At 39.8% G+C, this 72,089-nt stretch overlaps 1 long non-coding RNA gene across 1 annotated transcript; it reads right to left on the reverse strand.

Annotated features, from left to right (window-relative positions):
• Positions 1-37,639: 37,639 nt before the first annotated feature.
• Positions 37,640-45,531, reverse strand: LOC127388762 (uncharacterized). The gene is made up of 3 exons (XR_007890447.1): positions 45,349-45,531; positions 39,082-39,327; positions 37,640-37,718 (listed from the first exon to the last, which is right to left on the reverse strand). It is a non-coding gene; the product is annotated as an uncharacterized LOC127388762 (long non-coding RNA).
• Positions 45,532-72,089: the final 26,558 nt, after the last annotated feature.

A 72,089-nucleotide genomic window follows, 5' to 3' on the forward strand; every position in this document is an offset into this window, starting at 1 on the left:
TAGGGCATTGATTAAACATTTTTCCTGATTTCCTTCACTTCATTCCCAGCTTCTGGCTGTGACCAGAGGCATAATTATTGTAATTAAGGCTGGTTATTGGATCCAACCCAAGATGTAAGAGGTTATACCATGTATAAATATATAGTTCTTCTTAATTGTCTTCTATTTAAGAATTTCAAGGTGCTTTAAATTTAATCTCATAGCACTTTTGTGACATGACTATTATAATCTTAGTTGGACAAATAAAGAAACTGAGGTGGAGACAAGATTTATGTATGGTCACAATGGAGATATGAAATAAATCAGGCACTGGAAATGAGCTTCCTATCACATAGACTTGTCCTTGTTCTTTTTCCATTAGCATGGCTATTTTCTCAAACTTTTCAGCTCATCACCAACAGATTAAAGTGATTTGGGGAATCATCCAAGTTTCTGGACGTGATTTCCAACTAAAGCAGAGACAATAAGTACGATGAGGCCAAACTTCTACCGACACCCAAAACTCAGCATTGGATTTCAGTTCATTCAGGAAGGAGATGACATTGGGAGAAATGTGGTCAAAAGATGAGAAAAATAAATAAAGTACCAGAATGGAGAGGAGAACCTGACCAGAGATAAATGATTCCTCTCCTGAGATGTGTTTTTGTTTTATCGCAATGACCTTTCAGAGAAAAGATGAAGCCAGCCTCAGGTAAAAAGAAATAGCCACATTTCATCTACGGTTAGCCTTTGTGACCTCTGAACTCTGCTTTTCTATCTGAACCTATTTCCATGCACCATTTCTCCTCACCATAGATAAGAGACTTCCCAGTGCCAGGAAGAAACTCAGAGCTTCCACACAAAGGTCAGCAAGCAAAGCATGACAACTCTTTAATTTGGGAAATTACCCCTGCCTTGACTTTTGTAATATTTCCCCTTCTGCATGCCACAGGAATCTGATAAACTGCACAGGAGCAATCAGGACATGCCACACATTTAAATGTGAGATCATGTGTGTAGGGGTGCGTGTGTGCCTGCTCACCCACGTGTGTGTGTTTGTACAGTAGATCTCATTATCGTATCATCACTTTTCAGCTATCTCTAACACAAGAGTCAAGGGGTTTGGGAGCACACACAAAAAAAGAGGGATTTCTAAGAGAGCAGGAGATTGGGCCGGGGTCATCCGAAAGGGTAATTATTGTTAAATGTCAGGTTAACTCTGAAGGCCTCAGCTCATCCAACTGAGAGCAGATTAGCCCAGATGGAGACATTTTCAACACGGTTCTGTCTGACCAATCAGCGACAGCTGGGATTAGCCAAATACCTTCTCTCATCTGCTTGCTCACAGAAAGGTCAGTTTCTGCTCATTGCTTCCCTTTTAAGATGTGCCTTTCTTTTCCTTTTTTTTTTTTATTTTTTTTATTTTTTGTTGTGCCTGTATGCAGGAAATCAGGGTCCTTTTATCAGCAAATTAAATATTCAACATCTAAACCCCACTTTTTTTTTGAGAATCAACTTCACTTTCAAGTGCGCTTTTATCTTTTCTTTCTTTTTTTTTTTTTCTAAAGCTGCATGCAGATAAATAAAATATATGTGTAGCTATCAGACCCTCAGCTTGTGCAAAGTGATGTTGCTTCATGAACTTCACTGAAGGTGTATTGATTTCCACCCACTGAGAATTTGGCCCAGTATTTCAGTATTATTGCGTGACTTCTATAGGACATGGATTATTTTTCCCTTTTCTTGTTGTGCCTTCTGTTCTAAAAAAGAAGTTGTGGGTAATTTTATTCTCAGCATTCATCTATTTAAGAGCTACAGTTTATGTCTTCTATCTAAAGGGAAAAAAAAAAACAACAACCAAAACCAACAACCCCACCACCAAGTTAAAACAAAACAAAACAAAGAACTCTCCCTGAAACCAGCCCTGGAGTGCTTTAAAAACTAATCGTCTTTTATGTTCAGCCTCTTTTCCCAGACAGCTTAAATAAGTGCAAACATAAAACTCAGTGATAAAATGAACAGAAACTGAAGCAAAAAACACTCTCAGCACGTATTTCCCAATAATTTGTCTTCAGATCCCTAGAAAGTTCTTTCACACCTTAATTATTTTGATTAAAAGGGTGATCCTTTATGTCTCTAGTTAATTTTGTTTCTGGATTTCCATTGCGGTTTTCAGGCAGAAGTGGCAACAGCAAAACTATGAAAATTTTACTGGCTTAAGTGTTACTTATACTAAGATATCTGTATAACAGTTTGGTAGTACAAAGAGGCCTTTAAAAAGCATATAGCTACATTTATATCCCCTTTAAATTAGTTGGGTTTTTTTCCTTTTTATTTCTAAGGCTCTGTAAAAAGGTCTCAGTGTGAAAGAATATTGGGCTTTATATGAATAATCACAGTAACAGCCTGATCCACTGATGATGCTTTGCTATTGATTTTTCAGGCAAAGTGATCAGACCCTGGAAGAAAGGGAGTGTTTCCCTCCAAGGGCAGAAATGTTTTCCACTGTTGAGGGAAATCAGTGTAGAAATTGTAATTGCTGGGCACCAGGCAGGAACAGAGCTTGATAACTGTTGCTCAGGGTGTTTGCATTGCCAGAATATTTTGGTCAGCAAGACGAACAAAAGTATGGTTTAGCACACAAACAGAAGTGGGAGAAATCCTCATGTTTAGGATATTTGTAGTGGAAGGACCTACAAGTCATACTGAGACAGCTGGACAAATGGACTCACCAAGGGAATGGTTTATCAGGTCTTTTGCTTCTGCAGTTCCAAGAGGCACCCAAGTTCCTCTGACCTGCGTTGAAGCTTGAATCTGAAATATGAAAATAATGAAGCCTCATAGTCTGGAACAGCAGGAATAACGCAGTTGAAGTTTCAGCTGAACTGCAGTCTAATTCTCTGTTCCTCAGAGATTTGAAATACATGGATAAACTCTCAGTAATTGTTAGGGGCTACATCACGCCCTCAGGCATAGGCCCATCTAGGGGGAAACAGAAATGGAAGATCCAAAACTTTTCTTCCTCATAAGTTGCCCAGACTTTGAGTCCAGATAGAGACAGAAATACGTGCTGCTGGAGCAGGAGCTTCCTTCATCCTCAGTGTGCATCCAGTTGAGCAGAAAGGAGCTGCTTGGGAGGAATACGACATTATTGGCTCAGATTTTTTCCTGTAATGTGTATGAGGTTGCACTCACCCATTCTATCTTCTTCTAGTTTAAAAGGGTAATTATTACAATATTAACGGGAAAGGATGAATCAAATAAATATACAAAGGGAGTTAACAGCAGAACCAAGTCCTGATTTCCCTTATCAATTCCTTTTTGGCCTAGGAATATCACTCGTTCTCTGTCTGCTACAGCACAGTGGTTCCCTTTGCAGCATATATCCTTCACTCAAGCAGGTAATATCATCAGAATCAATTATTATTTCAATTAAATAGCCCTGACCATCATTGCTATAAATTAAATGGAACTACTATGCAAGTCAAAACCATTTATTCATTTAAAACACGTGTCCACCCTTGCTCCATCTGCCAAGCCTTTGAGATCTACCATGAGCTTGTATCTAGATGCAGTCAGGCTTTCTACTTCTCCCTTAAATATAAGAGCTCTAACAGGCATTGACAATCTGTAAATAATGCTAAGTTTTTATTACTCAGGAAATTCTATGTATCACTCTCTATTGTACTATAATGATACAAAACTGTTTCTAACGTAAATATAATTTTAGTCCTCATCTTTTTATGGACAGGAACAGAAAAGCAAAGGGTGAGATTATTTGCCCAGTGGAAAATAGTAGGTTAGTGGCAGATTACAGAGCAGAACCCAGGTGTCTATAATCGTAGGCTACTTGCCTACCCATTGGACCACACTAATTCCCAAGAAGAGTTCAGCTCTGTTATTTTTAAGCTCACTGTCCTACACAGCTGGTCTTTCACTTCTTACACTGTGCTTCTAGGAAATTAACATACTTAACAACATGTCACATGCAAAAAATAAATGCCTTTGATAATCAGTTGAATCAGGCATAGAGGGAGGCCAAATTCTTTGTAGTATTCAGAGCAAAGAGTCTTATCAACGATCTACTTAAAATATAACACAGCTTCTTTATGCAATTGTATTAATTTAATAAGCCACTGTTTCAATAGCATGGAATTTCTTTCCCAGAATCCTGCCAAGGAAAAAAAAAATTAAAATGAGAGAAAGCTTTTATTAAACTCGTGAAGAGAAGAACCTAAGTTAATCTGAATGTCAGACTCAAAAATGCAAAAAGCAAATCAGTTAAGACTCATACTTGGAACTAAATTCTAATTTACACATGCCTTTTGCCCTGTGTACACTAACATTTATATCTATCTATATATAGACATATAGATATCTCAAGTCAAGCAGAGAAGATTCAGTGAGGTTATGAAAACAAGATTCCACAGGAAACAGTTGAGCTCAATTCTCTTTCCCAAACCTCCCAAGTTGTAAAGTTGTTTAAGAAAATCATACTAATTTATTGCAGAGCTAATTTAATAAATGAAAGTATTTGAGCAACTGATCTTCTAAGTACAAATATAAATTGTGGTGGTTGAATTCACATGGAGCAGAAACAGACTCCACCAGAGAATATTTATAGATGTGTAGGATAAACTTGGGGGTGCAACATGCAACTGGACTGTAGCGTCTCACACCCTGGGCTGCACATCTTTTCTTTCCCAGGAAAAGCTTCTGGTCCAACCCAGTGCATGGAAGTCTTGCCCAACATTAATTGGCCTGTTGTATCTGAGGGGAAAGAAAGGGTCTCTTGCATAAACAACCTGGTTTTAATGCTGTTAGTACTTTGAGATCTCAAAGTGAAATCAATAGTGGAGCCAAGGTAAAACATGTCAACAAAATGTGGGCAATACAGAGTATTAACATGTCTGTGATCAGACCAGGCCTAAACCCAGGTGACTTTGTCCACATTTTAATTTACTTCTACCAGACAGATGCTACTGTGCAAATCATTACTTACTAGTGATGTTTTAATTTGTTTAATAACTCTTCTGCATAATTGCAGGGCAGACTCGATATGGGAAACCAAAGAAATGCCATGAAAAAATCTTTGGAAAGCAAAGGAAACTGAAGAGAAACACCTCCACGAATTAACAAGCTTCATTCTTCCAATCCATAACTAAAAATATCTTTTATCTGGATTCTAAATATATTATAACTACCACATTGCATGAGGAAGCTGAAGAAAAAGCATGAAGTAGTTATAAAATTGATATTACAATTTTTATCATTTTAACAATCAACTTAAATAATAATTCAGAATCTTTCTGTTCATGGAATGATATTAGGAAAACAGACTGATGAGTCAGATGTAACAAAAAGTGATTTTAAAAGTGTTTTCTGTGCAAGAACTTTATGCCTTGAATTGTCTAGAAGAGGTATATCTTAGCCACCTGAACCAAAAGCCTCCCAGTACTAAATAGTTAATATTTATAGGTAACTTTGCAATCATTACTATCAACAGACAAAAAGCTACAATAATCCGATTGCCATCACTTTAACCAAAGCCCATGTCGTAAACCTTGTAATTTTCTGCTGTCATGCTCAGGCACTTTCAACACATTTAAATTAGAAAGGACTATGCTAATTTTGCTTCATAGCCAGGGTAATTGTTGTAAGACATAATTATCTTTTTTTTTTTTTTTTAAAAAGGATCGTTTTATTCTCCAGAGTTGTTTAAATTCAGTCTCAGTTACTGCTCGTCCTTTCATCCCTACACTGCATTCTGGCTCCCACCTCCATTAAATTATTCTTTTCATCTTTGTTAGCTGGAGACAACTTAACCCTCCTTTCTGATGGACATTTCAGGCCCTGGCATTACTCTATTAAAATCAGGAAAGTATGCTAAGGACAAATCTAGTTCTTTGTTTTCTTCTGACCTTCCTGAGGAGTTGTCAGAAGGTTTGACACGTTAAGTTATCTTTGATTCCAATTTAAACTTATATTCCAGCACACAGCCTTCTTGAGTATTGATGCATCAGAGCTTTGCCCTTATACAAGAAACAAAGAGTCTAAGTTTGATAATGCTGACATACAAGTAAGCACGAAGAGAGAATGTGCAATTTCCACCAGAATAAAATCCACTGACCAGGACAGTCCCTTTAGCTTATATCCAGGACCTTCAGGCTCCAGGAGCTTCGGCTGCAGTAGCAAGCAAAATGCACAGGCTGTAAGTCCAGCCAGCAGGTGGGTGACTCTGCTAATTGGTCAAGTCTGCTCTATCATCCTGCTCATTCCATTGGCAGGTACAACGAATCGGAGCTGCCTCACAACCTGCCTGCCTTGTGCTGCTGCTGAGGGTATCGGATGGTGTGTCCTTACAGCCAGGAAATTGACTGCTCCCTTGTTATCGGCAGTTGTTCCAGGGCACCTGGAGCTCAGGCTAAGGGAAACTGGCCTGAATGAAAGTACCAGCGATACTAGTTACTGATTAAATGCTGGGAAGTGAACGGAAGCATTGTTTGCAGTCCAGGTGGACTGACATTGGCACCATGACATCTTCTGATGCCAAATGGAAGACCTGAGCACAAAAAGGAGAAACATTTAGGCTTGATGCCAGCAGACCTTGGCAAGTCATATACTCTTCAGAGCATGTCAGCAAGTCAGTTCCTGGGCATGTTAAAAGGCGTGCCTCAGTAATTGAGAATCTGATGCCTCATCGGAGCTTCAAATGTCTCCTGTGGGGTTGCTCTAAAGAGTTTCCAGTAGATAGGTTTTTCTTTCCCTTACATGCCTTTGCTAGAAGTTCAATAGTATAGCAGGGAAAAAAAGAAAGAAATTCCTAGCCATTCAGGTCTATTATAGCAGAGACTGTCACCATATCTCAGTTGACACAGGCAGGACTCCTTACGGAGCATGTTCTCTTTACTATTGGTCTGAATGAGGTGGTGAAGAGGTGGTGCAGTTACCTAACCACAAGTTTAACCTCTTCTCCATGTCCACAGAACAGGAGATAGGTCTGGAGGGTTTATGGCAGAATAACTGGCCCAAATCATTAGCATACACCTACAGGACCTGGTTTGCAGATGTAGGACTTGTCCGACAGTGTTCCTGTCCCCATGATAACCCCACTGCTTCATTTTCTAGCCTTGCTGTCACTTTCTTTTATCTTTTTATGCTATCGTGTTTTTCTAAGTTAAAAAAAAAAAAAGTCTCCACAGTCTTTATTCTCATACCTGTTTGCTCTTCTGTCCTCTCCCCAGGGGAGAACATTTGGGTAGTGCTACAGCACTATTGGACTCAAACCTCATTGTATTGTCATAGTAATCAATTCTGCTTGCCTATAATGAAATGATAACTAAATAATCACTAAAGTAATAGTCAAATCCACTTGGACTATTCAAATCTACTTGTACTAATAAGTAGCTAGTGAATATCTATGACAGAAATCTTCTCTTAATCACATTAAGGAAAACACTGTTGATTTTTCCTAGAATGACTGGATCTTTACAAAAGAACCAAATTAAGCTCTTTAACTGCTTCTCCTCTACCATATAGTGACATCCTTAGGGTTATCCTTATTGCTGCAGTCAAGAGAACCAAACAGCCCTTGAAGATCTCTCAGTTTTACTGGTCAGCTGATGAAGAAACCAGGATCTTCAAAACCTGCAATTTGATTTGTCAGCCTATCCCATCCCATCCCATCCCATCCCATCCCATCCCATCCCATCCCATCCCATCCTATCCTATCCTATCCTATCCTATCCTGTCCCATGCCTTCGCAGCATTTGCACAGAGCTCAGATTCTTGAATGGGGAGAAGTACAAAAATTGGCTGCCTAAATGACAAACTAAAATATCTCAGGATATTCGTTTGTGCCAGCATTGGCTAAGGAAGAGAATACTAATGAGGGAGAATGTTTCTAATTAGGAAGCTCTAACAGTGTCCTGGGATGAACGAGGAGTGAAAATCATCCCACTGGAAGCTCTGAAGCTCAGCTGTTTTGTTTACGCACACACACATGCGTACACTCGCACTCACACACTTCATTTTCAAATGCCACAAGTCATTTATATCACTGTTAATGACTCTGATGAGTTACATGTGCAGTCGCTGCTCCAGGCTCTGTGTCCCCGTGTTCATATGGCATTAGGGGTTAACTTAATTCCTGCTGCAGTTGTCATGCTGGAAATGCCCAGGGTTAAGCAGAGATGGCTGGGACCAGCAGTGCTGGATCTTATAATGCTGCACTGAGCAGCAGACCTTGTCATCTGCTCAGTCACAACCACTGCTTGGAAGTGCGTGCAGAAAGCCAGGCCCCATATTAATGTTCAGCACTTACTCCTCCACTCAGCAGGAAAAGCTGAGGTTGTGGTTACTGGTAAACTTGGACTTCTCAGGAGAAAAAGAGGAAGATTTTACAACTGCCATAAAAAGTTCAGTTAGATCATTTCTGCAGTTGCCTGAAAATATATTCTCATGACAACATTCCTCTCCCAAAAAAGCTTCTTCTGTGTTCTGGGGAAAGTAACAGGTTCTGTTCCCCTTCACTCAACACTGGGATGCCCATCGTAAGATAAAAGTCATCAGAGAGACAGACAGACAGAGCAAGCTGCAAGTCACTGCAGAGGTGTGTAACTGGAGACAGACACATTTTCTTCCATCTCAACTCCCACCTTCCCCTCTTCCACCCCACCTTGATCCCCAGTGCTCTGTTACACCAGGGCACCCGGGGAGTATCTGTTTATGGACATTTATCAAGCAGCAAATAAAGCCTCATGTTATTTGTAAGCATGGCATTTTCAAGAGGTATCCTTGGTTGTTTAAAAACATGCAGTGTTTTTGTAACTGCAGAAAAGGTCCTATGGGCCATTAAGCAATCATTTATTGGTTAAATGTCTCCATTCCCAGTAATGAATAGCCATTTTGTAAGAACAAACATTTCCTTTCAGTTTAATTTTCAGATTTTGAGGTCGCAATGGTGTGTGCTTTGGAGAGGGAATAAAGTCTGGGACCATGACATTAATACACTCCCAACTTTTATTTCCTTCACCAACTGTGACTAGACCTCCAGTACATTAATTTCCCTGCTTTTCTTGAGGCGTCCAGCCTCCCTAGGAGAGATGTGTGTGTCTTCACTATCCCTCTTGTCTGTTTAACTCACTTATCACTGATTTTTACCTACAGTGAGATAAACATTGAATTCCTTTAATTGGGTGTTACAAGTTCTGCCCTTACAAATTGTTGAATATAGAACAACCACAAGGTTGGTCTGCTATATTGTCTTATTTTTCTGTTGTTTTCTTTGATTCTTTTTAATTGAAGAATTGCAGTCCTGGATTAACAGTCTTGAAAAATTTATCCCCTTGTTTGTTCTGCCACAGGGACTAGTACAGATTTTGCAAAAGCATCTTAAGAGTAAATCATGCTCTTCAATACAGGGTTTTTTCCCATTTTTCTGAAGAATGTGCCTTTGAGGATGAGGAAATAGTTTCTGTAACCTCTATAGTCCTTCTTTTCTCTTCTAAGACTCTGGATCTAGCCAGTGTCAGTGACTGTGATTTTTTTGACCCCAGTGAACTTCATGCCCTGCAGTTTTCCAGGATCACCTCAGACCATTTCTTTGAGTTGAACAAAGTATTTTTAGCCTCATGCTGCAAGTGGGAAATCTGAGATATGAAGATCTGAAGTGCTGGGGGCTGTGCAGCTGAGGAGAGAACATGACAGAGCAGAAGCCAGATCCATGGCCCAGGGTCTGACCCAGGATGGCACGAATGAGTCAGAAGACTCAATCTGAAACCTGGTTAAGGACAATGTCAATGTCCCCAGCCTCCCCTCAGCCCCTTTGAAGTTATGATCTAGGTTTTTATATTTTGCAATGAATGGTTAACAGTTGGACTTGATGATCTAAAAAGTATTTTCCAGCCAAAACAATTATATGACTCTATGATTAAGCAAACTGTGGTGAAATGGGCAAAGCAGGTAGCTTTGATTCTATCCTTGGCTCTGCCACTTAGTTTCTGGGATGGCCTCTGGCAAGTCTTTTTGTCTTTTTTCTCCCTCACATTGTTAATTTACAGTCTCTTTTTCTGCCTGAAGGCACAGTGGGGCAGTGACAGTCTCTGCAAAATGATAGTCCAGTTCCTAGTATGATGGCTTACTGCACAGAGCAAAAACTATGAGGCACAACCATAACATTATTTTTATTCTACTATTCATTACGTTCACTGTAAGCACCCTTGCAGTTCTTCATTTTTACAGAAGAATGAGAAAAGAAGTCCTGAACTATACACAGTGTTTGTAGCCATGTATTTGTAATTTGCTGGGCTGGTAGGAACAGTTAAGACAGATGTGTGTTACATGAATGTGAATATGATCCCACTAGTCCCTGCTGGTAAAGCCCACCCAGTATCTAGGAGGGGAAAGTGAGTCTAATTTAATACAATTCTGGCTAGAGTCAGTGGAGACGGGGCAGGTCTTTGGAGAATCTACCCACTCATGGATGCCCACACATTACTGGCATGCACAAGGACAGAGCCAGCAAGCACAGCAGAGGACTGAAGCAGCTCCATCACTTCAGAGAAATCATGGCCACAAGGGCCATATATTGAGGACCAAATGGAGTAACTCAAGGCTGATGACTGCATAAGAGTGAGGCATCTGTAATCCAAGAGAGGAGCACCAGTGTGCATAAGGTAGGTCTCAACCTGCTGGCTTCCACGCAAAGTACCTCCAGTATCCAATTAAAGCAGCTGTAGTAACAGTGTTAAATTTAGTAACTGCCACATTCTTATTTGAAAAAACAAACAAACAAACAAACAAACAACAACAAACAAACTGATTAAAAACCCTTTTGAAATGGTACCAACACCATTCCCGCTTATTCCCATTATAATCAGCACATGCTTCTGGAGCCTAGGCACAAAGGGTCTGAGAGGAGGACAGAGTCCTGCCAGGTCTTGGGTGCAGACAGTGTGTGCTGTGCAAGCATGGCTGGCTCAGAAAGCATTGAGGCAGTCAGCATGAAGGAAACCTCTCCTAGTTATTAGCCATCAGCAGGACCCCAGCACATCAGAGTAGGATGTAACAAAAAAACCTGGACCTGAACCAGATGAGCTCTTAACAAGGAAGTGCAAATCCAGAGTAAACAGACTGATGGAGCTGTGTAGAGGTGGCACTACCTTAACTCATTGGCTGTTTACTCAAAAGTTATTTCACTGTGCAAACAAGCATCAGGAAGACCACCTATTGATTCTGTTTCTTCCCTCTAGACACTTACAATCTATCAAGCATGGAGAGTAAGAGAGCAAAAGAGAGAGAATGAATCTGCACTCTGGCACAGCAGAAGTTGCTTGGTCTGTATGCCAGAGAGAAATTCTTCTTTCTGCCTTCCTCAGCAAGGGATGTTTCCTGGCATTTGGGCATCGTATCTGATTAAATCCTCTTCTCCCTATTGAGTCATCAGAAGGGGCAAGAGCTGCTCCAGCCTCCCCACTTGGATTTAACCTCAACGGGTTAACTTCATAAAACTGCAGCTCTTTATTCCAGCCTGCGATTTCCCATCATACTTTAGGACCAGCGAACCGTCCCTTCATTGATGGCACCTTTTGGCTTCACAATAGAAGCCAATTTGTTAGAATTCTTCACAGGTCAGGGGCTGCCTGAAGATGTGGAGGGCGCAGCAGTGGTCGCTGGAAAATGAAGTTGTATTCGCTTGGCAAATTATACATCTGCTGCACTTTATGGGCCTTGATTTCCTTTCCCTTCTCTCTCTCCCTCTCCCTTTCCATCCCCCTCTCTTCAGCCCCTCCCTTATCCTCTCTTTCTTTTTTTTAAATCGGAGAAGCGTGTATGTGAGCTATCGTCACATATCCAGTTAATGTAGGTTAATAGATTGATTCCAGTGACACGGATCATAATGAACAGTAAATTGTTTTATCTCTTAAGTCTTATTTGGTCAGCCAGGAAAACATATGAGGTAATATGGCTTGGACTAAATGGACCGTATAATAGATCTCCCTCTAAAGAATAAGGACAGGGGTGACAGCGCCTCTTATGATTAATGAAAATAATAATGGTCCTGAAATTGAAATTTTTCTAATTTTTTTTCCTTCTTCTCTCTTGGCTGCCACCAAAAACTTCAGCCAGCAGATGATTTGTGCACAATAGCCACCTCTGACTCCTTCCTCAACTCCTAATACAAGTTTAGGGAGTGCTGAGGAGGGAGAGTTGAAGAGGGATGGATGGTTGCTTATGTTTCCAGGAGCTCAGCTCAGCAGCAGAGCAGCATATAAACACAAACTGTTTGGTTTTAACCCTGAGTTTGAAGCAGATGCTTTCAGGTGCTTGTGACTTGCCCAAATACAGGATTTCCAAATGGGCCCAAAGCAGTTGAGACTGGAACATCCACATCATTCAGGTTCTTTAGAAATACCAGACTAATGTCATAAACCTGCTTGTTTATTTATGGAGGAGCCCCTTCCTTTATTGCTTGTGTGCAGCACTCAGAATGATTTGTCATTATTAATGAATATTTACACTTGTTCAGTGTCAGTGCTGCTTGCTGTAATAAATGTATAGGAAGGTTAGTTCCCCAGCTGAAGAAACGGGTTTGAGCAGCATCAGGCCTTTTATAGACCAGTTAAGATAGTTTTTTTTCTTGGAGGTTTCAACAAAATGCTTCCATTGGAATCAAAAAGCTTTCAAATAAGACTTCTGAGCATTTATCTTGAAGAGCATCAGATGACCTGCCAGACAACATGAGATCTTTGTCACTTCCAGATAGGTAATCTTTATGTAATGACTATTAATAAGAACAGAGAGAACAGATCCAAATGGGATCAGTAAGGTATGGGCACAAGTATCAAACATTGCAACACAGTATGACCAGAAGAGTGATTCAATGGCACTGGAGAACATTTGTCCGTGTGCCTGTGTATGTGTGTGTAATTCCCTTGTCTCTTCCAGTAAAGCCATAGGTGAACAGTAATACAGCTCTGAGTAAAAACTGATCTTCAGTCCTTTCTCCAGCAAATTCATAATAAGTAAAACAAGAGCAAGGATCTAGAGAATCATGAGCATGGTGACATAAACCAGTGTACACGGGGCCAGTTACAGCCAGAACTGGATTTTGCACCCCCCACTACTTTTTATGGTTTTTATCGTTTTTCCTTCCGTTTTTTGTTTTGTTTTGTTTTGTTTTAAACTTAATTCCTTTTAAGACTATAACAAGCAACAGTAAGTGCCTTGTCCCTTTTATTTCTCTTTTATCTTTGTGCTTTATGGCTTCTTTGTTGTATGTGCTTTCAGTCTTATAGGATCAATAAACAGTTTGTAACATTGCAAAGTTTTGGGAACCAGAAATTGCACTTAAGGAGTGGGATAATGGGGATTGTTTCCTAGTGCTTCTGCAAAGAAGAAACAGTTGCTTTTTTTTTTTTTTTTTTTTCATCTTCCAATATCTAATCTCAATATCTGCAGTCATGCTTTTGGGTTTTACACTGGCTGTCAGCAGGCAATCAGTTCAGACATTCAACTCCTTTGGATTAACATCAGGCTCTGCAGTTTGGGTATATTAGCAGCAGGGTCAATCATGGCAGGAGGAAACAGACTGTGCAGTAAAAAATAATCTTTTTTTTTTTTTTAAAGAAGAATAAAAGGAACCCTATGAACTTCAAGAGTCTGGAAAACCCAAACTGAGACTAAACTTCATAAATATCCCTAATCTCTGGTTTAGAAGCCAGGATTGTTTATGATTCATGGCATTTGATGACATTTAACAGCATGCAACCCATTACAGCCCTTAAGTCATTACACAACACGGCAGAAAATGTCATCAGGTGCCACAACAACAAGGCAGGTTATTGGAGGGGCAGGGTTCAGTTCAGATTAGTTCAAACTTCTGACGGATGCTAGCCTAGTTCCAGACTGAACCCAAATCCTGCTTGTCAGGCTTATCTCTCTAACAGATCATCCTTGCTTTGCTTTATGTTTTACAACTTACTCCCCCACAGCTCAAAATTCAAATTCCCAGCTTCTGGTGGAGCAATGGCAAAAGCAGTGATTTTTCTTAGCCATGGATCACATTATTTATTTTTCTAAGAGGAGCTGGAGTAATTCTGGACCATCTCTGAATATGCAGAGGGTTACTTATATCTGACATTCTCTCTTAGCGATTTGACACCTCAAGATGCTTCTGCTGGTCTCCACTGGCAAAGGAGGTCTGAGAAGATTACAACTTTCAGTGATGAAATTGAAGTGTTAGGCACTGGTAAGGGAACCCACAGGGTTAGTGAGCTGCAGCAGGGTGTGTGAATAACGTGTTTCATAGCCATGTTTCAGGGCAGTACAATTAACCTTAATAAAGTTACCAGCATCTGGAAACAAATGGGGCATTAAAAATCTGTATGAAATATTTAGCTGGAGATCTTCTCATAGTGAATGAAGCATGACATGCCAAGTCCTAATCCTCTGCACCAGGAGAGAATTACTAGGAATTTCTAGGAACAAACTAAGATCACCTGTACTTCTTAAATTTGAACTTGAATGGCAAAGTGTAATGACTACCAAGAACAAAGTCCATACCTTCCAGCAAGCTGAGAAATTTCTGCAGCTTTTTGGGTGTAGTTTTAGTGCCTAAAACCTACCAAGCTTTCATATCTGCACAGGAATTTTGGAAAAGTGCTGTGGAGCAGTCTGAGGAGCCTGCTTTCCAAATGTTACTGATGCCTTAATTTCCAAAGGTAAAAATGTGTGAAGCATCCACAGAAGGGCAGGAGAGGGAGTATCATAGATGGTGACCAAAGGAGACAATGAATCTTTGCAGCCTGAGAAAACTTTGGCTGTTGGATGTTGTTTTGTGTTTCCATTTGATTTATCTAAACCAATTTAGGTTCCTTGTAACTAATTACAGCCTAGTTATCTTTTAGCTGTTAAGTAGCCTAAAGTTACATATAGTAAGACACAAAGGCAACATTTTAATCTGTTGACATTGTGTCTTGTCTCGTCAAAAATACAGGAGTCATACACAATGAACTTACTTATCTTGGGGAAGTCTTGGAGCTTAGATATTTGATTCAACGTATATATAATGCATCATCATCATCATAGACATATATCATATGCATGTGAATGTCCCTTCCATTTAATAATGAGAAGGGACAGGTATATATACACATTTACACATTAACACAGCACTGCATTGTTTTGTCTCTTATGGAAGAAAAAAAGATACTAAAAAATCCACTGACTGATTTTGCTTCTTGAACCAAGTCAAATATTTTCTTGTCAGTATGCTCATAACTTCAGACTGCAGAGGTCATGGCCTTGACTTTCTCCTTCAGATGGTTTGTGAGTGGAATGTCCTTGAGATTAAGGTTCTCTTTGTTTTCCTTGGGAGGGGCTTTGCTTACACTGGCAAGCAGCTGAGACTTGCCAAGGTCCTCCAGACTCTGTTTATTAGATTTTTATCTTCTTATCAGAGTCTTCCTCCTTAAATCATGTCAGCATTTTACCACTCTTCAGGGAGTCCTGGTGTTTTATTGTCTCTGAACTGCTTGGGGGGTGGGAGTGAAGGAAGATATCCTAGCAAAAATTAACATTTATATAATGGCAGAGATGAGAAAGATTCATCTGTCTCCTTAAGATTCCCTTCCTGACCAAAGTTACCAGTAAGTGGCCAGATTCTGTGGATTTAATTAAATCTATATTTAAACAATCTCTCATTAATTTTGTTGAGAGTTTTGTGACCAGTGAAGGACTTTATAATTTGGTCGGGCATTCCTGCCCAATTCTGACATGAGAAAAAGTCAACACAGTTGGTTACTGTCATTATATTGTTCTTCTTGGCAAAATGAAATTTCTTTTTGCTATTATTTTCACATGGAAAGGTACATTGTGATTTAATGTAATGATACTAATAAATATTCAACCCATTTGATCCAATTTCTACTAAAATCAAACAACTCTATAATTTAAAGATGATACACCTAAGTCTATGTGTAGTTAGACTTCAATGTATGTATACAAGTATATACTCCAAAGATATGTATCTCTATTTTATCTTAATTTAAAAATATTGAAGATCCCTATAAATCTCAATGTGTAGCTCCTCCCAGATCTTCTTTGGAGTAAACCAATTATGAAAAAATTCCTTTTCCCAAGGTCTCAGTCAGGAAATGAATAAATCCTTATCATACACATACACATGACCCCCAATGTGGGTCACCTCTAGCTTGAGTGCTTCACATGGTGCAGAGGAATGTAAACTATTCAGGATAAAGGCTTAAGCAAATCACAGTTTGTGCCACATGTGCTTACATATTAACAGTTGTTCAGCCTATGGTGTGAAGTTGAAGGCTCACTTTGACTTCTAAGATGTTGATGAAGAAGTTAACTCCCTTGAGAAGATGACCTGGAGTAGAACACCAAAAAAGAAAATTCAGCCACTGGTTCAAATACAGGAACAGTCCCCACACAGTGTAAAACAAGATGTCATCATTAAAGGTATCAGCCTGTTGGCATCAGTTAAAGATGTGGCCAATCTGGTAATACAGCAATAGCCATATTATATGCATAGACAGACAGACCAAATTTGTACTAGTCTTTGAAATATATTCATCTTGGGATTGCTGTCACATTTTGTCAGGAGAATGAATCAGTGGCACTGTTCATACTTTTCTGCTTTAGGTAACTATCCTTTTGATAATGAATCTTTAATGATAATTGCTCTTCTAAGGAGAGCATTTTCCACCCTTGTTAAAGCAATACTTTCTTGTGGAAATGTGCTTAACGTTAAAGCTTCAAGACTGGTGTACTTTTCCAATTGATAAAGATCTCAGTGAAGGACAGAGACCTGAAAATTTGGGATAAGTGTCTAAGACAAAAGATTAAAATTAATTGTGAAGAAAGATGTATGAAGTGGTGTTTCTGGTGCTCTTTATGAGAGTAACTTAACCTATTATACTTGAAAAAATAAGTGGGAAAATATCCTTTTAACCATATTTTATAGGGACAGTGTAAAGTTTCAAAATAGTTCAGGTTCAGGCAAAAACATATGTCAGAACTTTCTATAATTTCTTAACAAATCTCATTGACCATTTAAAAACAAGGTCTTTACAAACTCAACCCAGTTATGGCAAAGTTACAGGCAATTGCTTTAACTTCACAAACAAAATTTAGGTGGGTTTTTTTTCAGCATTATGTCTAGGAGAAGCCTTTGTGCCAGCAAAATCTGGTGGAGCTATGGTTAAAAGAAACTCCAAACTTTTGCAAAGCCATTCAGTCACTATGAGAACCCCTAGACATGCAAGCCTATGTATTCAGCCAGCCTTGCAGGAACACACTCATGTTTATTGTGCTGTCTGAAGGAGTAAGAAATGCCTGCCAGAGCTGCACGGAGGAGGAACCCACATTTTTAAGGAAATAAATATCAACTGAAAACCAACGAACACCAGTGGGATGAGGTTTAATCATTCCTGGAACAGAAAGTTCTGAGCCATGCAAGGCCATGGGCCTGGTGCTGCTTTTAACTACCTGACTGTGGTGGCTCCAGCTCATTGCTTCAATTAAAAATAGCTGTGCTGCAAAAGCAAACTGGGTGTGTATGCCAGGCCCAGTCCCCAGCTACAGATTTGGTCCAGAACCAGTAGGATTGGGAAAGGAAAAAGCGGAGTACAACCATGCATGTGGGCAGATCTCTGTGCAAGTGCGAGCATGAAAGACCGCATCACCAATTCAGAAATGTGATGCTACTAAATTAATCTGTCAACTGCAAAAACGTTGAGGATTGTTTTGACTTTCATTTATTATAAAGAACTTCAATAGATAGAGAGGAATTAGTGCCCACTGAGTTCCCTCCCCTACCATTGCTTCACAGGAAGATGCCCTCTGTAAATACCTTGTGGAATTGTAAATATTTTATAGGAAAGTAGTTTCATGACAGTTAGAGCCATGTGCAGGAGCTGCTGCAGCATGTGCCTGAGATGTGACTCTTTCCGTGAAAGTCTATTTACAGGATATGTAGCATGTGATTTTAATTGCGAGTATGTTCCTTCTTCCTTTTAAATTCCTCATACTTCACATATACCATTAAAAGATTGTCATATGAGCTTTCTGTGCACTCTTTGGCATGTCTTCCAGAATGAGAGGAGAAAAAAAAAACCCTCTTGGTGCCAACAAAATCACATACCAAAAATGAGAAACAGATAAGACAGCAGATTCAGCATGAAGCAGAGTGGGAGAAGGAGTCAGATCAGCTCTCAGCCTTTCCACACTTCACTCATTCTTTTACAGGTTTGGTTTTGTTCCCCCTCTTTTCTCTGGGATCGTCTTCCTGATCTGACCTCACCTCCAAATACTGGTGTTTGGCTCCGTTACCCAGGAAAGGGCTGATGAGGGATTCAGGAAGGGTCTCGGTGGTTTTAGCACACACATTTGAGAGGGAAAGTATCTTTGTGGGCAGTTGAGCATTGCCTTTGAGGCGGCAGAGGGAACAACAGTGCGGGTTTCAAGGCATCAGTCTTAGTAACACCCAGTAATTCGGGCTTTCATATGTATGTTCACCATATAAGCAAACTTAAAACGATTTTACTATTTAAAAAAATAAATAAATGTGACTGCATTTTTAATGAGCTCCCTAGATATTCAAGTGGGAAACACTCGCAGCCTCTCCTTTCCCGCCTCCGCCTCCCCCTGAGGTAACTGCTGCGCACGGCCGGGCGGTGGGAGGGCTCGAGGGGGGGGGCAGAGGCGAAATGGCGGCCGGGCGGGCGCGTCGGGGTGTCGCTAAAATGGCGGCTCAGAAGCGAGGGCTGGAGGCTGCGAGCGGGGCCGAAATGGCGGCGGGCAGGGCCCAGGTGTGGCCAGTTAGGGCTGTTAAGGGCCGTTAAGAGCCGCTAATGGCCTGGCAAGAGTTGCAGCCTAAACCGCCCTTAAGTGGGCAGTTTGTAGTGGGAAATGTGGGCGGGTTGACCTTAGGAAGAAACTCTTCACTGGGAGGGTGGTGAGACACTGGACTGTCCTCCTATAGAATCAGATCCAAACTCCCCTCAAAGTAGAGGGGTCTTTGGTGTTGGCAAACGCGAAGCTGAGGTGTTTGGGTCAGCAACAAGGTTACCATTTGTATTCAGATTTATACAAATTTTCTCTTCAGGAGTGTGGAAAGATAATCTCACAGGTGGTTCTACTGAAAAAAAAAAAATCCCATTAAAAAAGTCATCATGATACAACCCAGTGTGATGTGCAGAAGTAATATTTGGGGGTCAGAGTCCATTCTATAGTGAGGATGACCCTGCATTCGTGTCCAATTTGGATAGATCAACCAGCACAGTCTGGCCTTAAGAAAACGATGAACAAACTTCTCTAAATGGCAGGCTAGGTTTGGAGAATTGTCACATTTAGTTTTTCTCAGTTTTCTGTGCTCCAAGGTGATGTAGGAAGTCTAGAGGTTTCCATCAAAGGCAACCCCTCCATAAGCAGTTGTATAAAAAGAAAATCTTCATAAATTTCAATAATCCACACACACATATTTTATGTAATTGCTTTTATTTGTGCTGTTGAGAATACTATGCACCATGGCAAATTGCTTGCCAGGAGACCTGATGTCTTTCAGGTACATGACAAGAGTGGGAAAACCTGCTGCAGAATCACTGCATTGTGTTCTGGAAGTCATACATCATGTGTGTTCTACTGTGCATACCACTAAAGACACAGATGTCTTGTTCAGTGCTGGTTGAGAGTGAGAAGCTTTCACTGGATTTGAAGTGGACCTTCATATTCTCCCTGTAATGGATCTCTGCTTTAAATGGCCCTTGTTTCCAAAATTGTGTGTGAGCAGAAAGTTCAGAAAGAGACTTTCTCTGAGTGGTAGTAAATTGTTAGACTGTTTGCTTAAACCTACTTGCTGGGATTAGCTCTGTCCTACTTTGTACGTTCTGGATTGAAGGTTAGACAAGGGTCAAGTAGGAGATTTCAACACTATCTGATAGAGGCTTACCCCCTCCAGTTTAAGGAAAGCTTTTCAGCCAATCCAGTCTAATGCTTCCATCTCAAACTCCGCTTTGTTTTGTTTGTATGTGTAAGGAGGTTTGAGGGCAGGAGGGCACAATTTGAAACCCCAACTCACAATTCCATAACATCCATCATTATCTGTCTATGTGAGGCCATTATTGCCTTGCTTACAAAGCCCACTGTTCAAATACACCCAATTGCCCAGAAAAGGCCCTGTTCGACTGGGCTGTTCCATTGTTGAAACCTTTCAGGCTTTTTTACCCATGTGCATGCTTATGGTTACAGGAAAGACCAAATACTCTTTACCTTAGGTTGGGATTATCCGAATTGCCTCTGAAATTGAAACATAAAACCCACTGAAATGTGATAGGGAAGAGAGATGCAACATTTTAAAAGACCAAACCTCACCCTCATATTTGAATCAAACTGATTTGGTGCCAAAGAAGGAAAATTGACTATGAGCACCATGATCTAGCTGGAAGCCTTAGGGGATGGACAGACAGACAGGTAGACACAGACAAACACTGACCTTTCCCCCTCGCTCATTTAAGACTCAAATATAAGTTCCACTATAAAGAAACTATGCAAAGTGGGGAGGTCATAAAGAATTAATTATTATGCCCTTAAATTTTATTAGATCATTTCTTTGGCCTGAAAATAGCAATGAGTCAAAGTGTGCCATTTAAAATATAAAAATGAGCTTTTATCGAAGAGACAGAGAAAAAACTTGGCAGTGCTGGTGTATATTTTCTTACCAAGGTTCTTCTTTAGATACGCTCAGGAACACAGTGAATGCAAAACACAATATCCATATAGTCTACCAAATAAAATCCCCTGTGAATTTGTTAAGGTTCACAATAGGCAACATGGAGACTAAGGGTGTGCTTTGAACCCCCAATGCCAGCTCCCCACACAAGCTCAGCCTCATTTGTCTCATGGCTTCATTTATATGTTGTTCCTGTTTAAACAGGTTAAAATTTCCTTAAATTTGTTGTCCTTAGATTTAAAGTTTCCTTCCTAGTCTAAAAAAAAATAATAAAAAATTTTTAAAAAAGGGGGGGTAGGAGAAAAAGGAGAAGAAGGGAAAAGGAAAAGGAAGGCGAAAGGGTGAGGGAGGAAGGGAAAGGGGAAGGGAAAGTGAAAAGGGGAAGGGAAAGGGAAAAGAAAGGGGAAAGGGGGAGAGAGGAAGGGAAAGGCAAAAGGGAACGGGGAAGGGAAAGGGAAAGGGAAAAGAAAAGGGAAAGGGGGAGGGAGGAAGGGAAAAGGAAAAGGAAAGGAGAAAGGGAAAGAAACATGACCTTCCTAGGCCAGAGAGATCAAAAACACAGAAGCTGTCTCTTTGGAGGTCAACCTGAAAAGATTGACTCTGGTCCTTGGAGTAATGTGGTGGCCCCTCGACATTTATAGTATGCAATTGCTGAGGGAGAGAATTGAATTGTGACCTTCCTAATTCAGCAACAGAGGTAAGAAGAACTCTCACTGTGAAATTGCAGAGCATATAAAGGAACTCCCCCTTCAACATTATTTATTTGGGTGAACTCTCTCTGTATCGCAGACAAAGCTACAGCATGCTTATTTTGCAAAAAGATCATTTTGTCCAGTTCCAAAGCAAGCACATTAGAAGAATTCCACATAGCCTTCATAATAAATCCACCCAAGGCCCAGCATCCACTTGCTGTTGTGTGTGAGATTTTTTTTTATTTATTTAACCATCAAAAAAAAAAATTGCACACATTATGAGACAATGTCCTTCTCCTGCGAGAGGAGAGTTCAATAGTTTAATTTTTGTTAACCAAAATCCCTTGTACTAAGGTAAATTACATTGCCTTTTCTATTACTAGCTCTGTTAATTGTCAAGCAATAAGAGTTTATGCACTCATCCAAAGCAGCAGAGAATTTCCCATAATGTTACAAAATAAAACCTGACAAAGCACAATAATCTTTAGTTTATTGATGTGCTACTAGACTGTGGAAGGCATTGGATCTGTAATGTGCTTTTGGTTGGGAAATTGGGGCCTAGAAAGATATATTGGGAATGGCAGAGGGATGTCAGGTTTCAACAATATATATACATGTCCATGTGTGTGCATAAACTAGGGTGTTTTTTACTGGAAAATGATGATGAAAGACTTTTAACATGTACAGTAAAGGTTCTCATACTGAAGGAATAACAACCATAGAAAGTAAAAAGTGTATGAATGTAAATAGAAGTTGTTAGCTAATAGTGTTCTGGGTAATAGCATTTTAAGGCAATGTGAAAACCAAGCAAGGGCAAGACTTAGTACCTTGGATTGGATACTGGGTGTTTCACAATGCTCAGGTTGCCCCTAGCATCTGCAGTTAGGAGATAAATGTCTAAGTCCTGAGAGATGTCCATGTTTGTATGGAAAACCTGCTTGGCTTTAACTAGACAGTCCTCTTTAATGAAGATAAGAAAAACTCTTGGGAATGCTGCAAAGGTGATTTGAAAGCTCCAGTTAAGAAGGTGGCAATTTGAGAAATGCAGGTTTGAGAGAAATGCCCCCAAAAAACTCCAACAAACCCATGGATGTTTAATTCTTTTTGTGCTGTGCTGTGAACAGGCTGCTTCTGACATTCAAAGGCTGGGTCCAGCAAACCGACCCTTGTGTTTTCTAGTCTTTGTAGAGCATATTTATGCCTAGGACAACAAAACAGGTTTTTTTTCCATTTTCGTAGGAGAGAATTAGAGGGTACTTGTGTTCTGTATCTGCCATGGTTTGGTGAATGGCTGATTATGTATTAAGAAGAGGTTCTTAGTAATGCAGAAGTGGCTAAAATTTGAACTTTTCCAGTATATTTTCCAACAGCATGGCTCTTGCTCTTATCAGGCAGTGATGGAGAATGATCATGTACATTTCTGCTTCTCAGAGCATTTATTTTAATTACAAGGGCTTATAAACAAATAGGGAGAGCGGTGAGATGTAGGAAGGGGGGGGGTTGGTAGAGTATCTCTTTTGTTGTCCTGATTTTGCATTTAGAAAGTAGAAGAGAAACAGAGAGAGAGAGAGAGAGAGAGAGAGAGATTCTCTACCTTGCAATAAAAGATGGCAAGGTGATAAATTAGTGCTCTCAGCTGAAATTGATTACTTTGTGTTCCCATCCAGTTCATATGGCAGGAACACAGATGCTCTGAAACACAGTAATGACACATTGGAGAAAACCTCTCAGGTTGGCCTGGTGGAACATTTTCCCCTTTCTCTCCTCCCACCAGCACAAAGGATAAACCACCGTGTGCTCTGCCCACCCTGGGGAAAGTTACACACACTCAACACTCCCAAGACTCCCACTTGGAAACCTTTCAGGCAACCTAAGAAGCCTGAATGCTAAAATGACAGATGTGAGTGATGTTTTTCTCTGCTTTGCCTGGATATAGTTCTAATAGTCTGAGGGAGCAGCTTATGTAGTAGAAGAGTGAAGTAACATCTAGTCACCTTAGGGCAATTATACCTGAGATGATGCAAAGGAAACAAGCAACAGGGTATATTTAATCAGCATCTTCATTTGAATTTGGCCTTTCAGGATCCCAGCCGATAAATTCAAGGGGAGGGATGCAGTGGGAATTTGGTTTGAAAATAATCATTTGGATTTCTGCAATGGCTAAGCTGCTACTCCATCTTTGCTAAACTGGGGAATTGGCTGCTTATATGGCATGAGGTATGAAACCATCCCTCAGCAGAAGAAGGAATCTTGCTCACATGCAACAGGATTGTACTTTCGGTAGAAAGAATATCCTGAGAAAAAATTGCTGAGCAGTTTACTTTTTTCATCTGTCAGGTCCCCATGTACTGAATGCATAACTAAGGAGAGATGCCAGGATGATTTACCAATCAAGAGCTGGAGGACATTAAAATAGCATCCTAAATTTCTGCCATTGATAGCCAGGCTCTAGAACTGGTGAGAGCAGCTGGAATGAAGACTCATGCAAGAAGATTATTCAAACTCATAATGAATTTCCAGAGTGATCCCTTTGGTAGAAATGTTCTGTTTGGTGTGATCCTACTCTCTCTTTTCTGCCCTTGGCTTAAATAGAGATGGTCATATAAAGTCAAAAGCCTTTCTTAGAGAGAGAAAGCCATCCAAAGAACTGAGTCCTCTTTACCCATTTATATTGCTGTATATGCCTTGATGTCCCACACTTCTACTCTTTTAAATCAGCTCAGGCCTTGTCTCCAAACTCTGTATCCTGGCAAAGGAATGACAGAAAACCTAAGACACCTTTCATTGGATATGAAAAATGCCCAGTAGTCTCTGCAACTTGTCCCATCAGGTGGCCTCAAACCAAAGCTGCTCATAAACTTCAAGCAAAGGAGAATCAGTGTTGTCCTTTAAAAGAAAGTCTTTCATTTGGCAGTGACTGTATAATTTAGATGAATGGGGGGAGCTACATAAAATTATACTTAAAAAAATTTAAGCAGACTCTTGTTGAGGTAGTTTTCTTACATTTCCCTATATTGTATAAAATAATAAATTATTTGAATAGTTCTATTATCTGTGCTTAACTGAAACATACAGTGCCTGTCCTAGTTCCTCAAAAAGCTTGTTAATATGCAATCACCTAGTACAACTGCTAAGTTTTTAAAGGTCACCTATGTTTTATTCATAAAGGGTGGTTTTCTGGAGGGGAAAAAGGTTACAGTGTCATGTAATATCATATTCTGAGAGAGGCTCAGCTTCAAAAATGTATTTCCTAACAGTTTGTAGTGAAGAAAGGTAGATTTGTTTGGGGGCTCTTAGTTTGAGTGGGACCCGCCATGTTTCACAACATGTTTGCTGGGTGGGATCCTCATATCATTTTTCAGACATGTTTCAACAATGTAGGCATTACTGGTGTCTCTCGCATTCCCTCACCAGCCCAGTTGCAGGACAAGAGCTATAATGGCCCAATTGCATTTGTTTATTTCCTTTTGCAACACTATTTGAAATTATAGTAGCGGCAGACTTGAATAAATTTTGGGGGTGGAATTCAGCCTAACAAGTGTAGTCAAGTGGAAAAAGCCCAGGCCACGATGGGTGGCTGTCCAAGCTTTGACAGCAAAGTTTGACCTCTCTGGCATCTGTCTCTGTAATAGGATTTCTTATACCTGCTCTATGCCAAGGGACTGTAGGGTGTGCATAGGTACCTTTATGTTTCACAGGGCCCTGCACATTTCAAAATATATTTATTCAACTTTTGTCTGAGAATAAATTCCCACATCAATGCTACTTCCAACTTATGCCTTAGATTGCAGCTCTTGTCTTTAGTCTAGAAATCTGTCTCTAAGGGAAAGAGAAAAAAAACTGCTCTGTAATTCAGCCCAAGGCCAGGCTATGCATTAGTGTCCGCACCTCCCATGCTGTAGAGAAACTTCTGTCTGGACAGATTCAAGTCTCTGCACCAAGGCTACCTGGCTTGGAAGACGAAAACCAGATTTTGCAGAGAAACACTGATCCATCAGATGCAGGGAGAAGTGTTATGGTTTCCACAAAGCAGACACAATAACTTTTGGGAAGATGTGTGATAGGGGAACATTGTATTTATTTGTCCAAGTGACCCATATTTGGTTAAGCGACTGATATGTGCTTTTCCCTGGGAAGCACTCACTGAAAGGAATTAATTTGTTTTTCTTTATGGATTTTTGTTTGCCACAAAATGGGTGGTACGACTCACTATTAAAAGCAGTTCATATAGGGAATGTGACCCGAGTGAGTTAATTGGCCTGTTTCAATGAAAAGCTCCTGATTTGAAAGTTCCAGCACTACTGGCAAGGGTGCCAAATTCAGTGAGGTTACGAAAATAAATGTGAACCCTTCAAAACACTTGAAACACAGGCAATTGATGGAATAAAACCATTTTGCTTAGGACAGAGTAAGCTGACTGTTGTTATTCACTCTGTCTCCAGCTGAACTCGGAGCTAAAAGCCACTTTACTTGCTGATCTCTGGATCTGCTGTATTATTAGCATTTTATTCAATTTTGGGAAACGTGACTTTGCATTCATAAGTAGATGGTAAGGCTCTGCCTTTTCCAAATGGACGAGGTCTTTGGAGTTATTAAATTATTGAGGAAACAGTTTGTCCCAATTTTCAGACCTAACTTGGCTTACTAAACAAATTTCAATGTAAATAAGGTTCTAAATCTATGCATTCATTAGTACTGTTTAACAGCAATGACATTTCTTTGGCAAGAAAGCTTTCTTTGAGAGCCTATTTAGCCTCAGGTCACTTTAGCTGAGGCCCCACTGGTGAAGAGAGAGAGGAAAAAGAAAGTGTTCATGTCAATAAAAGTTTTGTTTTCACTTTTTCTTTAATGGTCCGGTACAAAACTTTAGTTTGGCAACTGATGGAAAGAAGAGGGCCAGAGTAAAGAATGTGTAAGGCAAAATTGTATGGAATCTGGAGAGCAAATAAAGCCTTTTTATTCTATGCTTTTATTTTCCATACCAGAACATCATCTTAGCCGTGACAGAATTGCATCAGCGTGAAGATTCGGGCCAAGAAGTTGTAGCTTTGATCAGAATCACCTTCTGAGTGTACACACAGGCAGACACACACACACACACACACAGCCATGCCAACCTGGGAGGAGGGGATTGTTCTCTAAACTAATAACCTGGCCATGATTCACTGCTCCTTCCCAGTCTGTGCCATCTGAGGCTCATGTCGTTACAAATCAAGGGCTGCAGGGCTGCAAGTGAAACCATCTCTGTCACAGAGCTCTGGTCAATGGGGACTACAGTGGCTTCATGTAGACCAGTGAATGAAGCTTTTCAAGGGGTGGAAAGGACCTGGCTGATAAGCAACCTACATAGACAGTCTCCTCAAGCTCCACTTGAAGTCTCAAGGAATGATGTTTGGAGGATTGCTGAGAGCTCTAAGAAGCATTTCCTATCTCAGAAAGATCCCTCACAGAAAGCTCAACTATCCTCGGTTTCCAGTGAATGGGAAAACTTTATTACATTTCTTCCTTCCCAAGTTTTTGCAGTGTGTGTGGTATCCCTAAGTCATTGCCATTCCATCACGTAGCATGCATTATGTGCTTTGCAAAGCTTCTCTGCCTCTCCAGGTGACTGTAAAAGTTGAAATACTATACAAATGGCCCCATTTCAACTCCTTGACTGTGGACTAGGGTAGCCTAGAAAAATAATCTGCTACATATTTCATAAATACACATAGGTTTTGGGCGAAGGGAGAATAAGTCAGTCTTTCTAACATGTGACTCAGCACTCAGAAATGCTAAACCTCTGTCTCTTTTACTGCAATACTTGTGTAATCTTTAATTTATTTTTCTTCAATGTGCTGCTTTGGTATTTAAAAGGGCTGTCTGCACTCAGACAATTAATAGGACACTAGAGGCCAGGCCCACACTGAAAATCAGGCACCTATGTTCCATCCCTGAAAAATTTCATATCTGTAATTTCAATCTAAATCTGGGTCCATAAGTATCTTTGCGTCAAACAACTAACTTGATGCTGCAACATACAAACAAGACGAGTATTTGAATTAATATTTATCAGGTTCAGACTAGCATGTTAATTGCTGGACTAGTCTTCATTTTTGTTACTACCTAACTCATTTGAGGGGTAATGTTGCTGAATATTAGGGCATTGAGACCCACAGTGTGCATGTAGTGTTTGCATTCAGTCCTGGCCTAGGTTGATGCCTTCTACCTCTCACCAATGAAAGCAAAAATATTTCAAGCATGAGGTGCAGAAAGTTTTTTTTGTCCCTTCATCTTTCCTTTTCTCTTCCTGGTTGAGAAGCCAAGTGCAGAGTCTGCGGTTGGCAAGTGATGAAGGAAAAAGAGAGAATGGAAAGATCTCTCCAGGAATGTTTGCTTCCACTATATTTTCTTTCCTATACCTAATTATTCTGGCTGGCCAAAAAAATAAAACACAATAAAGCACAATAAAAACCTGAATGTGTATTGGATTCCCAAGTTTGCTAGGAGCCAACATTTTAGGTACATAAAGGGGAAGAAGAAACGGTCTTCTTCATCCCTCAGCCAGAATATCAACATCACACTTGCCAGTTATTCTTCACCGTGTTTATCTGATTGGCATGCAAACTGATCGTTCCCATCCTGCTCAGAATGGAGCACAAACACACTTCAAACAAACTATTCCCTGGTGCTTGGCTTTATCACTGACTCAAAACAACCACCATAATACAGCTAAGTTTCCCCCCTAGGCATAGCCCTGCCTCAGATTTTATGTGCCAGCCTCCAGCAGGTCTGAAAGGGAGGAAGAAGGGAGCACTATTTCCAAGGGTAGCTACAAGGCTCCTACAGCTCCTCTAGCTTCTCATCACCACTTCTCCCTCTCATCTTCCAGGGCTTCTCCTTAGCTGTGGCAATGGATGAAAACCTGGAGATGATTAAGAGCTTCATGGCTTTCCACAAATCCAACGTTTTAACCTCTGTCACCATCTTCTCTCTGTCTTTTCCTATTAAAGAACACCAGATTTCGCCAGGTGAGGCAACCAGTGCAACTGGAATTTTTTGAGGGTGCATACAGACTTTTGTTTTAAGATAACATCTAAGAATTACAAAAGTGGTTAAAATATTATTTTTTTTGTAAGTATAGCTGTCTAGGGCTTTTACAAAATCTTCAAGAGAGAAGAGGAGAGGAAATCCAATAAAAACCCTCTGTTATTCAGATTATGTAATTCAGATATTCCTCTTCTCTGTGAAACAAGTGTCCAAATATCACATGAAACATACTTGGATTATATTCTTGATTTAGCTGAAGACGTGTCTACAGGAGACTCAATGCTGATATATTGCAGGAGATATCCCACACTGACTTTGTCTTATCTCGTGACTCTGAGAATGTAACCTCCACCTGGGCCCAACCTTCAGATTTACCCCAACTTTTATTGGAAAAAAAACCAACAACACCCTCCAAGATTCAAGTGTGGACGTGTATTAGAAAATTTGAGGTAGAAATCCAAATGTAAATGTGGATCAGGGCTTATCCGAATGCTCCCACATTTCTGACTGTACTGGAAAGCCTGTACTAGCATTTCTTCAGCTTTTCTTCATTTATCTGACTGTAGAAGACTGAAATCTTTGAGAAATGCTTTCTTTCAGATGTGCTCCAGGTTTATGTAGCTGCTGAGATCAATAAAACCTGCTGTACCTTAAATGAGCTGTCTGTAACCTGTAACCTAGGGGCCACATGTGAGGCACAGCCACACAAAACACACCAAGTGCATCTTTCCTAAGTATCACATGCTGCTCTGTAGCTCTGGACTGTTTTCCAGGATAAAAACATTCAGATAAAAATGGATAAATAAGGAGATGCTTATCTCATGCTTACAAATAAAATCTCAACCCATTTATGACTGCTTTCTGCTCATTTCCACTTAGCTTTGGGTATTTCAATGCTAGAGCACACATGATTTTCTGTTCTCTGTGTATTATTAAAAAAAAAAAAAAACCAAAATCTAAAACAGCCCATACTTCTAAAAAATGAGTTTCTATAATATGGCAGAAAACCATTCCAATGAAGATGCTGTTTTAAAATCTTTATTAATTATTATCGTGATAGACATTTCCAAGGAATTTCAATTTCAGAAGCCTCTACGGTCAACTAATAACTTATTAAATATTACTCAGTCATTAAATATCTTCAGTTTAAAAATGAATATTTAGGGGATAGACATCTGGTAATATGTCTTAATCCTATTTTTAGATTAGATCCTCTTAAGAAATTCCCATATGCTTTTTGATAAAGCTTGAACCTTGCTAATCTTTCTGAATATTCTCTGCTTCCTGCTACATACACAACAGCCCCTAAAAGCTGTATTTTGGGGTCACATTTCGGTTCACATTTCACAAGGTAATTGCACTCCCTCATTTTCATGTATTTTAGCACTAGAACCACAATAAGGGAGGAGGTGGAAGGAAAAAGCACGGGGAGTCTAACAATAATGCTTGCCTAGTAATGAAATTACTAGAAGCAGACTGAGTCAGAATCAAAAATAACCCTGACTTTATGGCATGCTTATTTGAACCAGTTGGTTAGAAAACTGCTCCATGTGTTGGGACTAACTAACAAATATAGGATTAAATTAGTTCTCAGCATTCAAAAAATTCTTGTATAAACCAATGGTGGGTGGTGAGTGTCTTTAGCAATGTTCCTGGGTTTTAACAGCATTGCCCTATCTAAATATATTTCTTAGAGTCACAAACCCTAAAAGGTATAAAATAAAGTAGATTGAGATGGATTAGGTTAATTAATGGGTATGAACTGGCCTTTCACCTCAACAATTGTAGACAAGTTCAACCTAAGAGCTTAAATCAGAGTTTGCTGTTCTAAGCTCTAGTAGACATTAATTCACATCATATAATTTGGCAGAGTTGGCCCAGAAATGAACTTGCCATGGATTTGACCCTCCAAGTCAGGGATGGGGCAGCAAACAAAGAAAAAAAAAAAAAAAAAAAGAAAAAAGGGGAAAAAAAAAAAGAAAGAAAGAAACTCACAATGTCTCCCAGCTGCTCCCTTGACGTGTGGATAAAATGAGAGTGTGTTTTGAGCATCTACCCACACAGATAGAACGTGCTTTTGTGAGGAGAAGAACCCCACAGACCCAAAAGGCAAAGCAAAGCATTGCAGGGAGCTGTGGGGGTGCATGGAGGAGTTTCAACTGGAGACTCCTGACTCTTTCTTGGGAGACTGCACCCTGGGAAATGTGGGCTGTGAGCTCCTACTGATGGACTTTGCATGTTTGCTCAGTTCCCCTTCTCCTGCGGTGATACAACCACCTCCATTCACTACCATCAGCCACGCAGGAGTTACAGTATCAGACCAATTTCTCTGCTCATATTTGCATGCCTGCAGCTCCGCAAGGGGTCTCACACCTAGAAATGGGAGAGAAATAGATAAAACGCATTAATCCTTTTGTTTTGTTTTTATTATCTACCTGGAATTCAGGCATGAAGCCACCAGATCATTATTCACTGATAACTGCACGGGCAATAGCAAACTGTTCCATGAATAAATCTTTTGCCTGAATAAAGCAACAGCAGCCGTAATAGGCATTTAATGGATTTATCAGTTTTACATTAAATGCCTTTTATTTGAAAGCGCCAATTAATTTCATAGATGTTCCCTTTAGGTCTAAGCAGCCCAGTTTATTATGGTCCCTGCTGCAGCTGAAATCACCTGGGGAACACCGGGTGTTGGTGTGTATGTGTGAGCATCCCACACCTTTATTTGAGTGTCATAAGCAAGTATAGGGAGCAGCACCCCAGGAAAAGCAAACATCAGAGCCTTTCTGTCTCTCGCTTTCCTTCCTGGTGCCCCACTTTGACCTTCTGTGATGCAGACCAGCAGCAGCACCAAATCCAGAGCATCCTGTGGTGCAGCATCACCTTGGCCACACGACCTTGGGCAGAGTGGGCTGGTGTGGATCAGAGAGCTGTGAACAGCTGAGTGAGGGATGGATTTAAGGGAAGCCCTCTGTCAAAAACCAGGCCAGAGGAACAAGACAAAGTGCTCCTCAAGGCCTGCAGGACCGTGGCAGTTGTTAGCAAGTATTTGTACATTTGGCAGCAGGATTATTGTTTCCCTGTGATATTTTTATGGATTTTTTTCAGCCCTGTGTGGCTGTAATATACATAATAGCCTTTTCATGAAGGTTATGGTTTAAAAAGAAAAAGAAAAAAAAAAAAAAAGAATGTGATGTTCTAAAAATAGGTTTGTGCATTTGGAATTGTGTTCAGAGAGACCAGCAGCCACTGATACTGTCACAGTCTGACTGCTCTTAACTTTTTACATGCTGGAGGCTCTGTGTGAAAGCCAGCTGAAGCAAATATCCTGGATTTATTTAGATTTGGGATACACAATAACAGCAAAAGGAAAATATGCAGAAGACTGACAGTGCCTGGATCATTGCTGCAGTTAAATCTGTCAGAAATACATTACTTAAATAAATTTTGTCAGAAAATGGGACTGGGCAAGGAACCCAAACATGGACAAATTAGTTATTTCTTAGTCTTATTTTTTCCACAGAGCGCTAATAAATAGCTTATGAATTAATAAGGCACTTGGATTTCTTCTGTGCTTTCAGTGGGACCTGTACCTTACAGGGAATTTCTGTTCACTTCCTGTTCTTTAACCAACTTGAACTGAATTCAGGCAATGACAGTTTCACAGATCAGTTAATACTTCTTTAGCTTGCTTATATTTATTTATCATAATTCTGTACAAAACTAAGTCTAGAGTTTTTTTCTCTCACTGCTTTTTCTCTACATCTTTTCCACTCATTATGGGGTTCAGAGATGGCTGTGAACCTCATGCTGTTCTAAAAGGAAGGTTTCCCCAAAGTCAGTCTATGCACAGGGGAAGACGAAGCAAAAGCAGAAGAGGTTGTGGGATTGGGAGACCAAATATTCAGAGTTTTCATGCTGTCACCAACTTTGAATAAATGCATTCCCAGACAGAAGACATCCCTCTGCCTCATTACCCAGTGCTCCTGCTGATCAAAAGAGAAACAGAAAGATATTATCAATGTATGAACCTGTTCTGCCCTTTTCTCTCCCCCCCCCTTTTATTTTTTCAATTTACCATGGCTCTTTTCCAGTTTGTAGAAATTCTCTAATTGACCTGGGTTACTATTTACTAGTTTGCAAAACACAAACTAAATTTGTATTAGTAGAATTTTGCATTCCTTGCCTCAGGACCAAAACAAAACAACAAAAAAAAGTAAAAAGAAATCAATGAAGACCCACACTGATGAACCATCAGAACCCAAGTTCAGCTCAGGTGCATGCAGAAATCTAGGTCAATATCTTGTCCCACCAAGCTCTATATCATAATCAGAATAGAAAGGTCCTAAAATACTCAGATTACTCCATTTTGTATTGCAAGTTAAGGGGCAATTAGAGAAAGCTCCATAATTGCATTAAACAAGCAGAAATTTCTCACTGAAACTTTTTGTCAGGGACACTCGATTGCAGTTCCACTAAGGCTTACTGGAAATATTTCCCTTTGCAAAGTTAGATTTCTGTCTGGATGAGGTTTTGTACTTACCTGACATACACTCTATTTGCCACACTGTGCTATAGGCAAAGCTTCTTAAAGTTGGGACTGGGCTGTATTTTATATAAATGGGATCTATAACATATTTCACAAGGAATGAATAATCTACGTACGTAGGAGTGAGGAACGGGAAAAGCTCTGGCTACTGATAGGAGGCTGCATGGCATGGAAAATTGGGTCATTGACTTCTGGCCTTTGACAGTCTTGAGGTTAGATCTGGCTTACATCAAAAGTGAAATGATCACAGGGGTTTTGCTTCAAAAATTAACACTCAGTTTGATTGAGTTTGACAGAAATAGCACACAGATGCCAAGAACCAAATCAGACAGAACTGGGTTGTTTGGTGGTGCATCTGTTGATGGCAATGCTGCATTCTTTCACTTGCCCTGAGCCAACAACAACAGAAAAAAATACCTGGTTGTGGTCTGTGACATAAGAAACTACTGAAAAAGAAGAAAAAAGCAAGCATTTCTGACAGCATCTGCAGCATATAGACTACAAATTGTAAACAGATTGGTGGGACGTAGAAGTGTATATACCATTTTCACAAATTAAAGCAAGATTTACTTTCAGAGTAGACCAGCCTAAAATGTGCCTGGTGCAGAAGTCACTTAATCTCATGCTGACACTCTAGTTGTTAGATGTTATCTAGCAAAACTCCAAACCTCAAAGTCCAGTTAAAAACCAAACTTTAAATATTCGTGTGGTCTAAAAAATCAGAAAATATCTGGTCTAGCAGTCAAAATACATCCTTTGTCAGCAAATCAGGGAAGAACTTTGATAAAAAAAACAAGTTTTTGATGAAAAAAACAGGAGTAAGGATTTTAAATGCATCCTCCTTTTAGCCAGATCTAAATTGCCATCAGGATAAGAAGTTTTTCTCATGGTATTTCAGCCTCCGCTTCTGCTCCCAAACAGGAAGCGCCGAAATGTGTACAAATAACTTAATAAAAAAATAATTTGAGACTCCACAAATAAAGAGAAAAACATTACACTGGCTTTCTCATCCCTTAAAACATCTTGAGCTTCATGAGAATGAAATACAAGGAGCTCCCACAGAACAGCTCCCTGTTCCTTCTCATTGATGTCCTCAAATGTGACCTTACGGAGGGTCGAGGACATCGTTAATGCTGAAAGGAGGGGTTCAAATCTACTCTCCAGATTTAGTCACAAAGGGTGGATTTTTTTAAGGTAAAATGTCTTTTTTCTTGACTCTCTGGACCTGGTCCTTGGCTCCTGAGTCAAAGGAATACCCATTAGATGGGCAAAGCTAGCAATGTAACCACAGAGAAAAAACTGGTCTGGCCTCAGCTGTACTTTGAGAAGATCTGAAAGAGTTTACAAGATTGGCACTGGCTTCTTGAGAAGCTGGGAAAAGAGATCTGCTTTTTCCCAGCAAGACTGAAATGTTTCATCCAAACAGTAAAAATACAGCCTGTTGCTGTAACTACCATACTTTTATTTTAAATGCAGACTACTTTTCATTATGCCAGAGCTAATAAAACTGTAGAAAATGTATCACTGGGAGCCTTCAGAGATGGAACCAATTCTGGTTGGTTCTGGTTTGTTTTATTGTTAATAAATTAAATAGTCTGAAATAGAACGTATCTATTTTTAGATATTTTCAACTTTTTTGAGTACCTGGGCAGAACCCATTGCTGTGGTGGGATGCAGTATGGGCAGGACTTCAAACGTTAGCACAGTTTGGCCTCTATACTCCCTAGTAGATTTAGATTACATGCTAACATCAAGAAATCCCAAAAAATAGTGATCACTTAGGGATGTTTTGAAATCCTTCCACATTTAAGACGTCTACACAGTGTGTGTCTGCCTGAAATTCTGCTTGCCCAACAGCACAAGTTTCCAAAAGCTCAGAAATTCGGGAAGTAGCTGCTCAACACAGTTGTCCACTACTCAAAGTAGCAGGAACAGCAGGTGTGATGGAGTTATATTTCATCAATGTGACATAAAACATGGCTCAGTGACTTTGTTTTAAATACTGTTCTTTCTGAAGCTTTCCCTTGTAAAACTACAGGCATGGAGCTGTCAACTGGGGGAAAAAGGATACCTTTAAATCTAGCCTGGCATGCATGTGTATATTTATTTTTATAAGTGAAATATAAACGGACATGCTGAGTTCCAAGTGCTTGATGGATAAAGGAATTAAATGATTTCATATATCTCTCTATATAAATATACAAAAAACTTTCCCCGATGGGTCACAGAGGATTTCATGTGGATGTGAACTCTGTTTACTGTTAGTATTAGGGAAATAGTGGCTTTTTAACAAGTTACTCATGCCTGGAAAAAATCCCAGTATTGCAAGTTGTCCTAGATTCTCTGCCAATTGTCCGTGGGAATCGTCAGGATGGGAAAAGTTCAGATGTGTTTTAAAGAACCAGCTTAATGGAAAATGGGAAGGAGAAAAAAAAGCTACTGTGTCAATCTTCTGGGCAAGAAGAAGTAAAATGTGATTTGACTGGTTTATTTCTTTTTTTTTTTTCTTCCCTTTCCTCAATGCTTTTGGATTTTATTCTCACCCATGCAAAGAGTTTTGTTCAGGCCATTTGTCCTAATGAAGAAAGGCTTTGCTTCAGTTCTTTGAGCAAGATCAACACCAGAGTCTCTCTCTTTATCTTTGGTGTTTAAATATAAACTCCCAGGATTCCTTCTTTCAAGCCCATCAGAATGTTTAGTGCTGTGCAGATGCCCAAGGAGCCCTGGGTTCTGCCTTCAGGGATTTTACAGTTCTGAAGTCCATCTCACATGCTTTTCCTTACCCCACCAGCTTGCCAGGAGAGTGGCCTCACCAAGCTGTCTGCTGGGGTAAAGGTTAGTGCAAGGGCTGAAGAGCAGCATCCCCCCTGGGGTCTTTAGGGAGAAAGAGTCAGTCCCTACAGGATCCCAGCCCTCCACCCCCTCCTAAATTTTGCAAATAATGACTTTTTTTTTTTTCTTTTTCCTGTTGCAACCAAGACTTTTAAAACTCTGGGCATTGATCCTGTCACTCCAGAGACCGCCAAGTGACTAACAGTACTGGAGCGAGAATCCCTCATGGATGTCACATTTCGAGAAGCATTAACCCACTGATTTAGCTTTAAATAGCAATGGTGTTACAGAACATGTCACTAATTATTTGCTTTCCAGCAACAGTGTGGTGCCTTCTGGTACGTGCACACACAAAAAGATGAAGGTTAAGTAGGGGGCTTTCTTTGGCTTCGAATAGACACATTGTGTCATCATGACACCCAATAAATCCACCCGCCATGGGGGGGAAGGACCATGCTCTTCCACTTAAAATCCCAGGTCCAGATCTTGCAAACCCTCTTTTTCTCCCCCCCACCTTTTTTTTTCCTCAGCAGCTTGTGCAGATACCCCAACCTGAACCTTGCAAAGTGGAGGGGGTAAAAATCTAGAGCTGTTACCCGATCTCCATGTCACAAAACCAGATTCAAAAAACCTATTTTGGAAACTAAAAGGAGCATCAAATATCATCTGGAAACAAGCTGTTAGCCTGGATGCATTTTTAAGATACAGTATGGGGGGAAAATATGGATTTTGTTGCAGATCCAATCTTTTTTTCTTCTCAAGACCTAGCCAAAAATTAGCTTCATTTAAAATAAGATTAGTCATTTACGGGAACTGGTCGTACAGTTTGGAATTTTTAAGGGAGTAGAGAAAGCAGCTTTTCAGTATCTTAAATATTTATGTTTGAATAAAAAAATATTGAATGCATCTACCAGCTACGGAACTTGACATCATTATTTTTCTTACATAAAATTTTGGTAAACAATAGGACTGCATGTTCAGATCTCCCCCTCTCTTACTCCCTCATACCTCAATACTGGGGTTCCCTGATTTTGGGGAGTCGATTGTATTTTTTTTTTTTTGGTCTGGAAATCACATTTTGGGCTTGCAATGGGAGATGCTGTCTGTCCCACTCAGCATATTTTCACATATATAAACCTGAGCTGAATTTCTTGGAGCTACTTCTGATTTATAAAGAGATTTGGGGGGAGAATCTTGGATGATGCTGGAACCTAAAAAATATTAATTTGATTTGGGGGGATTTTTACTACAATTATTATTACTGTGACTATTATTAGAACAGGAAACTAATTCTTCATGTGAGATAAAGCCTGTTACCATTTTCACACACACAGAGAAAAAGCCTGATGTCAAGCAGCCCCAGAGTCGATGTCATTTGCGTTGCTCAGTTTTTATTCCTTTTTCTGGGTCGTGACTATGTGAGGGTTCTCCTCTCCTGCTGAAATGAGTAAGATGCTGTTTATGACACCACTTGCAAAGGGACATGACAGAGTAAGCACATGATGCAGCTGGTTTGGGCAACATCCTCTGGAAAAGGGCTGAGCAGGGGGCTGGGGTTGCTGCCTTTTCTCCGGGGAGGGATGGACTCACCCAAAACTGGTGCTGATGCTCAGAGCATCCTCCACATTCCCAGCAAGGCTGAGGGGGTCTGAACTTTCAGAGGAAGGTGAAATCTCCACAGTTGCTTCAACTTAGTATGAAAGGCTGAGATCAGGACATTTTATTCTGTGACTACACACCTTGCTTGGGAAAGGGGCTGTTGGTGCTGTGATAGTACCTTGCCTGTTTATGCCATATCAGGGACAGTGTAGTTCCTTACCTGTGTGCAATTTGTGGGGGACTTCTGCCAAAGGTCATTTCTGCTACTTAAAAGCCAACACTAAAAAACAGAGCCAGAGATACAGGATGGTAGTAAATCTCACAGGAGTTAAAATCCCAAGAAGCAGGTTTCCAGTTAGCTGAGTTCCTATTTTTCCACTAAACTTTTTATTATTATTTCAGTGCTGCCAGATAACCCTATTATTCATTATCTTAAATGTATTAAGGACGATGAACAGAGCCACAGACAAATAGTTTTCAAATTCCAGGGATTTTCTGTGTCTTCCTTCTTATTTGTTTTTTTCATGGAATGAAAAAGTTGTTACTCTGCAAATAACACACTTTCAACCAGAAAACGTGCAGCCGGACAAAAAAATGTTGTACTGGGAAACATCTAAATATTTTCTTTTGGTTTTGCTTTGTCATGTTTAAAATTACACCTAGCTTACATTTTGAAACTTTCAAACCCTCTTGTCTGTAAAATCTGGAACTTTTATACCAGAAAACATCAACATAGAGTATTATTTTCTTCACCTGAATAAAATGTTTGGACAAAACCACTTCCCTTTCCCACTAATCCTTTCCCACTAATACTTTGACAGCTTGGAACAATGAAAAAATTGTTCAGTGAAAATTATTGCTGGACATTTTGAAGCCTTTTATCTGGATCAGGGACCTGCTGTGTGGGGTGCAACTCTGAGAGTCTTGTCTTGGAAACAAAGTGACCTGTTCATCAGCTGGTGTTTATACAGAAAATTTTCAACCCAGGGGTCAAAATCAGAAGTTCGTGAGAGTCAGCATTTGTTTACTGGCAGAAGATTAGTCTGTGAAACAGCGGCTGTGTAGATTTTTAGCAGGTTCAACTGTTCTTTTGACTTCTATCGAGACTAATAATGGGTGTTCAGGTTTCCAGCTGTGTGTTCAGTGCTGGAAATACTTTTGCTCTCCAGCATTGCTGCCTTGCCTGCCCTGGCCGAGGCACAGATGCTCTAAGACATCTCTTCCAGAAGTTCCCAGCTCAGCACAACCTCGGTCAACAAACAGTGATTCCCAATGGCATAAAATGCACAATCTTCCATTAAAACACCTTGCAATGTGAGCATTCATACATTTTAAACAGGAGACCCAAACCTCCTTTTCACTTTCAGGGTGGCAGGGGTCTTCCCATCACAACCCACCTAATAAAACCCCCTACCAAGGCTTTTGCAAGGCTCTAAGATTAATATTGATATAATGTCTCTGTATTTCTACTTGGCACCTGTTGAATTGTTGTACTTGCCCATTAGCACTCCATTTAACATCAGAAGTCAGTTAATAAATTCTTCCTTCCTGCATAGGAAATTGACTAAAAGACACAAAATTAGCTTTTAAATTTTAAAGAATTAAGATCTCTACAACTCACTTTTTTCCCTTTATTACATTACCTTGAAAATGAGTGTCAAGCTGCATTCTCAGCACTGCTATAACCTGGTGAGATCCTTTTGCCTTTCAGCCTTTGCAGTTAATGGATGGCAGGGGGAACAATGTGCATCTTTTCTCAGCCTTTGCCCTCGGGCAGTTCTCAGGAAAAAGCCCAGCTTGGCCAATTGTCCAGGCCTGAGGTCTGAGAGGTCAAAGAGTTCAAGCTTTTGTGCTGGGATGCTCTTCTTGGATTTCTTTACAGTCTTTGTCTGGTAACAGATAAATAACTGTTGGTTTGGATTTTTTTCCCCCCTTCTGCAAACAAAAAGGAGCATCAGCCCCTGAAGGAGTAACAGAGTAGAACAGGAGATATTTTCCTTCTTGGACACTTTTATCATCTTTATATTCACATCAAAAAAAAGCAAAAACTCATTAGAAACACTAGTTAGCTCCTTTTGACACCTTAAAATCTAGTCCTGGCTTTGTAAAGACCTTCTGAGAGACAGACTATGTACCAGGACCCCAAACCACACATTCATAGCTCTACATGAGTGTTCAGACCTCAGTCCTCATGAGAGCAACTCCATCCCTGAACCACCAACATCAGCCTCAAACTGAAGTGTACCCTTGAAATGAAATAAACTTTGGGCTTGATGCCCAAGCAGCCTCCAAACTTCCCAACTTCTGCCCATTCCTGTTGCCACTATGGAACAGTTTATTTTCAGAAATATTATTACAGTCAGTCATCCTGTCTCTGATGAGGTGTTACAAATTCAAAATGCAAGACAAATTGTTTTTAAACATAGCTATTTATAAGAGAAAGAAAGTTTAAAAAGGCTGATATTCAGTGTTTGGGTGGGACATGGAGGCTGAGGAGAGGTTACAGATGCACTTCAGTACAGTGCCAGTGTAACACGGTTGGATGCACATCATTACAGCAGGTGGACATCATTATTTCAGTTTTATCTCTTTTATTTTTTCTTAAACATCTACCTGTCTTGCTCCTGATGTCTCTTTTATCAAGCAGTCTTTGGGGATCTAGATGAATCCCACTTGCCTCACTCTTGGGAATAATCCTATTTACCATTTACTAGGCACTGTCAGCTCATGGTTCTCTTTAGTCCAGGCAAAGGTTTGGGTTAAAAAGAGAAGGTCTGGCAAAGCCCCATTACTCCACGGCCTTGTTGTTGAAACCATAGAAGTCCAGAACCAGGGTGCAGAAAGCCGTATTGTATAAACACCCTAATGCATGACACATGACTAAGTGATAAATCCTGACACGTTTACAAAACAAAATGAAAATCTTCATTTGTCTTTAGGAAAGGGAAGTGCTCCCACGTGTTTAGACATCTGCACACTCAACATGTGGCAATTATTGCGCTGAGGAATTGGAGCACTTAACTGCTGCGGCAAATTAAGGCTCTAGTGATCAGTACCTTCTCCAGGCTGCAGACAAAGCAATTGGTGGGCTTAGGGCCATTCAAATTGAGGGATGCTTCTGAGTAGTTTAATCCCATCAATGTAGATTTACCCCCAGCCCAAGCAGTATCAGTTGCTTTCATTTCATTTCCGTTTCCTTTGACTGTACATAACCATCCTATCCTAAAGCAGTTTGTAAGCCCTACGATTGTGTGTCTGCTTAAGTACTGAAATTAAATACACATAATGAAGCCATCTGCAAGGAGCAGAATTAATAACTGGCATCCCATATTACTCTGAGATTACTGACTATACAAACACATAGTACACCCCCCCGATCTCCAAAGAACTCAGCATTTTTCTCAAAACTTTACAGCGTTTATTTGAATGTGTCCCAAATTCTTAGTTCCCATGGGATTCCTATTTACTTAGATTGGAAAACTCACTGCTGAGTTTATCTCATAAAATAATCTTTTAGGTTTCCTGTAAAAGGTCTTCTGCTTAAAATAAAATTATAAAAATGTAAGGTAACATACACTTTACACAGTTTGTTTGAGGAAATGGTCAAATGAGGATTGTAAAATGCCAAAAAGTGATTTATTGCAATGATGATTCCTCTTGTGTATCTGGAAATATCAGCCCCACACATAGGAACCATCTCTAGCTACACCTTTCAGAGTTGCCAATATTTGTTTGTGGGTGCTCAATGCTCCAGTGCACGGTTGTGATGACCTAGTATTATCTGCCAGGATTTTCTGTGAAAGCAAAGAGAAGCTACGAAGCAATCAACACTGGATTGTACCTGTCTTCTATACAAACATGTAAGGATTGGATTATTAATACCTTCTCAGGCAAACCTATGTTTGTCTTTATTTCACAAGCAATTTTCATATCAGACTGAAAAATCAAAAGAAAAAGCTCTGCTGAGCCAAGGTTAAACTGAATTTAACCTTTGAACTTTTACCAAGAATGTAAAATTAAGTTTAAATTCACTTTTATGGAGTGACCTCTTTTGACAAATTATGGGATATATGCACCCACACACATGCACAGCCAAACACAAATATACTTACATAATCCAATCAAAACATCCATTTAAATTACCATGAATGGATTGCACATTCCCACATTTCCTTATAAACTAAATGTCACAAAGTGATAGTGCTTTGGTAGCAATTGCATTATATCAAGTTTCTCTTCAGGTCACTAAGCACCAGAGGAAATCTAGGGTCTTTCGGTACACTTTAAGAGGAAGAAGAGAAAAGAAAATTGGTGTAAAATTAGTCTAAAATTGACATTTGTTTATTTTTTCATGCTTACTATTACGGTGGCGAAGGGGCAAATGAAAACTGGCCATATTGTATTAAGAACTCTAGAAACCAGAGAATCTGAGTCTGAAAAGCTCAGAATCTTACAGAAAGGGATTAATACCTCCAATTAAATAAGTATCCATTCAGGTCCTTTGTCTTGTGGGTTTGCCTGAGTATTTAAATCCTTCTGGGTTAAGGGGGAGTTATCTCTGGTTTCTTCAATTTAAAAAATATCTTATGAGAAAGATCAGCTGGCTTCCCCAAGGGGTTAAAAAAAGAACAACAAACAACACAAAAGACTCTGTAGCCTCAGACTAAGTAAATGTAAAAGTAGAATAGAGAAATAAAAGAAAAAGAAATTTGGCTTTGAAGATGTCAAAGCTTTAGTGATAAGTGAGAGGTAACAATGTAGGAAATTGCAGCTGTGGTTTTGAGTTTTCTTCATTCCGTCATTTCAGACTCTTTTTCCTTTTGTTGACATGTATTATCAAATGCCCCAGGTGTAAATTTAGCACCTGTTGCCTTATCAAATTGGCAGTAACATTAGACCCTTAAGAGGATGTCAGTGACACCACTCCTTCCCACACCCAGGAGTGGTGTGGCCATGTGACCCATGCCTGTCACAGCAAGGTGTCCTGAACCCACCCATGAGAAAGAAGCTTCAGCCTCTTCCATGGAGGATCCAAAATCACTTTTTCCATGTGGGAGAAGCGTAGCTCTTGACCACAGGAAGCCTGTTAAAAGCTAAACCTACTTTTTGCCAAAGTGGTTGGGAAAGCTTTTTGTTTCTCACAGCAAATGAGCCAAATTCGGGGGGTTAGTTTACATATATATATTTATATATAAATATAATGCTTAGGGGCTGTTACTAATTACGGAGAAATAAATCACTTTTTGTAAATCTACTTAAGCTGTTGGCTAGGGAACCATTTTCTGTTTGTCACAGTTAATGATGTTCACGGGCCTGAGAAAGCCCTCTTTGGGCCTGCTAAATTATTTGTCACGGCAGAGCTGTGTCACCACCGGCGCACCGCGCCGCTTCGCTCCCTAACATCTGTGTTTAAGTTGCTCTTCCTGCTGCTGGGAGCATCTCCACTGCCCTCGTGTGTGTTGATGCCGTGCCAAGGAGGCTGAGATGCAGCCAGCCAGGCTCAAGCAGAGCTCTTAAAGAGCAACCAGGAGGCCTTTGTACGAGGGCCACAAAGGCTCTTTTTATTTCTAGCTCTTCTCGAGGCAACCAGCTCATTGCTGATGCTGCAGCAATTGCCGCCTTTCCTCCGGGCGTGGTGGCACGAGGCTGAGTATTGCCCTGGTGGGGTGCAGAGTCCTGGAATTCACAGGCCCTCTATGCACCAACAAAAGCCCCTGCAGGGGCTGCATCAAGAGGGGTGCCTTCCTGGGACCCCTCCGAAGGGTGGCATCTACCCAGTAGGCCTGGAAACTGGAGACAAGAAGTCTTGATGCTCCAGGGAAGCCCTAGGCTGCCTCCCAGGTGAAGGTCCCATCACGATGCCCCATTTTAATGGGTTTTGCCACACCAATGAACAGGTTTTGTTGGAACAGTTATCACTAAGAGCTAAAAAAGTCATTGACACTGGTTTGTTAGCACGTGAGGACGTTCTGCACAGGCTAACATGAGGAGATTCCTCTCTTTATTTGAAGTGAAGCATAGTAGGCAAGCACTTTCCAAAGGGGGGGACAGGAGGCTGAGAAGGAGAGAAGATATAAAATCAGACATCCAGACTGAGAAAGGAAATATGCCGGGGGCCTTTGATCTTCCTGACATAGCCAGAGCATGGACAGAATTTCCCATCAGCAGATTCTTTACAAACAAGTACAGCAGCAAGTGAACTGGGATGCATTTGCAGCAGTGTGTGTTCAGCGCTGGGGCCTCTGCCTTTCTCCATACTCTATTTTTCCTTAGGGGAGAGATGGACAAGGCCGGAGAACTTGCCCAGAGCATGGGTACAGGAAAATAAAACCTGCATCTCTAAAAAGGAGTACTGCTTTTTCAGCTGAGGATTGCATGGGCAGGTGAAACAACCACGTGCAATTTGCACATTGGTAAGTTTTGCACAAACCCATTGTGAGGACATGCAAGAGGTACAAGCCAAACAGGGAAGATGTGCTTGAGTTGCACCAGCATCTTGGAATTTCACTGTATTTAAGTAGCCCAGGCTGATGAGAGAAGTTTTAGCAAAATCTTTGATTTATTTAGGAACAAAGGGAAAATCACTTGCATCATCCTTTTGCTAACACCAGAAAAAATCCAGGTTCAGCTAAACTGATTGGCAGTGATTTAAAACCAACATGAGGAGAATCAGGACCAATGGGTTTTAAATTTTCTATTAAAATGCTTTCTTGCATTTCCTCAATAAATACAGTCTATTTTAACACATGGGAATTAACCTCTTTAATGGTGCGTGCTTCCGTCTGCTGGATGTGGGAGCTGGGTATTGATGTGTTGGTAAAGATTATGTCCTCACTTCCAAGGGACTGGAGCTGAGTGCAGTCTGGGGGGACTGCTGGGAGCTTTATGGCAAGCAAAGAAATTCCTCAACCACTCTTCACTATATTGAAGAAAAGCCAATTAAATCTGACCAGAGACAGCCATAATTTGCCATCCTGTTCTTCTGATTTTATTACCGTGCTATATTTTTTTCACTAACTTCCTCCAACTCCCACCCTTGAGGGTAGCATGTCTTATATATTTCTGTTTTCTACAGGTATTCTATGTTTGGGACATGTACTCACTCCTTCTTCCTGGAATAGCTGTGCATCTTGAACAAAAAATGCATACATTTAAAAAGAATATAACCCTAACATTTTGCAAAGCTTTGTGGGTCTCAGTTTCGCATAAACATCAATGCAATTTTCATTCTTTCCAGTAGGAGAAGACTACAGGACTTAAGAAGAGTCCAAAAGGTATCAGTTTAATTCATGTACATTTGCAATAACTTCTGCAATTTCTCCTCTGTAAGATCAGACCTGCCATTTTTTGTAATGACTGAAAGCAAATCTGGATGGCCAAACACACAACTTCAGATAAAATCATACATAAACCCTAGAGAAAATTGGCTTGGCAGCTAAATTTTGTATATGGTCTTTATCTCCATCTTGCTTCATGTTTTTAACTTTTAGGAAATTGGTGACACTTCAAAAGATGTGAAATGAGTGAATTGGCCTTATTTGCAGTAATAAGAAGAAAATGTGTGAAAATGAGAGCTAAAAGTCTTCCCTAAGCAATCTCAAAGAAACCATTTAACTGTTTCTGGAACAAAAATAAAAAATAATAAAAAGAAGAAGACAACATACATGGCAGATGTTGGCTACATTTTTAGTCATATCACTTAATGCAGCCACATGAGGAAGCCAGAAACCACAGAGCGAAGTACAGCAAAGAATCAGCAAAAAAGCCTGTAAAGCTTGGTCACCAAAATGTTCAAAGACCCTGGACCGTATTTCAGTGATCTGGCTTAACATCAAAGTGAATACCCTGTGAAAAAGTTGATTATTAATCCCAAAGTTTGCTCTGAAAACTTGGATTGATTCAAAACCAACCTGTAAGTCCAGAAGTGGAGGTCCACACATGATGAAGCCACCAAGGAAGAAAAGTTATATGATACACCAGCTTCTGAAAAGTGCAAATGAAAGGCAGGAGGTGGTTCCATCTCGAGTCACACTTTGTAATGTTTTCCTTTTTCTTAGCAGTTGCAGAAAAATGGACTCTAACCTGTAGAAAAAAAAAAAGGCAATTTCTTCCTTTCTGTTGAAAGATAAATTCAGATGTGTGGCTTGACAGTGACATCACTCCTGGCCTAGCATGGGCTGCCCATGGCACTAGAGCTGAAATGTTTTACTCCTTCGTGGTAAGTGCAGTTGAGGTGTCACATCAAGAGTTTGCTGAAGGAGACCTTCACACGCTCTCTCAGGAAGAAAGCCAAAGGTCCTATTTGCCTACAATGGATCGATTGGATCTTTGTATATCTAGTTTAAAGGATACTGTCCTGCTAACTTTGCCAGACTTTGCGCTTCCTGTATTAAAAGTGACCCAGAGCCCTGAATTTAATTGACCAATAAAAAGATGCAAACAATCAGTTAAGCAATTTCTGGGACAGAAAAAAAACACACCACAAACAAACAAACAAACAAACAGAAACCCCACCAAACAACCCTGCACGTTTGGCTGTTAGACCAACTGCAATTAAAATTATTGTTTTCTTCCTTTTTTTCAGGAATTCTCATTATAGTTATAGCTGATGTCACAGAGAAAACTTTTCTTGAGAGCAACATAGATTAAAAAAAAAAACAAAAGCAAACCCCAAACAACAGCCACGCTAGTTCAGATAGATGGAAGAACAATAAAATAACCTCCCTTCAATATTACCAAGTCCTCATCACATACCCCAGGATTAAACTGTGTGAACTGGCAACAGGAAAAACCCAGGAGTCTCCGATTACAGGAAAGAGCTGCTATTTATTTATTTAATTCCTCCCCCCCTTCTCACTCTGGAAGGGGGAAAAAAAAAAGCCCCTTGTAACCGACTCCAAGAGCTGCCCCTGCTTGGGAGTTTGAACACAGGAGGAACAAGATAAATTCCTCAAAATTCTAATTGGGGAACAGTTGACTTAATTGGTGGCCATTTGGCAGACAATGGGAAAGGAGCCCTGGCTGGCTGATGGCACCCCAGGGGGATATAACCTTGCAACAGGCCAGAAAGCTCTCAGGGACAGATTGTTTCCTGAGAAGAAACCATGAGACCAAGGGCTGGATTAACCCTCCAACTGTCAAGCTTTATTAGGAGTAATCAGGGTAGATATAGCAAGGGTTAAACACAGGAAACTGAACTGGCAATGATGACATATGTCTCTTTAAAAACAAGGGAAGCGAAGGGGATAGAGAAAGAGGAGGATTTGGGGAGGAAAATACATCTAAGTGAACCACAACATAGTTCTTTCTGGTTCAAATGAGGTATCCGCTGGCTGCTGGTGTCACATGTCACTTACCCGGAGGTTCTGGCTTTCCCTGGGTGTACAGGCTGAGCTTAATTCCTGTTGGCTTCTTCTGCACAAGCCAAAGTTAGCACTGAAAATAGGGTTGTTGGTTCCTAAGGGCCTGATCCTGCACTGCGCCGAGCAGCCAGTGCCAGAACCCAAGGATCAGATATTTAAAAGTGCACAAAGAGTTTACAAAAGTGGCTTTGTGTCTTGCTCCCAGGATGTGCAGAATTGCAGACAGGGGATTTTATTAAATCAGCTGATGATTTAAATCAGCTCCCAAGATCTGGGGGTTTGTGAGTCAGAGGCAGCCCGAATACTTTGAAAAACCCCACTGAGCATTCCTGTTCCTTGCACATCCCAGCCCAGACCCTTTCCTACTTGTTCCCTCTGGCAGGGCTATGGGTCAGATTTTCTGGATGAGAAGAGCAGATCACCACAAGAACATTTCAGACACCTGAATTCTTCAGCCAACACATCATGAGCATCCCAACGACTCAGCTTTCATCCCTTTCAATGCATAAAATGGCAGCATTTTTATATTTGTAACACATGTGTACAGCAGAAAAGAAGGAAGGGGGGGTCTGTATATGTGTATATTATTTTCATGATTTAAAATAGAAACAATTAACCTCAGGGTCAGGCATTCCCAGGCAGTTAATGACCACCTGGATTAAAAGCCCTCAGCTTTGCCTCAGGCCTCAACTCCTGCAGTCAGTCATTAACTGCTGGAGATTCCCCTCCTGTCAAAAATCATTGTTTAATTATAAAGATGGGACTGAACCCAAATTGTCACTCTCTTTTGCCCCTGAATTTTGGAAAAAGTCAGAATTTTAATTTAGATCCAAGCGTTGCTGTTCAGGGGCATCTCTGCTTAATTATAAACCTATCAGTTAATTACTGGCTATAAATTTCTGACACCCAATTGGTTATTTGACAGCTCGCTAACACTGCAGCAGAGCCCATGTTTTGGTCAGAGCAGAGTGTCCATGGCAACCCACCAGCCAACATGGGGAAAAGGCAATTACTGGAGTTGTTTCTCTAGTTTCTTCATCAAAGTCACTGCCAAATCCTGTTCAAAGTAAGCAATGTTGCCCTCCAGTTGGGGAGTTTCTTGCCTGCCAGTGTTTCTGTCTTAAAGATCCTCCATTTCCCTCAAATGTTCCAACAGGTGGTTATTTCCAGGAATTGCTCTCAGTCACTGTTGCTCAGATCTCAGTGGGTTCAGGATGCCAAGAGCAGCAAGGGACCATTCTCCAGACCCTTCTCCCACCACGTCTGGTGTGAGGTCCCTGTTGGGTTAACAGTGAGCCTCCAGCAAAGCTAACAGCCTAATTAACTTTTTCTCTATTAAACATTCCAAGAAAGAAAATAACAAAATATTTTTATATCTATATCTAGAAAAGAGTAAAGAGTACCTGGGCATATGAAATATTTCACCTGTGTTTGAAACCAAGAGAGGAACCGCTGGCTGAAAACCCACTGTGGAGGGTTGACCCTTTCGATGGAAGGTTGCAGAAATCCAATTTGATCTGTAGTCACCTGTCTGCCTCTGCCCCTTTCTTAAAATGTCAATCTTGCAGGGAAATTTGGTTATATAAGAGAAGAAAAATCCTCGTAGGCGAAAAAAAAAAAAAGGAACTGCTCTTAAATATAGTCCTTTCAATTCACAGTCATTTCCAGTTAATGCAGCAAAGCAAACCATGAGTCTTCTCTGTCTAGGAAATTTGAAAGGAAGTTGCTCATACAGATGTAGTAGGCAATGGCATAGTTCAGTGGAGATTTTTAATTTAGGATGAAGAGAGAGAAATTGCCAGCAACAGATCTGATTCAGAGTGCAATGTGGAACTTAAAGGGGAAAAAATGTGTGAATAGTCCAGGGTATCATTTGAAAAAAGTGAATAGTGCGTTTGATTCTCACTGCATTTCAGCAGTGTAATCATGTAGAGAGATGCTCGAAAAGGGCGTGGGTACCAAAACAGTACCTCGGCACTCTGCAGGCACCAAAGGCTGAAATCCCAACCTGCAAGTTGGGAACTCCTGCCCAGGCAGGGACTGAGGTGTCCTGAAAATCCTCTGGAAGCTCTGCCCAGCCCCAGCACCCTGCCCCTGCCCTCAGCAAAGACAGGAAAGGTAAAAACAGCAGGAAGAGGATTCAGGATCCTGGGAGAATCAAGGCATCAGTTTTCTGCCCTGACTCAGGCCATCTCACTACACACCTATTCTTTGTCTTTCTAATTATTATTTAACTAATCAGGTAATTGTCTGATCAGAAAAACAGAGTTTTGAATTAACCTCATGAGGAGCCGGAATTTCCCCAGGGCTTTACCCTGGTGCCTGCTTTACCCTGCCTGCTTCCCCTCTCCAGCTAACAGCTAAAGCAGATCTAAAAAACCCAGGATTGCACCCAGGCTGATATATATTGCCTTTGTTTTCCAGTTGCCTGACAGTCCAAGCAAAGTCAAGTCCCTGAGACTCGGTCCTTACAATTTGCATTCTCAGTGTACAATCCTGCCTGGCACTTCCCATCTAATAACGGTGCCTTTTGTTTATCTATAATCCAGCCCTGTCACCATTATACCTGTAGTGCACCTTTATCTCTAGGCCTCCTATCTCCTGTACAGAGACCATTCAGCCCTGGGGCTTGTCACTTTTATGATTCATGGGTATCTTGTACCTAAGATCCTACAAAGAAGGTCTTGAAGTCATTTAAAAAAAAAAAGAGGGGGGAAAGAAAACAGGTATTTCAGATGGCATACTGTGTGAAAGAAATCCCTTATTGACTAGTCTAATCTTGTATAAAGTAATCTAATAATAAAGGCTGTTCCCAGAGGTACTGCTCAATAGATGTTATAGTGTTAAAGCATGTTTTATGCTGTGTTCTGAAACATATTAAGTGTAACAAAATTGTCCAGCTACTTCTTACATACCAGCTACTAAATATGGCATGAATGCTGTCAATAAAGTAAGCAGTTACTATATTTTAGATTTCTCCAAGGCATAGGATTAAGTTATACTTTCAGTAATCAATTAATTGGTTGCTCATTACTGGCACAGATTGCTTGCGGCCTTTCAGGCTATGTTCCCTCTCTGGACTGAGTGTTGGACTGTGCAGAGCATCCCACCCCGCATGCTGGGACCACTGGTCTAGAGGATGCTGGGCCACTGCCTGCTGCTTTAGGTGCACATCATCCCTTCTGAGCTGGGCACCACCTCCCAGCAGGGCTGGATAGAAAAGGCCACACACAACTGTGCAACACAGTCCTCAGAGTGCCTGAATTTTACTCAAGATACTGGGGAAGGATGAATAGGATGTGCAGTGCTTTAGGCTCTACTTACCTCCACATCTTTTGAAGCAGCCTTTGACTCAAGCATAATGTCAAGTTCATGTCTTGGACCTAAGAATGTAAATATTTTGTCTAGGTGATTCTCTTCAAAAAGAAAAGGAAGGAAAAGTGTGTTCCCAAGTCACACTGTCACCATGATTTAGTGTACAGGGATGCCACTCAGAGAATTACCTGACCAGAGGGATGCAGCTGTGGGGCTGGGATGTGCTGCAGGGACAGGAGTGATAAGCAGGGGTAAAAAGAGCGGGAACTTCTTCAGCTGGGCTTGGTGTCACTGGAAATGGTGGTGTAACAACACCCAAACTCCTCCTAAAAGGTACCAAACAGCAGCAAAACAGCAACGCTCCCCGGCACGAGGAGGGCTCAGTGCTCACAGCTGCTCCCCAACCCAGGCAGCAATTTCTAAGGGACCTCAGTGACAAAAGGACCTTTCTGAGATGCTGTTCAAACTCCAGACCCCATCCCTCTTTCCTTCTTAGCACATGAAATTTCTTTGGGCAGCTGCTAGTTTTTTCAGTGTAGTCATAGATGAGGAATAACTTGTTTGGGGGCTCTTACGATGATTTTTTATTGGGTGTGTGAAACACAGTTTTTTCCATTCCTTGATTAAACGAGTGCAACTCTTAGAACCAAGTTTTTTAATAATAAATGTTGTATTTACAAATTCATAATTTGCAAATACTCTCCAGGCTTCTTTTAAATTGCCATTTTTACGGAGACCTCTCTCAGTAAACTGACTTGTACAAGTTTGGTTTTATTTCTAGAAACTAGACACAAAATGGGAGTGAGGCAAGAAAAGAAAATGCTGTTGGGGTTTTTTCCATTGGGTGGAAATTATTAGAAAATTAGTTGTTAATCCTGTTACAGGTGTAGGGAAGCTTCAAAAGGATTTTGTTGTTGTCATATAAAATGACAAATTGAATCTAATATATTTGAGCAATAGCTACACTACTGACTCTAATATCATGCTACTGAAAGATTTTAATAGCAATAATTAGTACAAATATTAGTGATCTAATTGCCTGATCTGCAGATATATTGTACACAAACAAGAAATTAGCAGAGAGCAAAACTGTGTATTGATATCTATATTTTCTATATAATCATCAGAAAAGCATGCATGGACTCTGCAAAAAGGTAGACATATTCTCCTGAAAATTATGGCAACAATTGTTTTGAAGTGTCAAGCTGTGTATTGTTCCTTCCAAACCTGAGCAACAGAAAAGTACTGGCTGAGAACAAATATGAATAATTAAAACAGATTCTCAGCAGATTTTAGATATGCTTTTGCTACTAGCATGTGAGAAATATTGCCTTAAAATATGTGATGTAACATGACACAGCTAGCCATTATTTATTACAGTACCAATCCAAATTGTGTCCTTGAGATGCTTAATTGTGTATTTAAATTAAATACAGGTAGTCCATGTAAAGTAAAAATCAATCAATATATTGTAATTAATATAATCATATCTCTCTAGAGGTCTAGCAGGTGTGTTAGATACAGAGAGAGATGCAGATTGTATGACTTCTTAATACAACAGGACATCACGTGATAGGAGGGTCTGAAATACAGACAGTAAATACAGGTGGATATTAAGTAATATTAAACATAGATGCATCATTATGGACCCTGAAATTGTTAGCCTTTATGTAGTCCCAGCATCTTTTCAGAATGCAGTTGAACTACCACTCTCAAAACCATCATGTGTTGACATCCAATTGGTACTTAACAATAAAACAATTGCCTTATTAAAGTGAAATTAAATCCCGTTTAAGATAAATTTAATTTAAAGTGTGGCTTAAATGGCTCACAAGAGTGACAAATGCCCTGAACAAAGCAGTCCCAAATCGTTTCTACTGCCTTATTATTTCAGCCAGATAGCTGCTTATTATTTTTGTATTATTATTTTAATATCCTGATATCCCCTCTGCTTGCATAGAGCTATTTGAAGAACCTGAACTACAGAGCTGTCAGATGCTTTCTCATCTAACCCAGAGCTGCTAACATTCCTCAGAAACTTTTGTGAGCAGACAGAGTCATTAACATCATTTGACCATTTCATTTCAGGATTCATTTTACACAGCTGGAGCTGGGCTGTTCTGTGAATAAGACATGCCTATAATTGACAAAACACAGAACTGACCCTGAGCTAGGAAAAAGAAAGAATAAATAGTGTGCTACTTACAACAGCTAAAGGTGCTTACACTTTTGGAGCTTTTCACAACAGATTTTGTTTTCTGTGTGTTGGTTTTGGTTTCGTTTGGTTTTTTGTTTTCCTGAAAAAGAGCAGCTGCAAAATAATCCTCATTCAGTGCATACTTCAAATAGCACCAAATAAAAATCTATAACTGATTCAAACTGTCTGGGCACCCTAACCATCACAATATCCTTTTAGATTATTTCTAAAAGAAAGTGACTTTTCCTCCTTAAGCAAAAAAACAGACAGGTCTGGTCTGCATTTTATATTCTAGTGAATGGAACCTCTCAGCACTCCAATTTCTTGAAAATTTTCCACATTGATTTGTAACCTTTGGGAGAAAAATTCTTAATTCTCCATGGTTTCTGATCACTTAGGCTTTTCTGGGCTTGGGTAACACAGCATGCCACATGTTTTCCTAACAAATTGCATTCGGACACTTTCCGACACTTTCATTATTTTAACTCAGGTAATAATTAGTCACTGTCAGAGCTAAGACTTAGGTTGTGCAAATCAGAATAAATTTACCTTGCTGTAGCAGCAGTCACAAATGAAGCAATAAATTAGAAATAGCAAATTGTTACGGACTTAAGAGATCACAACTGAGAATCACTACCTGAAATCCAGGAAATGTTACAGCACTGCCAAGATTTCGTTGAGAGCTTAATTGTTCCAGATAACTTTGTGTTTCGAGAATGTTATTGCAAAAAGCCCTGGAGATATTATACTCATGACGTTCCCTAAGAAAACACAACAGGACTCTGCTATTGCAAAAAAAAAAATAAAATGACCAAAGACTGTTTCTTATTAGTATGAAATGCATGTCTTTTGAAGGTCTTCAGGGTTCAGAGTCTCTCCCCCTCCCCAGCTTCCCTCTCCCTTTTCCTTACAGTTTGTATAGATTAAATGCATAGTGCAACCCCATGGGTTCTCTGTTGCAAAGCTATGTCTAATATGAGGCCACTAGACACTGTCACATAAAATCCATTAAAGTCCATCAGATGCACTGTCTTGGTAACATTCAGCTCATTGTCATTGGGCTGCTGCAATGAAGCATAGAGTGCCTGCTTTGAAACTTGATTAAAACAATTCATTAAAAGTAAGGCAACTAATCAGAACACAAGGGTTGTCTTCATGGGACTTGAAAAGTTCATTAGTGCCCCCACTATGAAAAACAGGAGAGGGAAAAAGAAAGAGGCAGGAGAGAGAGAGAGCGAGCCCTTCTCCTCCTCCCCTTCTTTTCGAGCTGTTAGTGAAGGGCTGGGGTGCCAGGTCCTTCCTTGGCGTTTTAATTGGTTTGATCTGAACCTCCAGCATCGTCCTGGAACCTTCTGTTTAAATTATTGGTCATTATGGTTTGGTGCCTCTTTTTCCCATTTTCTTAAATTAGTGTAAAAATGCTACTGGGCAGAGTTATTCTCCTGATTTCACCTCCCTCACTAAAACCACAGATTTCATTACACAAATGAACACAAGAAACAACAAGCAACAGCATCTCAGTCTCTTTTACAGTGAACATTCAGCTTGTTTTCTTTCAAGATCTCCAATTTAGTTCTTAACTCCCCCAAAATAAAAACAATTGAAATGGAAAATTGTTTTTAATTTGTCAAAACAAAGGAGTTCTAGAAACCGTAATTTATGCTTTTGAATTGCCAGAAAAATATCCAGATTTGCCTTTTTTTTTTCTTGGACAAATTTCTCTTCAATTTTAAAATGAAAACAGCTCCATTACATCAGTGTATTTTGGTCATACTCTGGTTTTGATTCTAAAAGTCTGAGTGGCCTGCCTTAAAGTCATTACTAGGGGTGCCTAAGCATAAATGTAATTTTTCTTCAAAGTCTCATTAAAAAGGAGAAAAAAAAACCCTCATGCAAATGACACCAGTGTGTAGAACCTGCCTTCTAGCACTCCTACACAGCCTTTGAGGATGCAAGGGGCTGCCGCAGGGCTGGCATATCATGCTGGGTGTTTGCAGAGGTGTGTTAGCTCCTAATCTGAGCAGGTAAATGGCAGTAAATTCACAGAGCCTATTTCACTGGTGTTAATGTTCTTGTGAATAGTAATAGCCCAGCACCACCCCTTCAGGAGGGCTGTGATTTACGTGAGATGGGAAAGGTCTATTCTCTTTGTTCAATATAAACCATAAACAAAATTTGTCCAAATGACTATTATGAAAAGTAGCTTTACAATATTGCATGAATCTTTCCACATCCTAAATCTCCTCTAAAGTTTATGCCTGGAAGATGGACTACTTGTGTTGCAGGAACTCTATAGATTATCTCCATTACCGATTAAAGAGACTGTCTTTTTCTGTGCCTCCTGCCTACCCATTTGTTACCTCCTTAAATGAGTGAAGAGTCTTTTGATTAAAGGGTTCTTTGCTCAGGAAACCACTGTATTTGCAAACAGAAATGCATATATACACTCTAATGAATAATGAAGGTTATTTATTGCTTGTGCTTGAAATAATGGTTGATTTTGGAGTGCCTTTCATAAAACCCACATCAGAAAGTGTGTTATGTCCTGACATTTTCATTGCAGTTCAAGTAAAATAGTCCTTGGAAATTGTCTTGCTACCAAATTGCGATCATAAAGGCATGGCTTCAGACTCTGAGAATCACTTCAGATTGTGAACTTCTGGATAATATATAACATAAAGAGTTTAATTGAATCAGCCAGTTGGGTTTTTGCCCAGAAAAGTAGAAATTTAAATGCTGATGCAGCTTTAGCTTCCAATGACACCAGTCAGCACTCCTTAGATTGGATTGTAAATAATCTTATTTGAGGATATGCAGTATGATAAGGATATACTTGTCTGTAAACTTGCTAGCAAAAGTAATTAAATAATTCCATTGTGTACTAAGACATATGAAAAATCACTGACCCCAAAGAAAGATTTGATAAGTATTTACCAGCAGCTACAAGAAAATACTGACTTTTTAGAAGCTCTTGTCTTGTGTTAGGGATGCTAGGACAAAAGAAAACAAAATAATAAATCAAAATGCAGCATCAGAGAAAGCTGTTTCTGACCCATGTTTGAGGGTGTTTGTGGCAAATGCCTTTCAGCCCACTTGGATTGCAATACAAATCCACAGCCTGAATGCAAGCTTGGTTCACACCTCAGTGTTTAACAGCTCATCTGGATTGGTGTCCTGCACATCTCCAGGGAGGTTTTTCAACCTGATCCAACATAAGGTATCACATCCATTCAAGACCCCCCAAAAAAAAAGGAATCTGGCCAGTGCTTTTTACTGGAAACAATAACTACCCCAAACTCACAAATATATACATAAAACTATTTCCCAGAAGTTTCACACTTGCTTATTGAGAAATGCTAAAAGTGAAAACAGAACAATTTCAAAGTGTACACTTAAATATTTGTAAGACCTTTAATGCTTTCTTTTGCCTTTTCTTTTTTTTCATAGACAATGTGAAAATGGAAATGAACAACAAAAGGAATTAAGGGAGTAAGCAGAAGAAAGTGGAGCAAAAGTTAAAAAAATGAAAAGATTGGTTCTGTTGAAAAAGCCCATGGCTGTATGTTTTAAGTGTTGGGGTTTTTTACAATTTAAAATACAATTATCACTTTCATCTACAAATTTTCAAGAAAGTAAAAACCTGAATGAAGGGTTCAAGACATATTACTGACATTCCCTGATCTCCAGGTCCAGTGAGGTGCAGTTATTCAATGTAAGAAGCATCTGATATGAAGTACAAGGGGACAAAAAGGATGTCTTAATAAGAGACAGCTTAGTTAGGAGGGGAGATTATGATCCTTTTTACTGTAGCTAATAGTGTGTGTAGGAGAGCTAAGGAACTTGTATTAAGTGTGAATTAAGAATTCCCACTTCAGATGTTCTTGTTCTCTACCCGCACTACTCAGCTTAAATGCTCCAGCTGCCTTCATCTGTTCTGCTTCACGCTGTAGCATCATTAGTCTATGATAACTCAGTGGTGTGTGCTAGACTGGATCACTAACTCAGTTCCACTGGATCTCTAAGCCAAAAATTTGAGAAAATCTCAGGCATTTCACAAAATGACACAGAGCTCCTCCAGGACATTGAATCTGTACCCTCCAGTGTGGTTACTTTGATGCCAAAATTGTTGTTTACGGGAAAGTTGTGACATCAGAGACTATTGGCTTGTGATTTTAAAGCTCATGCTTCACCTAGAAGTATAAAATGCCAACTTTATGGATCTAGTAAAATTCCGGTTGGAGTCATCTTCTTTTCTTAGTGCGGTTAGCCACCGTTACTGCTACAAAACAGAAACTTCATTCTACTTGGAAAATGGCTCCCTGTAGTAATAGCCAAGAATATGTGTCTTTGGGAACATTCGCTCTTTTCCCCTTATCTTTATTTTCATTAAAATGTAGCAAAATAGCTGTTTGTCAGCACTCAAACTTTTTCTTTCTGTGAACTCTCAAGATACCTCATCAAGCTTCATTTTGTAATACCTTTATTTTATTTCCCTGCACAGTCTTTCTTTTTCTTTTCCCTTTGCCTATTCCATCATGATGATCAGCACTGTGCCTCCAAGGAATTCATCAGTAGCTGGTACAACAGAAGATATGACCAACTGTGCCTTTTCTCAGAAATACTCAAAATGCCTCCAAAATTTAAATTGGCTAAATAAAATATAGACACATCGCTATTTTCCTAGTTATCATCTTACCAAAAATGTTCTGAAGGCTGAAAATGTGGCACACAAGAATATAAGGACAATGGGACTCAGTCACCTTGGTCACTGCACAGGGGGAAGGCTACCTGGCCAAGGCAGTATGGCTGCATTATGTTCATTTGCTTTGTAGTCAAGATGTCAAAAGGAACCAAAGAGTTAGGGGAAAATTACACCAGCTCTACATTTATTTTTTTTTTTCAGTGAAGAATTAGAAATACCTCCACCTGCCTCTGTAAAGTAATACTGACCCTCATTTTACCACAGCTCTGTATCAAATGTAGCTCAGCCAGGGTGGAGAGCCAGCACCCTGCTTCTCCCTAAAACTTATTAGCCACCAAACCTACTTCAGCTCCAAAAAATGTGAATATCGATCCAAAATCAACTGTGCAGATGGATTTTGCTTCCATTAATTTCCATGGTGAAAAAAAGCCATGTATAAGGTTTAATTTAATTATGGGCATACAGCACTTGCAAAAAAAAAAATATAAAAAAAAGCTTCATATTTGGATTTATGGAATTATTTTACTGAAAAAGAATTACGTTACATATTTAAATCCCTGGTGGCTACTAATGTTTTATTAAATACAGTGTAAATCCAGCTGCGACCATGCAATAAAACCTCCAAGGGACAAAAAAAGAGTGTTTTATATTTGATTTCTGCACGCAACAACTTGGTCTCCTGAATAGTGCCCATATGCCTTTATGCTCTCCTTGACATTGATCTTTAATGGGAGCTCAATATGCTGAACCCCTGCTTAAACATACAGAAGGAATATGGTAAAATTATGCACCACCTCTAAAATTTCATATATCTGGCCCACTCACAAAACCAAACCTTGTGCTAAGCTATTGTGCAAAAGTATTTAATGCCAGTTAATAAAATACACAGAAATTCAGTTTGCAGTAAAAAGAAATTTGATTTCATGACAGAAGTTGAGGAAATAACAGTGTGACTCTGTGGGCAGTCACCCATAGTAATTAGCTGGAGAGTAAATCCGTTTGGTTTTTGCTTTTTTCTTTTTCATCAGGACATGCATTTTCACTCTCATGTGCCCAGGGTTTGAAAGGTTTACATTACATAAAATTAGGACTATATAAACTATGAGCTTCATCTGTTTTCTAATATGATTGCACCTTCCCTTCAACAGAGTAGCCTAATTGATAGCCTCCATTGTATGCAATGCACGTCAATAAATACTGAACACAAATGTGAATCAATATTGTGTTAGTACTGGGATTAACCAAGCTATTTTCTCCCCCTTTTCTTTTTTTTTTTTTCTTTTTTTTTTTTTTTTTCCAGGAAGAGATGAATATAAGTAAATAGAATGACTGTTTGTCTGAAATTCTGCCTGGGGATTTAGTTTTGCATTTCCCTGGAGAAGTACATCATCAGAAGTCACCCTGGCCCCTAGTGCTTCAGCCCAGTGTGGACAACAGAAGCCAACACCTCCATGGGCTGCTGGGAAGGACAGTCCTTTTCTCTGAAAAACCAGATGCTGCTGCAGAGGCAAAAAGATTCTATTTCTGGTATCTTGGTTGGGGTTTTTTTTTTTCCTTTTTCAACCCACAAATTAGAGGACAATTTATGAGAGCCTAGACAATAATTTATAGGACCAATATTGACTGCTCATGACCTTGTGTGTTATTTTGCAGTCTAAACAATGCCAAATGGCTAAGATGACCCCATACCTTGCCAAAATCCGTAGACACCTGACATACATTACACAAATTCTTAAAGCATGGCAAAAATACAAACCAGTGATAAATGACCATAGTATTTTAGGTCAGTTTGTGCAAATGCAGAGCACAAGAGCTTCAGCAAGTCTCTAAGGTGTTGGGAAATGAGGATTGGAAGGGGAGGTATATGATGTTAGGACCTGTTAGCCCCTAGATCAAAGTTTGGATCTAAGTCCAAGAAGACAGGAGCTTACAAAAAAGCTCTGAAACAGTCATTGCCCATAAACACTCAAGTGCTTCAGATGTAAGCTAGCTTACTTGCTAAAGTGCTTGACATTGCTTTCTGTGCCCTCAGGGGAATCACCTCTGCTTTCCAAGGGGTCACAACTCGTTATCCCAATGGTGACAGGTTGGTGCCGAACCCCCCCACGCATCCTCCTGCCCCTTCCAGCAGGCACTGCTAATTCCTGCCTTGCACTTGCTGTCTGCTTTGAGATTGAGGGTGAATATTTGAAGCTTTGGTTTTGTTTTTCCAAAAGCTTCTCAGTGAAAATAGTGGATCTTAGGTATTTAAGAGACTTAGGAATTTAAAGCAATTTTTTCCAGAAATGCTTAACTATACAATCACCTCCAAAGACCTGATCTTCAAAAGGGCTCAGCACTAATGTAAATACCAAGGTTAATGGCCACATTTTCTAAGGAACTAAATACTTCAAGGCGGTGGCAATATTTGGCTTTCTGAGGGCTAACTTTTAGATTAAATATGTTCATCATCAGCGTATTTGTTTAGGAGGCAGAAACACTTCAGTATAAATCCTTTCTGTCACAATTTTTTTTACAGAAGCAAAATCTATATCAGCTACATTTGAAATGACTGCCCTCACCACAGGGCTTGGTAGGGAATGAGGCTTTTTCCATATTGCCATTGTAACTATTATTTTATACAGAATGTTTTCATTAGAGGAAAGGCTGGTACACAGGTCCCCCATACCACTGCCCTAACAGCAAGGTTATAGAATCATTCCTATATTTTCTTTAGTTGAGATTTTGGGTTGATTTTTTCCTGTTGCACAGAAATCTAATCTTTTTTCATTTATTCTCAAACCAGGTGTATAGGCATTTCAATACTGAAAGTTAGCAAAAACATTTAAATTCTCTATATTTGAGGGTACCCTGTATGCAGAATTATACACACAAATCTCCATTTGCTAAGACTGCATGTTGGACATGCACAAATGCAGAATATACAGCAGGTTAAAAATCATTGTAGTGACCTCTTAAAAATGTCCTGCATTTCTTGCAACTGAAATTATTTACCTTTATATGTAGAAAGGGAAAATACCATATTTTGAGCATGTGGTCTGCATATCATTTTTCAGGTAGCAACAAACCATTTCCACACAACTCCACATATTAGATGAATTATAGTTTTCCTACCTTGCATCTACAACAGTGAATTTAAATGGTGACTTGTGGAGAATGTATGGCTACACCAAGTCTTCAGTTAGAGGGCTCAGCTTAATTTTCTGTGGCACCTTGTGTCACAATATGTCACATCAGCATGGCTGCAGGGGTGGATGGGACTCTCTGAAAGAAGGCATCACTCTTAAATGGGTTTTCTGAAAATCAAAAAACTCCAACCAAATGAAAAAATGTTAAAGAACTGAATCTCCATGTGTCAATCTGTTCTTATGGTTAATTACTGTACCAGTGGAGTAGTTTGGGGATCAAGGAGGACACAGGTCTGAATTGCACAGTCATTTCACATGAACCTTTGGAATTCCAATCTACATTGACAAGGTCTTTAACCTGGAGCTCTGTCCTAAAGTACCTGAGACATTAACAAGCCCGTAAATTCCAACTTCTTTTTTATTTATTTATTTATTTTAATTTGCCTCCCACCCCTTCCCCCTTTGTTGCTATAGTAAAAATGTTTCTACTTTTCTACATCTGTCTGCTGTTGCCAACAAAACACTGAGGAACAGGAGGTGATCTTTCTGTTTTCGTTCCAGCAGCCTGGCCCTGAATGAGTTTAATCGGCTGAGAAACGCGACTGAAAAGGGCTTTGCTACCCTTTCTAACTTCACTGCGCTCAGGCTCTCTGTAGCCCAGAGAGTGACACCCTATGCCTTATTTCACTGGGGATTATTTAGAATGCTTCAATTGTGACTTGTCAATGTGGTCCGGGGTAGATCAAGGCAAAACCTCCGACAAGAAAACAGCAATGCGAATATGATGTGACTGACTGCCACACAATGGACTAATACCTCTTAATTTGGACTTTTAGCAATCGTTTACCATCCTCATGCCCTTGAAGATTCCAAATCCTCTCTTACAGAGAAGAAAAAAGTCCTTTTCTTTTTCTTCCCTCTCCCTCCTTCCCTCCCCGCCCCCCCCCCCCCCCCCCATAACTCGAGTGTATCGATCAATGTCTCCATATGCATTTAATAGCTTTATTTCAAAGCACTTTACTCTTAAAAGCCCCTCTCGCCAAGGCAGACTATTGAAATATTGTGCAGGTGTAATTAAATGAGCCAATTTTTCGCCCTGGACTGTGTCCCTGTTCCCTTTTTGGCATTAGAACTACAAGATGAGGCTTGGTCATTTCTTATCTCTGGGCAGTACTGACTTTTGGGTTTGTCTCTTTTTCTTTTTTTTTTTTTCAAATAAATAAAAAAATAATTAAAGTGAAAATAATTGGTTAAAGGTTAATAGATGTAGAGATTGACATCCTTAGTAAAAGTACTCCACCTGAATGACAGTGCATGAGCCTTAATATATTACCAGTTAGTTATGACTGTACTACACCCAGGAGTAATATGGCCAGGGCATCACTGAATGCCAACTATCCTGTGACTTTGCTGTGGAGGCTACTTCCAAGTTATTAAATTACTGCTGGATGCTATGACTGCCTTTGAAATGTTCACTAAGTAACAGAGGGAATCAATTTTTTTTCACACAGTTTTTTTGCTCACTTCAAGATCAAGAGAAACTGTTAAAAAATAGCAGAACATCAGTGTGAATAAATCTCATACATCTCTTCATATACAGTTTCTGTTCTTTCTCAGGCACTTTTCACTAACACTTGTCCACAGGAAATTTTACCCACAAAAAAAAAAAAGCTGCAGGTGAGCCTTGTGGGCACTTGTGCACATATATTTTCACCACAAGGGATAGAAGGTCAGTTGAAAGCTCTTTGCAATACGGGTGTCATCCAATGAAGTCAGAGGAAGGTAGCTATGCGTCTTAATCAGGAACCATGAATAGGAAATACTCAAAGCAAAAGTCATGGTGAATAGTCTGTGATTAGTCCACAAGCTGAAGTCAGACCACATAAACCACATGCCAAATTATTCTGAATTGTGAACATCTTTGTAAAAAGCCGGATATGTCAATAGATAAGTCACAAGCAGAATAAAGATACACATTTCTCAAACAGATTTTCACAAAGGATAGAGTGCAGAGTTACAACCTGGGATAGTATTGAACCTGGCGACCTAGAGGTGAAGGGCTGGAGAGCCCATAACCAATCACCTCGGAATTCAGTGTACTGGACTGTCTATTTGAAAATTAAACAAAGACCCAACTGTAGTAATTGTGTCACCTTATGTACTTAAAGTAATTTCCCCAGCTCAGCTCAATATCTGGAGGAACAAATGGAGAAATTGCCTGTTGTGTCACTTCTCTAAGGTTTTATATCTACTCAATTTTTATTTTTTTCCAGTACTTTCCTACTGCTCTTCACAAAAACGTTGCAAAGTTCCTTAGAACAGGCAATAAAATGCACAGGTGGCTGAGCCAACAGAAGTAAAACTAAAATAAGACCTTCACACAAATGTGAAAAGGTGAGACCAAAAAAGCCCCACCTTTGGATAGCTATTTTCTTTAAGCATTGGTCCATTTTGGCTACATTGGAGTTACTGTGAAAATTTGTTTATTTGCCAGATCAGTGTTGCAATTGAATTGCTTATGGTTTTAAATTAAAAATCTGAAAACAAAACATGCTGTGATGGGTGTCAGTAATCAGGACATGGCATAAACACAAATCTCTAATTCTCTGTGGTTAGTGACTGACTAAAACCCCAATTTGCCCCAAAATGGACTAAGAGCACAGTTACCCCACCTCTGCAGCTAACACTGGGATTTTATTGACACTACTCAAGCTTAGCGCCTTCTCAGAGCACTAAATAGGGTTTTTCAATCCATGAAGAAAGTCAGACTTGAAAGCCCTTTCTCAATGCAAACACCTGACAAGAGCCAAAGCTGTTTGACTTTGAGATAATTTCTATACCTGGCAACTTCCCACCCTGATGGAACAAACTAATAATGAGGGCCAAATTCTGCTAAATAAGCCCTTACCTTGGAGCAGAACCATTTCCTTCACTTTGCCTTTTTAAAACGATGGGCCCTTCCTACCTTGACAGAGCCACGTTCTCAGCCAGGGTAGGCCAATGGATGAACATTGCTTTACACCATCTGGAGGACTGCCAGAAGGCATAATTGTAAAACTAGTAGCCTAAAAAATATATTTCCTTATTTAGTGAGATCTTTGTTAGATTCTGATTTTTCAGACTCCTATTTTGCCAGTATATTCCAAACTAATAAGTGACTTAAACCAGAACAGGACTGTTAATTCTCCTTCAAGACTGAAAAAAAATCCTCCCACCTCATTTTGCTTATGTTATTTCCTTCAGCAGCAATTATTTGGTTTCATCCCAACCTTCCTACTTACCCATAATTACCATTGCCTTTGACATGGTTAGCTAGAAGTAAGTATTAATATGGATTTAATGTTGTTTCAGAAATTGGTGGAGCACTGAGGGTGCCAGTGACCCTACTTTCATTTTGTACTAAAAATGTGTTGATCTGTGGTTTTTGGCTGCTGCTCGAATTTGACTTGAAGGTTGAAAGTAAACACATCACTCAAAGCACATGGTGCATGAATTAAGGTCTTTCTGTCACCAGTCTCTGCTTTCTTTTTCCTTACTCCCTGGGTCAAGCACCCCAGAGTCCCCCCCTTTCCCCTTTCCTCTCATGGGACCCTGGGGAAATATTTCTCTTGACATGAACTCCTGCGTGGCTAACACCTGCATTTCTTTCAGTGCACATTTCCATGCACGAAGTTTTGCTTTTCTCTTCTTTTTTTTTGTCTTTTTCTTTCTTTTTCCCCTCCCCTGAAAATGTTTCTCCCAGAATGATCAAATTTTCTGAGACACTCCAAACACAGAGACCTGTTGCATTTCCAACAGTGGAAAACACACTGCTTGACAATGCATTCCCTTTGGCCAGGAGATCACCTTCCTTAAACGTGTGTTTTGAATTAGCACAGTCCATTTTTAATCTGTAATATTATGGGTTGTGATGGAATTGGAGACATAGCAAAGTCAGGTTTTTCTGCCTCTCAGAATAATAATAAAACCTAATGTAGCAAATTTCTCTTGGCTTCCAGATACTAGAATGCATTTGGCACATCTTTGTCAAGTTTACACCTAGAAGGGTTTGCTGTGTCAGAAACCTCCCTCCTAGAGAATCCAGTTTTCAACAGCAAAAAAAGGATCATTGTTTGCTGTAGTTTGTAGTAGTTCCTTGAACAAAATAAAGCTATGCTGTAAAATAACTTTTCTCAACATACCTGTCTCTACCAGGGCTTTTGCTGGCAGGAATATGTTGGTTGGGGTGTATGGAAGCAAGGTTGTTCTTTTTGTTGTTGTTTTTACACACTGACTGACATCTTTATTCTGGGGGACAAAATTAAGTGTAAACCAGGCATTAGTGTCTACAGCTTTTTCTTGGGGTCAGGGTTTCCAGGGAGTAATAGAAGGAGAAAGCTTCCTAAAGACATATCTTTATGGAGTAGGGATGGGGGTTCCAATTTACTAGTCTTCATCTTATTGAGGGCAATAATTTCCCTGAAGACTTTATTGGCAGGGTATCACTGCAGAAAATGTTTGCTGCCGGCAACCCTATTACTTTCCATGAGAAATACAGTCCCGTGAGAAAGCACGTTCTCACTCTATTTCTGTGGGAAACACCAGGAGAAGAAGAATTCCAAATCCCGCGAGACCCAGCAACTGGAAACAACACCAAAAGCCCTCTTGTTTGTGTAACTTATTGCAAAAATATCAAAGGAGGGGGAAGAACATGTTTTCATAAAATTTTCACTTTGCAAGAGCTCAGTCTTTAAAAAACCCTGGATTTATATTTGACAGCCCAAAATCCCAAGGATGTTCAGTCTATTACAGTTGTCAATTTATGATCTTTAAAACATTTTAAAAATTGACTGAACCTTAACTACATCCTACCTCATCTTGTACTAGCCAAGTTTTACAGATGCCATCTTAAAAATCAATTCAAAGAACAGCCATAAACTTGAAAGCTTCCTATTTGAAGTGTATATGGCAGAATGCAATTTTGTTTAATTTTAATTGACAGAGATGTCAGCCTAAGAGAATATTTTAGAATATTAGCAGGAACAGTAAACTCGTGCCTTGACACTTTTATGATATAATGGTATAATTCTGAGGGAAAAAATCACCACTGTCAGGATTTACACAAAAGCCGTTCATGTTTTACTTTTTCCTCAGTAAAGGAGTGACAAATGTATTACTAATTACACAATTACTTTATTATGTAGAACCAGTAATAAAACCCTTGACGTACACTCAGAAAGTCTTAGTTTCATTTAAAAAGACAGGGGGTTTCCTTTTTTTTTTTTTTTAATTTTTTTTTTTTTTTTAGAATCAGTATTGCAGATTTTCTGGTGAGGTTTCAGCCTGTGCTTCTCAGGTATTTCAGTTCACTGCCCTCTGCATTTTGCAATACAAAAAGCATATTTGCAAGGCCTGAGTCAAATCCTCAAATGGTGTAAAACTCCTATCTCTACATATTTGAGCAAGTTGAGAACTGGGCTTAAAGAAACACAGTCAGTTACTGGCTAAGATCAAAACACAGTGGTTTCTGTTGTTATTCTTGGATGTTGATTAATATATGCCTTTATTTTTCTGGGTATGACAATGCAACTTCATGTTGAGCAATAAATGCATGACCTAACATAAGCCACTCGTGCTCCAAGTCCAGATGAAACAGAAGCAACATAAATAGGAAACTTCCCTAATTTTGCAAGTGACCACATTCTGAACCTACCTCTTTTTTAAGAAGTTCACAAAACTGAAAACTGAGTCTCAGTCCCCCTCTTTGGGACTGGAGGAAGCCCTGCTCCAAACCATATCTTACCATCCCTCTTTGCACCACTGCTGTAAACAAAATTCCCAGAGGACCAAAGCGATGCGAAAGCAAACTGAGGAACTTGGCACTGCTGTACAATAAATATAAATTCTTCCTCACTCCTCAAAGCCTGATCTAGCACACTGGTACAATAGGCAGCTGACTTTAAGCACATGAATAATCACTTTGACTTTAAAGAATTACTTGTGTGCTTAAAGTTAAGTATAGTGCCTTGCTGTATCAGGACCTAGCCTCCAAAGCAAAGTATGGCAGCGATTTAGTGATTAATTACAGCCCGCAGATGGACAAGTCAGTTGGGTTAAACAAGAGTTGGCCCAACCCTTTGCCCTTCTCCAAAAACAAATCCGAATAAAGGTCAAAAGAGTTTGGTTAAGGATGTACTTACCAAACTTTCAAACCTTTTGAGGACCGTCCACCACTGGTAAAGGCTCTCACATTGAATCCCTCCGGGAGTCCCATAGGCGTAGTGGGTTGTAAACTCATTTTCCTATCTGGTCAGGCACGTGTGTGGGGGGGAGGAATGAATGACAATGTAGTGAGGCCAAAGCTGGTGTCCTGTGACCATGGAGCTTTTAATATGGAGGCAACGGAATCAGGATTAAGAATTGCAGCTGCTAAGATGCTAAACCCCACATACAGCTCCTATGGCTCAGATGTTATCAAGCGTAAAATCTTTTGAGTAAAGCCTTACATGGGGGCACCATTGTAACCTGCTTTCCCAGTTAAAGCCTTTACGTAGCCATAAGAGGGAAAAGGTTGTATTTTGTCATATTATTTTCAGCAATATGTCAAAGGCCACTGAAATCAATTCCCATTAATTTTAAAGGACTTTCCATGGTAAAAATAATGCCCAGTGAAACTACCATAATGAAACTGCTGCTTAAACTATCCCATTCCTCTAATGATGGTCAGCAACTAATTTTCTTCCATGAGAAAATATTGTACAAATTCCTGTGTTCACTTCCACTATAGAAGCTAAAGTCAGACAGATTTCTAATGAGTAACCTCTGAAGGAGTGGCTGTGATTTTAGAGTATTTTTTTGCTATGCTCCCTGTTAATGTTTGCTTATGTCTAATCCAGCTTTCTTATATCACTCTGGATGTGAGAGTGGCATCAAATTCTACTCCCAGCACTGCCACTAACTGGAGCTGTGGCTATGAGTAAATTTCATCTTGAAAATGGCATGAGGAAAAAATGACACTGTTAACACTGTACTCCGTTTAGGAACAATATGATAGAAGTTATAGTAATTTAGAAAATTGACACAGGATTTGTGTGTCCCACAGCCAAGTGGATTAGTAAATCCAGGTAAAGGCTTCCCATCAGGGTTGTAACATTAATCTCTTTTGTTAGAATTCTGTTCAACTAAATGCTCTAATTCTGCTCATGTGTGCCTTCCCAAGAGCTCAGCATTGGTCCCTACATCAAGGAGCTTCCAATTTAAGAAAGCATTTCCACTGAAACAGTTTCGGATTCCTGGAACCGAAAAGTCATTTTCACACTGAGTCCTAAACTGTTCCCTGAAATGCCCTAAATTGTCCCAGGCAAGTCCAATATTCACACTGTGTTTTCCAGGATACTTGTAACCTAAATTGAAGTTGTCTCCAGTAGAATACTTCCTGTTGGTTTTCCTTACATGAGTCATCCTGATTCCACATGCTAGAAAAGAACACTGTGGTGAAACAACGGAATCATTTTCCAAGGTTAGCAGCTACTCCCTAAAGAACAAATGCTGGTCACTGACCCACTGTACAGGAGTCTAGATTAACTACATACTTGCATTAATTCACAACCTGTGGTCACCCTCACTTACGTGTATTTAGCAGGTACACAAACCAACCAAACAACGATAACCTGTCTAAATTTTTGTCTAAGCTAACAGAGAATAAAAGCATAACAGAGATTATCTATCATGGAAACTCAAGAGACAACACAGTCTTAGGCATTTTTTTCCTTAAATATTCTTGTCCTTTTCAGTGTTCACTTTCCTGGCAGAGATGTACAGAATTTAACCCCATGCACAAATAGCAATAGTGTTTTCAGTTTGAATGGGTTTATACAGTTTTGTTGACTAAGGAAAAACAACCAAAAAGAAAATCAAGGCAACAGGTTTCCAAGACTGAGACCACAGAGTACAAGAAACCTTTGTAATGAGCAACATTACACAAACAGCTGTTGCTGACTCTTTGAAAAGTTAAACTGGCAGCAACCACATGGGTGGAAACACCATCAGCAAGAGGAGACATTAGGAGAGAGAAGAAATGGACTGGCAAGACTAATTGGAAGTCTGGAGATGAAGAGATTTAAGAAGTGAGAAGAGGAAACAAGGAACTGATGGTCTTTTGCTTTATTTGTTTTGTGAAAGAAATGGGTGGGAAAATTAAAGTCTCCTACATCAGGTTGGTCCCTCCTTATTCACAACAGGCACCAGGCTTAAAGTGCTTGCTTGTAAACTGGTGTGTTTTGATATTAAGCCATTTTTAGCTGCATCTTGGCCAAGTGATGTGTGTGCCTCTGCCACCCTATAACTCAGCCATGACTACTACTGTGGTTTGCAGAAAGCACCACACCTGGATTGGCATCTCCCTTGCCCGTTTCCAGCCCTCTGAGATTTGCACTCAGTTTGGGGGATTACTGCATCTTAAAATGCAGGCTTTGTAAACAAAGGATAAAAATAGTCACCACCAAAGCAGTACAGTAACGTTTTGTGCAGCTGAAAAACAACAGTGGGAATGGTAGGTGGCATGCTTTTCTCAGGAGCTATTTTTAAAAGTATCTGGTATTTCGTGGACAGTATGAAAAGCTTCAGTTCATGTTATTGACCAACAGGGTACATAGCCTCAGGTTTGAATAAAAAAATTAGTTCCTAAGAGAGGTTAAAAGCCACTACAAATAACCAGATATATGTCTTTTACAATTTTTTTCCAGAATTTTATATAGTTTACTAGATGGAACCACCTGAATCCAAATCTGTTGAAGTCAATGAAAATATGTCCATTTACTTCAATGAAAGCTACATTTGGCCTAGAACTGATCCATTATGTGAGGCAAACTTGCCCACTGGGTTCCAGCCAGACCTAATTTTACAAGAGCTCAACTGGAAATCATCACTCATTCTTCTGGATTCCATGAAGAAAAAGGCTTCTTAATTCCTTAGCTCAGACTCATTAGGTTCAAGACCTACCACAGGACTTCCCACATCTGATGAGCAACAATTAAGTAGCCTTCCTTTCTCATTACTTCTATCCTCTCCACTGCATAAAATCAAGCTCTTTGTGTTTGAGGAGGGGTTGGTTGTAGGTTTTTCCAACTTCAGTGTCTTACCCTGCTTTATTAGCTCCACTTATTTTTAATAAGGCCCTGCCTGTATGGATTCTTGACAGTCAAACCCTTTCTAAGTAATATCAAGACTACAATGTGTCCCACTAACAGAAAAGGCAAAAAACCCCAAACCAGCAGCTGACTTTTAGTAATATCGGGCATGATATTTTAAGGTAAGCAATAACAAGAATGTGTCGTATAAACATATAAAAGAATGCAGTTGTGAAATCTCTAAGAAAATCTGATTTAACCAACAGTTTTTACACAGATTATCTGTTAGCTTCCATTTCTAACAAACCATGTTATGAGATCATGCCTCTCTTTCTCATCTATCAGCCAGTTCCAATTTTGATGACAGGAGGAGGAGGAAAAAAATCTCGAAAGGTAATAAAATCTCTCACAAGTCTCACAGATCCTTAACTTCATGGGAATGGGGGCTGGTTAGCAAAAAGGGACTCAAATTGCATCCCCCACCACAGAAAAGAGAGAAGTAAAGTATGTGAGGAAGCTACAAAGCTGTGAAAATTCTGTACAGTTCCTTGTACTTGGCTTTCCCTTCCGGGCAATGTTTTGGGAGGCTCACGTTATGCAGATCAAACAACTAAACTATTGAGCAAATACACATGAGCTGAGATAAAATTACTTTCCTATGACATCACAGTGGATGCAGAGGGCTGGTTATGAAGGCAAAGTTTTGGGAATGGCCAAGTAATCTGAAACAGCCAATCTCCCAGCCATTCCCTTGGAATTCACCATCTTGTAGAAAAATAGGAGTGGTTCATAGGCTTGGTTGCTTGGAGGCAAATCTCCCCACGCAATGACCTTCAAAGTATATTTTTACACCCCCATGGGCTTTCACATTCAAAACCTCCTGCAAATATTGCTAGTTAAAAGGAATTTGCAGTAGAGTGAAGATGCAACCTGCCCTTCTGCAGCCCTTGTTCACCCTAAATAACAGCTTGCTACACAAGGAGCAAACTCCACAAGTCTGCTGACTTCCACAAGGGCAAATGATTCTACTTCACCTCCACCAGGTCTATCCCAAAGCCTAGATCAAAACACAAAACATGGTTCAGCTCCACCATTTAAAAAAAATACTGGTTTACCAGAAGAAAAAAGTTAAAAAAGAGGAGGTCACCAGATTTAATTCAAGATGACCTGGGATCTATCACTAATCTTCACAGTGACCCCAGAAAAGTCGCTTTGCTTCCCGTGCCTCAGTTTCCTCAACAGTAAGTTGTGCCAGCCTGGAAGATGGAAGTCACTCCACAATACAGAGGCATTACTCATTGTTAATTTTTAATAGGATACCAAAAGTGGACTGTAAAGCCCAGCAATAGGAAGCACATGGGAAGCCAGAAAAATTAGATAAATTGGATCACTTAAGCAATAGAAATAGAAAAGCTTTCTTTCATTTTTATGTGATACGGAAGGTTCATTATCTGCTGTATCGACAACATAGTATTTTTCAGTGTCACCTGTTCATTAAAGAGTCATTTTAAAGGCAGTTGATGGGTTCCAGTATCATATTATTCATCTAATAAAAATATTCATTAGTTTGTATATTATATTTCTTTTCCTGCTGGTCTGGTAATCCTTAAATAATATGTCCCAAATGTACTGATTCTGATCTCACATCAGTGTATATTAGTAAATCCATTAAAGTTAATAGGTTATTGTCCATTGATGTAAAAAAATCAAGGCTAATGAGGCTACTTGAGTATGCAAGAATTACAGGATTGGAACCTACTGTCATTTAATATTTTGGAAGGTTATGTGCCTTCTCAAGATAGGACATAATTTTCCTTAACGTACCTTTCAATAGAGGCGCATTAGCCTCTAGTGGCAGTAGAGGTGAAATATTGTATTGCTAATTTAAAGGATTATGCATGAAAAGTGAATATATTGCAATAATTATGAAGTCTTGTTTGACTTCACTTTCCCACAAGCATACTTTGTCATGCTTTAAATACTTGGTGAGTTTGAAAAGCAAAATCGAGATGCTCTAAATTGAGGTGAAAGAAAATTCTTATTAGCATAGAGCAGATTTAGGCTTGGAATATTGTCCCTGTGATTGCCATCATTATTGCATTTATATCTGAGCACTGCCCCTACCTTATTGATGGTGAGTATGTGTGAGCTTGTGTGTGCATGGGTGTGCAGAAGGGGTCATGACATTTATTAAAACAGTCAATAAGTCACACATAGGACAGGCTTCTAACCCTGGAATATATTTATATTTATACTCATTTCTGATATGGAAACTAAAGAGGAAAAATCAATTGGAATCTAACGTTTCATTGTCCTTCACCTTGACTCTTTGGTTTAAAGCAAGCAGTTAAAGAATAAACATTGCTGGGGATAAATAAATAAATAAATAAATAGATGAAAAAGCCACTCTCTAACATTATTAGGACTTCCAAAGTAAATAAAAAGTGGTAGAGCTGAGAGCAAATTGCTGCAGTGGTGCCAGGGAGAATCCTGATTTTAGCACCACTGTACCAAATTTGTCATTTAGGAAAGCTCTTGTTCCCTTTATTGAGTTCCACTGTAGTGAACAATTTCTGCCTGCATCCCTCGTGTGTCCTTTTGGTTTATTATCTTTCACTGTGAATTGAGCATCCACAATCAGTTTCAGAGGAAGCCTAATTTCACACACTGCTTATACATATGATGAGGACTTCCCTCTCCCTCCCCCCTTCCCATCCCTTCTCCCAATGTTCTTATCAAATGAAGAATTGTGGATAAGGGTTAGGTGCAGATAAACATGAGTGTAGCACTTCCAGAAAGGTCATGATCCCCCCATAAGGTGCTTCTTGTTATGCCTGACC

The sequence above is a fragment of the Apus apus genome, chromosome 10 (assembly GCF_020740795.1).
Source record: "Apus apus isolate bApuApu2 chromosome 10, bApuApu2.pri.cur, whole genome shotgun sequence".
In the NCBI taxonomy this organism is placed as follows: Eukaryota; Metazoa; Chordata; class Aves; order Apodiformes; family Apodidae; genus Apus; species Apus apus.